The sequence below is a fragment of the Chroicocephalus ridibundus genome, chromosome 1, assembly GCF_963924245.1.
Source record: "Chroicocephalus ridibundus chromosome 1, bChrRid1.1, whole genome shotgun sequence".
NCBI classification, from domain to species: domain Eukaryota; kingdom Metazoa; phylum Chordata; class Aves; order Charadriiformes; family Laridae; genus Chroicocephalus; species Chroicocephalus ridibundus.
In genome coordinates, this window is record NC_086284.1 from 132273455 (window position 1) to 132345543 (window position 72089).

Genomic DNA, 72089 nt, shown 5'->3' on the forward strand with positions numbered 1-72089 from the left:
GGAGCCTTTCTGAGCGGGGCGGGGGCTGTCTCTGCTCTGCCCTCCCCGCCGCGCCCGCGGCTGCCCCCTGGCGCCCGCCGCCCCGCACTGCGCTCCCCGCCCGCCGGCCGCGGTGGGGGCCCGCCCGCGTCGCAGTTCCCCCCGCAGAGGGGAAGCTCCTTCCCACCCACGGAAGCTGAGCGACGCTCACCACCGCTCCTGTGACGCTCTCCCCGTCAAACCTGTTTTCTCCATTGGCTGCTACTTTCGGGGAGAGGCATGCAACAACGGCAGGCATCCCACCCTAGAGACACCCACCAGCAAAGCAAAGGCCAAACGAGCAGAGAGACCAGCTCCTTCAAAAAAAATCAAAAAACCAAACAACCAAAAAAACCCAACCCACCAAACCCCAAACCGTTTACTATTCAGGAAATTTAGTAATTATTTTTTCCCTCCCTGTAGTGGCATCACCCTTCTTTTGATATTAGATCCTTGCCAGAGGCCCTCACTTTCAGGCTGCAGAGAGGAGGCAAAGATTAAGGAGCTGCAGTAGAGACCATAGTGTAAGTTTCTTTCGGGACATTTTCAGGCATTTTGCAGCAGAAAAAAAGTACCAGGTTAGGAAGCAATAGCCTACAGGCTTCCACGAAGCAGACAACTTTGATGCTTTCATTGGATCCGTTATTTATTACTCTGGATTGAACTGTCTGCCCTCCAGCACATTTCACTATGTTTATTCATGCCACAAGCACCGCTAATAGAGCATCTCAGGAAGAAATACTGTAACTCAGCACCAAGTGAGGGCATCTTCAACTGGAAGGCTCAAAATGCTTAGCAAATATTAGTTTAGCCTCCCAATAGCTGTGCAATGAAGTCTCCTATGCCTCATTTTATAAGAAAGGAAACTGAGACAATGTACAGTTAAGCAACTTGCTCAAGGGCATCAAATAAATAGAAGGTAAAACGTATTATTAGATTTTCTTTGCTTAACCCAAGAGCAAATCTCTTCCTGCAGAAATAATAGTATAATAATAAAAGGAGCAGAAAACTCCAAGGCAGACCACAAAGACCGAAATCAGATTAAAAACAACAAACCAAAACGGCCATGCTGATGCACATTTGTTTGTTTGCTATGAATCTGTAGAAAAACATTCTAAAAAATTGACAGTAAATCTCCATTTATTTTAATTCTTGTCTGCTGATCCTCAGCTGAAGATACATTACACTTTTTCTTTTAAAAAAAATAACCTAAAGAGAGCTAAACCCACCCCCCCCAGTCACCTTCCAGTGTCCATTAAATTTTCTCAGGCCACCTAGAGATCTTCCCTGACAACCCACTCATCATCTACTGAAACATCCTCATAAACCACAAAGACGACATTCACACTTCAGCTAATCCATCTCCTCAAAGGCAAGCAGAAAGTAGAGTGAAGCCCTTTGAGTCAGGACTTCACTGGACTACAGAAGGAAAAAAAGTGGAGTTCCTATTCCAAGACAGCCTGCCAGCATACGATGCTGCTCAGCAAAATGGATTAAAACCACAGTGATGCTCACCACAATTTTGCTGTTACTCTATTCAAGTATATTGTAACTCTGACATCTATTTTAAACAACACTGTTTCTCTGTTGGAATTAAGCACATTAGAAATATCACCCCCCAGCTGCAAAAGCACATTTCAACTTCAGTGGAGCTCCCACATAGAAATCAGCAACAAACCTGAATCCAAGATCTTCAGAATCCCAGCACATCTCCAAGCCATTTCTGCAATGGTTATTAGACACCAAAATGATACCTTCCCAACAGGTCATACCAACACTACACAACCTGCAACCTTCATGGAGCCCACACTGTAAATTCATCCACTTCACAGCTTCCTTTTAGGGGGTTCACATTGCTGAACATAAGCCAGGAGTGTCACAGGTTGGATCAGTTGTCTCAATGGCAGCAGTAATCGACTCTCAACCAATGCTTTCTCAGGGTCCATCAAGGCTCTTCTGCCTCGTGTGTCATTGTGCATGCACTAGCTCTGAGACAGAAATGGGTTTATTTGTTCACGTCCAGTACATTGAGCCTGTGACTAGACAGTAACTTCAGTGCTTCTTGAGGAGTGTTCCTGATGTGATGGGGAGGAGCTTTCTGTGCATCAAAACTATCTTTAAACTGTGGTCCTTTGAGATGCCTTGTCCACATGGATTCCACATATGCCCCAGGAATGTATGACCAGATTCTTTTAAGAGAGACACAGCTAGTGAAGCCCAGCATTCATGCTGCACACCTTGCTTCCTGTTGCAAGAAAAAAGTGTAACCTTTATTCAAGAACAAGAATCTCAGGAGCAACTTCCTGATCAGAACAGATGGAAGGCAGGACACAACAGAACACACAGATAACAAGTCTTAAAGAAACACAGCTACTGTAAGGAAAATATCCACCCTTTTCCCCCCATGAATATTCACACAATTTTGATTTTGGGAGTTTGCAAGCACTTATGTAACATAAAGTTGATAAGGGTTGCCTAAAAAGAATGGATGCCACACTGCCACTCACAGTTTACATTTAGCCTACAAGCCTCAACAAAAAATTGCTTTTTCTCTTCTTGCTGTAGGAACATCTGACAGACAGGCTGTGAAGGAATAAGTAGGGGCAGAACAAGCCCCAACCCACTCAGAAAGATCTTTCTTGGCCCAAGTACTCAAGAGGCACTTATTGAGATCTTTGTTATTCATTCAGCAAATGCCACGAAGAGAGTCTTTAAATACATTTGAACAACTGTTTCCAGTCACAATAAAAAGTCAGTCTCACAATATTCAATATACAAGATTTTACTTTACTCAGAGAGGGATGCGGTTTAGGGAAGGAAGCATGAAGGTAAACAGGGTGAATGAAGCCAGAGGCCACGTATACTAGAAACTCTGGGTAATGCCAGAGAGTAGGCTTGTTTTGATAAGTTTCATCTGTATTTAACTTAACAAGATGTTTCTATAAATCCTGGGGCATCAGGAAAGAAGTTTTCATCAAAAATAGCAGAGAACATACATTCAATGTTTCTAACAAGTTTCATTAATTTTATCAGCACGTGACCATCATTTCACATTGATGGATGACAATAAAGTCACTCCAACAATGAAGACACGCCTCAGAAATCAAACTGATTGGAGAGTTGTAAATACAATAGCACACAGGACAAGTGACACTGTCCATGCAGGATCTCGCCTGTGCTTTGTACGACATGAAGTCCGCATGTGAACTGTGAGCATCTTGTTTCTGGATGCTTTAGGACAGCAAGAGAGATCTGTTACCACCTTGCTCTGCCATAAGTTGTTGCTTCCCACCTGTAAGGGTTAATCCATTAACCCTTCAAATTAGACTCATTAATTACATTGATTGTATTGAGGAAGCAGATGGCTTACTTTACTCCACCATGACATACAGCCATGTGACTTTTCCTGTTAGCCACATGAATGAGGCTACAGCCATGCTCTGATACCCAGGCTTTTATAAGCATGCTGTTACTACCAAACATTTAATAACTTTTAAGAATTTCGGCACTGGAACTCTTGTCCTGACATTTCATCTTGCAGATACACCAAATACAGCACATCTGGAAGTGATCGAGCCTTCTGGTGTGGCACACATTTGCTCTTCCTGTCTCACAGCCATATTGGAGTGCTGAGAGCACGACAGCACAACAGAAGTTAAGCTCGGTGCTTAGTTTCACGTCCACAGGCAGCACGAGACCACTCATGTAGTGGATAATCTCATCTTCAGTCATGGTGTTCTGTGACAGCAATTTACCACAGTAGCAAAATATCTTCCCAGATGTTAAACTGTTTATTGTAACTGGGCACATGTGCTCATCCCTCAGTGCAGAAGGCTGGCATTTGGTTTTATATATAATGATTGTGAAACCAAAGCTGCTGGCTAAAAGCAAAATGATCAATGAATCTTCCATTTGGATAATAATGTGGGACTGTTGCAGGTCGAATAATTTTTCACTGGCAAAAATGAAATAAATATTTTTCTGTCAAACCTTGCACAATACGACTATTAGCACAACCAACAATAACAGCAGAAAAGACAGTGATAATCAGCAGAGAATCTCTTGTGACAATAAATAGAATTTTCCATTACTTCAGCTGTCATCTGGTCAGCAAAGGATTACGTGATAGAAATGGTTAGAAACTCAAAGTTTAACAAAAGTCTTCCCTCACAACCTCGTGAGTTAAAAAAACCAAACCAAAACAAAATACAAAAGCTTTAATTAGATCAATGAATGTCACGTAAGATCACAGTTTTGCCACAGCATTTTCCCTGAAACTGGCTCAGGCAACCAGTAAAGTTCCATGATGTAAGGGACTTCTGAAAGGAGTAGAGGACATACCTGGGTCCTTTCAAGACTTTTGACTACACAATGAAGTAACATTCTTCTTGCAGCTATTATTGCCAAATTTACCCAAAAAGAAGGAACAGATCAAATCATTTAAAGAAATTTAGATAGTCCAATATAGCAGAAAGAAAGTTTTTTTCCTGGCAAGAACATCTTTCCTGAACAGAAAACCTTTTCCACCAGACTCCCTATGCTAGCATGCTAGACTACTTCTCTCTGCAAACCAATCACTCATAAACAAACAGGTAGGCAGCATCCAGGAACTCAAATACAGAGATATCAGCACAGGTGAAAGATCCATCTGTTGTTTGGAACATAAATCTAACCAAGCTGGACCACTGAAAGAGCATGCTCACTAGATTCAAGAGTCAAACCCACCTGGATCTATATCGTTGCTATTACCAGAACTACACACAGACCCTCTCTGAGCTTTGTCATGCTCCTTGAGCCATGTGGATAAGCAGAATGTGCAGAACAGTAATGAAAAAATACAAATGAGTCATTCAGAATGGACCTCTGGCTCTTACTGATTCTACTGCAACTACTGAAATTGGTATTGTAGCTTATCAAAAAGAAGCTGTTTTGGGAAATACCCACTTTTGGAAAACATCCAAAGGCTTTGGATCTGAGGATTAGATTTGTCTTTGGCTAATTGTTTCCAAACAGATTTCTGCTGAAACAATCATCTAGCAAACTTTAGAGACCAGAAAAATTAAAGTTTCACATTGTAGTACAGTCCTCAAGAAATCAGATACAGAGTTCCTACATAAGCTGACATAAAGGCTTTCATGAGCAGTATTTACTGTGGTGCTGCTATCATGATCACGATGGCCCTAACCAAGGATCAGAAAACACTTGCTCTGATAACCTGCAGTCCCAAAACATTTAGATACAGGTCAGTACCAGAGGACCGGCTCACTCATACGAACTCCCTAACCTTGAATGGAAGCAACCATAATCCTCCTAAGGAGTTTTGCTTGAATTGTTTGTAGATCAACACATACTGAATCAGAACTATGCACAAGGCCTTCTGGAGAATCTATGAACCCAGTGTTTGAGAACTAAGTGCACTTCAACCACATCTTTAAGAGTTACAAGCAAATTCCAGTATAATGTACAATATACATACTGTCCAGTTATTTGAGGCACGGATGTATGCGAACGCTAGAGCAGTGCCAGAGTTAATTTATGAGGCCAACCATCATCTGGAGTCTAAGAAGAAGAAGAAGAAACTGAAGAAGAACACTACTGAAGAAAACAGTGTTCCTGAATCTAAAATTCCCAGTAAATTCTGTGCTCCAAATTGTGAGCACAGAACTGAGACTCACTATCAGCTTATCAGACTCACTATTATCACCAATAAGATGACTTCCTAGGAACCATTGGTCGCAAAGATAAATGTCTCAAGTGTATGAAGGTTTATAGGATATATATAGTATAAATGCATATAGATCTGAGTAATTCACTGTGGAGCTGATGTTCATCTCTAGAAGTAAGTGAATCTCTTCAGTTACCTGGATATGCTAGTTCTGATACTGCAGATCCCAACCACTACGTATGTACTTCTGATGCACTAAACATATAGGAATGGGAAAGGCGGAGATTTTGAGACCAAGACACAAATTACTGCACATATTCAAGGAAAAGGATCACTGAAGAAAAGGAAGCTGAAACAGAGAGCAAGACAGCAAGGGGTAAGGATACCTCTCTGCCTTTCAACTCTTCTTTCTGCAACTAGGAAAGATGTGATTGGATCTCTTTTCCACCCAGTCCTGGAAGAACACATTACAACAACTTCCACAGCACCACAAGGCATGCCTACACTAGCACCATGGTTGGGATCAGGAGCGCGCTTCTGCAGAAACTCCCCACCATCCCCACTAACTGCACTTCAGCAGGCATCGGAGAGAAGTCTCAGGGAATATGAACTGTATGAAACCAAACATGAAAATGTATTTCAGGAGCACACCTACTGCACTCCAGATGTAAACCAACAGTAAAGCCCCAGCACCCTGAGCCAGAGTTAGTGTGAAATAAATCCTTCTGAAATACATAGCATTGAGCCGTCTCCAACAACTGTTCTCTAAAAAGCTGCTCTAACTTATCTGTGCTACCTTGCTAAAGCAAACATTGTCACACAACACCATCTAGAATTGATGCTTACAAAAATGTTCTGAAGAGGAAACAGGGGGGTAGAACAAAGAGATCAGACCAGCTTGGTATTAAAAATAAATTTTACCGATAGTAGCAAGCATATGTTGCTTCAAGCCATCTTCTTCTTGACAACTCTTCCCAGATGCCATGTAAATGGGTCAAGGAATGCAAAGAAGCAGCCAGGCTAGGCCCAGCTGGACTCTTAACCTGAATGCCAAGATGGTTAACTTCCCAGAAAAGCCACGCTCTAACAAAACTGAAATAGGCAGCAGACACTGCAACCATCTACATTGCTATTGTCTCCTCTCAGGGGACTCTAATGACCATGGTAGTTAGTGGAATTGGGATTATTTCACTGGGCAGACGCAGCTTTTATTTTGACAATTCCTCCACAGAGGCTACTAAAATAAAAAAGTTAAAGTCAACAACCAGTAGGTGAACATACTAATTTTACACAAGTTTAATTTCCCTGAAGAAGAAGAGGAGAGAGGCATATTTCCTTACTTGAAGGAAATAGGTCAGGCAAGTAAGATTTGTTCTGACTGACAGGGGAAAGGGAAGGGGAAACCCCCAGTCTATTCTTGAATTAAAAAGAGAGAAAATAGTAAGTTTGATTGAAACACTGCTAACATTAAACACCTACCCCAAAGAAAGGGCTCCTTTGAAGCTTTTCTTCTTGTTCCACCTATGTGATTTTCTGAAAAGATCTAATAGTTTTGGAAAGACTGCTCAGAACAGCTTGGGTAATAAGCCAGGATTGCCTGATGATGTCATCCCCTCCCCTCCTCTTTTTTTATTAATAAATTGTGTTGAGGACATACGAATACTCCTATTTCCTTTTGACTGTAGGTCGTGTGTTGAATGCCAACCGTACATGTTAGGTGATTTAAGTATCGGAACTGTAAAGACACCTTGAAACTATGATTTGCCTTTTGAATACATGCTCCTATCTTTGTTAATAAAATAGAGGAACATGTAGAAACTAGATACACTAGTGTTGAAGATTTTCAGTATCTCCATGAGCACTGTGTTAGCTTCTCTAATGTAAAGTTCTAAGGAACCTATAGTGGGACCTTTGCAGAAATCAACCCATGTTAAAAAGTGTCACAGCAAACACCTTATGCCAAGTAAGTAAGCATCGGTAACAGGTGCCTTAATTTTTTGTCTTAGTTGCCATGCAGACTAATGCAGCTGTTAAACACCGACAAAAGTTTTGTATAACTACCTAAATATGCACAGTTATAACTGTGCCCTTTCCTAATCTGCTACAGCTACTCTGAAAATAGGGACTATTTTTGAATACACTTATTTGTTTGAAAGGACGTTACCTTGGACTTGTCTACACCGAATTTGGTTTCCCATCATTCTGTCTCCATTCACTCTGCTCCTCTAGTCTTGACTAACTTTAGAAACTCTGTCATCACCAATTCTTGCATGGCTGTTATCTTCTTCAGATCCCTAACAAATAAATACAGGTCTCAGTACAGATCTGCAGACACTCAGTCCATAACTTCTTGTTTTGCAAAATTAAATAATTCTTTCTGAATCACCTCACTATGATAATTAACTAAATAACTTATTTTTAAAAAAACAAATAAACAAAAAAACCTGCACTACATAGAAACCCTCCCAGTTTTACTAACTCAGTCATGTAAGACTGCAATCCTTCACGACAAACGCCATAGGTGTATAAGGGTTATGAGCTGCCAGAGTACAGGATGAACTCAATTTACACCACAGTGCAGCAATTTCAAACACACCACCATAAAGTGCAATGATACACTTAAACATGCTAGCACAGGACCAGTAGGGCTTTCATTACCTTTTAGCATGTACTACTTACTACCCTCTCTTTGGAAGAGCGTGTCTCCTTTTGGCAATTCCCCTCTGCCACACATTCCCCAACAAATGCCATGAGTCCCAGTCTGTGGGTCTTCGTAAGGCCTAGGATCAGCAGAGCTAACACCATTCTCTCATCACTGAGCTTTCTTGAGGCTCAATAGGGAGATTTCATGAAGACCTATATAATCTCAGTCTGGCTCTGACCTCAGCACAATTTTCTAAACAGTAATTCTGTAAATTTTACAGGAAGTTCTCAGATTTCTCAACCTAAAATGTTTTTTCACAGAAGATTACGTCTTTTCCCCTGCACCTTTGCTAAAGGAATCCTGTACTTGATGCTGAACTGAAAATCCTGGAGCTCTGTGCTAAACCAAACAGCAGGTGGAATAGGAGCAGCTGAAGCACATGTTGTTTCTCACTGAAGTACTTTAGACCTGACCAGCAGGATAATACAGGTGGCAGAAGTGAAATTCAAGTCCACTCTCAGGACTCTTTGGAGTGACTACCAAAGAGGCCATTTAGCGCAGCAGTCACAGTGAGTTTCAGAGCATGGATATCCATACCCATACGACACAGTGACTCACTTCACACAAACGAGGTGCAGATACAAAATTACACTGAGTTTGAGGACATGAAAGGGAGAGGCAGTAAGTTCTCTCTTCATCACCCTGAGCATTGTGATTTTTAAGTCTGCGCTTTTATTCTGGTTATCCAAGAACGCATTCAGTCACCATATCAAAGCTGAATAACCACCAATAGGATGCATTGTCCATCTGTAACGAGATCACATGCACATCTAAGATGTTCCTCAGAAGATTACAATTCTTTCTGCTAGATTCTGATCACCTTGCCTATACCTCAGGTTCTTGCAGTCGTCAACGGAAAAACCCAAACCCCCGTTTAGGCAATCTTATATTCTGCTTTGGCAAGCTTTCTTCATGAATTATGATTGCTTCTGTCCTCCCTCTTTGACTATCCAGACAAGCTCAATGCTGGTCCCACTGGAAATATCTGGCTTCATGCACATTTTTTAATGCAAACACCTGCAATGTTCTACTTGGATTTTCCAGGAAAAGAAGTTTTTGTTTCAAACCAAAATGATTAAAGATACAAGTAACAAAATGTCTGTCCCAGGAAACAAAAGTCCTCGCAACTACTCAGCATTTTCTACTGAAATCCCACCAGTCGTCTTATTTCTTGATAGATGGGGGCAGCCAGTTCTTTGGCTTTCTCTGCTCCATCCTCTAAAACCTTTATCAGATGGGATTTGTCTTCCTGGAGTTTCTTGATTTCATTCCTGATAGGTGCAAATTTTTGAATAACTGACTCCGCTACCACCATTTTGTACTGAGCTGTGTCGAGACCAGCAGATTGATGCACCACTTCTTTTATGCTAAGCCCTGTTACCGCAGCATGAATGGACACCAGATTCGAGACACCAGGGCGACCAGCTGGGTCATAGGTCACCTCAGAAGTAAAGTCAGTCACAGCTTTGCGGAATTTCAGCACTATTTCATCAGGGCTGTCCGCTATGTTAACAGTAGCTAACTTCTGTGGGTCTGACTTGGACATCTTCACTGTCGGATCTCTGAGGGATTTTATTTTCTTTGTTGTACCTTAAAAAAAAAAAAAAAGGAATAATTAAGAACACACAGAGACAATGGCTTCTTATGACAATTGCTAAGAACATTTTGTAGCAGTGTGATAAAGTTCTCTCTTTATCCTTGCTTAAAAATAAGTTGTGAGCACAATCGTGTAAGCTCCTATTTAGTACTTCTGTCCTTCTAAGTCACTTTTCTCCTCCCATAAACTAAATGAAAACCCGCTCCATTTCTCCCCTCCTCGCTGAGCAGAAACTTCTGCTGGGAAACTTCCTAACATTTTCTGTGGCTACATGCTGATTTTCCCCAAAAACTCTCCCCTCCCTTGTAATCCTGACACTGGGGACAAGTTACCCACACAGCATGAACTGCACGTTACTGAAAGATTCTGTAACAGTGGAGAAACAGGTTAAATCCAGCAGTCAAAAAAGAATCCCAGAACAGTTAATCTCCTTACTTTAGGAAAGTCTTCCACACAAAAACTCTAGGTAACTCTCCAAAATATCAATAAAGACAGTTACGAAGAGTTCACTAACTGAACACTAACCAGCTCTGATACAGGGAAAGCACTGTTCGGATAAGAGAGGTGTGGGTATTGTACAAACTACTGAGATATATGTGTGTACATGAAACAGAGTACTAGCACTACGGGAATATTGCAAAGTACTTTCTTTAACAGCATCAACCCAAACTGTTTCAGTCTTTCACCAAGAAACACCATACATTGAGTAGACAAAGTACCACTGATGTAGAAAGTACTTACATCAATTGTTTTTAGACACCTAATACAGCCAACTAAATTATGTACTCAGTGAAAGGATAAGTACTCTTCCAGGGTACAATACACACTGCCCCAGAAAGTGTTCTGTTCAGAATCACCATGTGGAAGAGTCTGTCTCTCTTCTGTAAATTTGAAGGAGTTCATGAACTCCTACAGGTAACTGCCTATAGTTAGTGAGTCCGAACAGGTTCTTAACTTCTCCATTCATCTAGGATATTTCATTGGTTTGTAATACTTGTGAACTTATGAAGGTATGCTTTCATGAGGTAAGTTTTTTGTTGTTGTTTGTTTTGGGTTGTGTTTGTTTTTTTTTTTCCAAATAGAGCTTTTTTGTTTCCCAGGAAATGTCTCACCTGCATCCTAGGCTCCACTCAGCTCCTCATTACAGCGCTTAGTATTTAATTGTTCATTAGAGACTACAGAGCTTGCAATACCTAGTAGTCTCTAAGCTCTGCGCTGGGTCTAACACCATTTTGTCACTGAGACTTGAAAATTGAGAAAGGTTTATTACTGCCTGTCTTCTCTAAGGTGAGAGCTCTTTGCCCTTTTGAGGGCGAAGGTCTCTGCTGTGCATTCCTCTACATTACTTAAAACAAAGATGCAATGCTTCTTCCTTGCCCAATTCTTCACGTTTCTTAACAAACATGCCATTTGCGCCATCTGACTCCTCCTCACCCCCCGGCCTATGACCTTATAGCTCAAAAATGACTGAGAAGATTTTCCTTATAAGTCTCTCTAAATCTAAGATCAAAACCGGAAAGTCTAAGTTCTATACGAGACCCTTACTGAAATATGCAAGTATATATTAAACGCACTTAAAAAGATTTTTAAGCATTATAGCAATAAATCTACAAGCTGTTTAGCATGCTTAATGTAAATATCTACCACTCACACACTGAAGAATTCTGCTTGCTAGAAGTCTCTTGTCTTGTTCCTTATGCGTCTCCTGAACTAGCAACGTGGATCAGAGACCCTACTCTTAAAAGGTCCAATACTTGAAGGGCAAGGCTGACCGGCAGCAGTGGAGTGCATCTGGCCCCCTGGACTAGAATACCAGACGTCGCATACATTCCTCTACTGGGGATTTGTAAAGCCTTATGTCTATCTTTGGAGCTCAGTTTCACAGCCTCTAGTCTCTTGTTGTCAGTTTTTAATTTTCCGCTCCCTTTTCTTGGTCCCTGAAACTATTTCCACAATATTTAAACCCATCTTCAACCTTGAAGTGCAGTTAAGGGGGAAGAAAAAAAAATAATAACCAAGACCAGCTCACTTAAAATGGCTTTGGGCACAGGAAAGAATTCTCCGTATTTCTTGTTGAAATGTTGTGCTATATCTTGGGCTAGTTCCAGGTGCAGGACTTGATCTTCTCCAACGGGAACACGTGTCGACCTTTTAATAAAACACAGATACAGGAAACTCAAAGCTCTCCGGTTCAGTTGAAATGTTACTCAAGACTGTCACAGCTTCTGCCATGAGCGAAGGCCAGACTGAGACAAACACTCAGTCCCAGCTAGATATAGGTGCTGTGGGAACAAGACCCCAGACTGACTGTATGCCAGGATGAGTCTGCTTTTTGTGCTGAACTGAAGCACATCTCCAAAGGCGAAAATAGCCCTTCACGAAAACATATATGGTAAAAGTACCAATAAGACCAAACCATTAAACTCAGCTCAAAGAAAGGTTTTTGTAGTATCTCCTGCTATCTCTTCAGAGATCAAAAAGCACGTGTTACAGTGTGCAAACAAAGTAAGAAAGATCTGCAAGGCATAAAGCGCAAGCACTTTGCCTTGTCAAGTCTCAGGAAAAGATAACTGTTACTGAGAAGTTAGTACTGTGGCTTTACCAAGGGAAGGAAAGTAGAGAGTGGCTCTTCCTCATAGGTCACCATTATATAAATATCATGTGGGACAGTGCCTCTACTGCCACAAGTGTTATCATTCATAGATTAGAACTATTAGGATCAAAGGATCATTTGATCTTCTGTATTGAACCCAATAGCTTGAATGCAGTTCTGGAGGAAAACACAGTCTGCATCAGAGGACACGAGGAGGTAAAGAATCCATTACTTCCCCTGGTGATTCTTTCCCACAGTTAATCATACTCTCTAAAAATGTATGATTCTTTTAGATGAGGCAGACTTGAAGTCTTGCCAGCTTTTGATTACTTTCCCCTCCCCCAGCAGATTTTTTTTTTTTTTTAAGGCTTGTGGGGTATTCATCTCTGAATCCTGGATATGTTCCAGTGTAAGGAAGTTCACTATGCATCTTTTAAGTTCCCAGAAAATTTCAGTTCAACACGGTACTCTTTCCTTCCGATTCTGAATTACTGGGCTGACATCCAGGAATCAATTTGTCCACCTTTATTCCCCACCAAATAATCAGCAATGCAACCTAAAAATAGTTACAGTAGCCAATAGGAAATCACAGTGGCCTACAACTAACAGAAAGAAAATCAGTTACCATAGTCAATATACTTTAAGCAGGTCAAAAGAAATGTTTCCATATGCCAAAATGGTTCCATATTCACAAAGTTCGCCACTAAACAGAAAACATATTGTCTTTATAAATGCCTCTGCATGATTCTTTGCCTTTTTCCTTGCTGTTTTTTTAAATATTTCTGTCCTGGTGCTATTTTTATTCTTTTCTGTCAAATATTTACCTTCTGTCCATTTTCCTGTCTCTTTGATCCTTGGTTCATCTGAATTAGTACTGGTTCTCCCCCTCCTCCAGCTCTTAGTTCTTCTTCATGACTGCCATTCCCTTCCTGTGTTTCCATTTCACCCTGATTCTTGTTCCCTATATTATGTTTTTACATTAAAACATTTCTTATTAAAGATACAATGTCAAATTTCTTCAAAGAGATATTGTTTCTCTTTCACTTCCTTGTTTTGTGCTCTATCTGGACAGCCTGCTGTTAATACACATGGTAGCAAACAAATCACAGGCTTCACTAAGGAATGATGAATCACACGACCATATTAGAGATGGAAGAGACATACATGGTTGAGCTCAATCAAAACAAGGTGATTTCTGATAAAGTTCTCTAAATTTCCCCCTTAATACTGCTTGACAATCAACTTTGACTCACTGCTTAGAAGGTTATTTTAATGTTCAAATTTATTCCAACTTTTGCTTGCTTCCCATTATTTTTAGTTAAAATTCAAGTGAATTCTAGATTTCATCTACTTGCCTTTTGGCATTACTGTTTTCCCCTACTAATGATCATTTAGTATTAAGTTTCTCTAGATACATTTGTCTGGGTTAACAACTGGCTAATCTTGGTTACTCTGTCCTCATAGCCCTGTATTACTTGCCTGCCCCAACAAATATTCACAACTTCACTTCAGAACAATTCCCCAAAGTAAATACGCTCATAATAAAAATAATTAATACATAGTGCAGCATCTCTAACATTTACTTATTGAGACGGTTTAAAGCATATTACGAAATACAACCAGTCATGACAATGCACTACAAACTCTACAAGCTAGTCTACAAACTTACCCATGCTGAGTCACCAGTGCCTCATTAGGGGGCATTTCCATTGCAGCACATAGTACACCACAGAGAAAACTGAACTAGCCCAGGCACCACAAGGTGCAATAAATTTCTCACTTCTTCATTAGTATCAACGGGCCTACACAGAATCCCACACTAATATGGGTATACTATATACAGCCAGCTTAAGTATCTCCACAGTACACTGCATAAAATGAAGCATAACTACTTCAAAAAATATACGTATATGTTTGTGAACGTGTAATATGTATAATTAAACATCAATGTGTTATAATTCCCTAAGAATTGTTCTGAAGTGACCAGTTTTTTCTCTTTACAGCCCTGTCAGTTGCTTTCCAACCAGGCTAGTTTTCAACCAGACACTCAAGAGGTAAAAAGCTGTCATCCATTTCCAATCTTCTGATCTAATCACACCCAGCTCCCCCACTTAATAAGTTAGCATGTTGACCTGACGAACATTCATTCTAATGCAGCCCAACAGTCATTGCCCATGGGCTCACATTCTGCCTCTTACTTGTACAGCAAAATATCTGCGGCTTGAAGCACTGGGTAAGTCAACAAACCAACAGTTCCTTCATTATTCTGGCTGGCACGCTTCATCTGTTTGTAAAAGAAAAACAGAGAGGAATCACACTTTTGGCTAATGATGTCAAAGTCTGTGATTTTAATTAATTAGAATTCTGACTAATTTGAGTAACCTGTTGCATTACTCTAGAGAAAAGCATGCCATGTAAAAGCCGCTCCTTGTGAATACACACATCCCACATTTTATGTCCTGCATTTATGAATTTCCCTACATTGTTCTGATATTGTAGTGAGGAGAAAACATAGGCTTGCATTTTCTTTCTGTTTGTAATTTTACTAACGAAACTGATTACAAATACAAAACAATCAGGCTGGATTATTATACTTATTATCGATAAACCCTACTTTTTAAATAGCATTTTCAGCAGTAAGTTTTTGAAATGCTTTACCATAGAGATATAAAGAGGCATTAATACCTGTGTTTGACAGAAAAGAGATCAAGACATCATGTCCAAACACAGTGGCCAGGAGAGTCAGTGACTGCTAGGAGGAGAACCCAGAACTACAGAGGCAGAGTCTCGTGTTCTCTCCATTAGTCCATGCTGCTCCCCACAATCCACCCACTGTACTGAAGTCTTTTACTGCTCTGGGATAAGGATCATTTAAATCAAGACAGGCTACAGATACTCACGCTGTTCTAGCAATGGCTTACCTAGTTTTTGCTTTTAACAATCTTTAAATACACTAAAACCCTTAAAATCTAAAATATTTCATTAAGACTATTCAAATATCTTTAGATTTTTCTCACCCTCTCATGCAGATCCTGTCCTCTGTTTACATCTCCAAGTGCTTAGGGTTCAGGGGACCTAATTTGCAAAGCCTAGCACCTGTAACACCTATCTGTAGATTTGGAAAGTCAATCCAGTCAAAGTTGGATTTAAGAGCTTAACTTTAGAACCTCAGGTTTGAAAAGGTTGGCTTTAATCTATGCCATGCATTAACGCTGGTTGCTGTATTTAAGTTTTACTGTTTTTATTTAATTAAGAAGAAAAACAGGAAAAAAGAAAACATCTGGAGGTATTTAAGACTGCTCTGAACTCTGCAAGCCAAACTACTCTTAAGATCCACCCCCCCCTTTTGATACTTCTGTCTCCTGCCTTTTGGGTTTTCTGCTTACTAAATAGAAGGAAATTAAATGCGAGAACTCAGTTGATGCAGTATCAAGATTAAGAAGATGAACATTTAAAACTTATAAAGGCAAACATTTAAGGTGCATTAACTTTATCACTCAGCACATTTTTAATATTTATAATTTCTATACTCCTCTTCCAACATCTGCTTCTTTTGCACCCTCTTCCATAAAATCTACAGAATAGCCATCCTTCACGGTGCAAAAAACCTGCTGTTTATGGAACTCCTTAATCAGAAAGGCTCAAGGTTTCCACTGCAGTATCTTCTAGTTGTTTTGCATTATTAAATAAGCACTGAAATAACTCCAAGCATTCTAGCGAAATCAGTCTAACAACACTAAACAACCCTCCTATTTAGTACAGTTTCTACAAGTCTGCCAAAATATTATCCTGTAGCTTCCAGCAGAAAAAAATACACTGATAGCAACAGACCTGGAAAGACACATTTTCTTCCTTCCACCATAGGACTAGAGAGTTACCTAAACCAAAAGCAAGGACAACCAAGATACAACTGGTACTTTACAGATAACAAGTATTTCAAGGATAGCACTTCTACCAAATTCCCATACACTTCCTTTCAATTTATGAAACCATCCATACCTTCCATTGGGGCAAACGCAGTAGACGTGGCACATTAGTTAAGCACCCAAGAATCCAGGCAAGTTCTGCATGCTCAGGAACCTAGAAGTACAAAGTCAGAATATATTTTAATCTTCTGCATTTATATACACACATTTTCTCAAAATCAATACAGATAAATAGCATCAGAGATCAGAAAACCATTTATTTTTGTCTATTATTTTTTCAGTAAGGTCAAGTTTTGGACACTGCGTAGATTGAATGCACTATTCTCAAGCAGCACAGCAAGGTTCTTGATCACATCCACTCACATTTTCCAAACAAGAAAGAAAACATTTTAGCAATAACAGAGTTGAACTCATGCGTAAACTAACCAACTGCTGGCCACTAATGCCACAGCTTCCCCACATCTTGAGATAATACATTAATAGTTACAAAACCCCTTTGCCTTCCTCAGTTCCAGTAGCAATAAGTTACCCAAGCTTCATTTCTTTTGCATCAGGGCCCCAAATGCACTGATTTCCCTTAAGCGTCCTGATCAGCCTCACCTGAGCCCTCCACCCATACCCTCTGCCCATGACCCCAGCAGCCCCATAAGGTCAGGTCAGGTCAGGCTCCCCCAGTCCTTGCCCAAGCTATGTTACACTGCAGCATGTCTGGCAGTATAACTGCGGGTCCCTCACAGAAGCCTGAGCTAATAGCCTAGGAACAAGAAGAGCTAGGCTGCTCCAGGAAGCTGTGGCTGCAGACAGCCACAAGCCAGACAGGAGCTGTTACCTCCCTGACCAGGACACTGTCCTGCTCTATTTAATCAGGGCAGGGGTGGTCATGGTGGCAGTCTGGTGATCATCAGATACAGAAAAGTAATTAGTCACACCTGAGGTCAACTCAGGAAGTCCGGTGAGGAAATCAGGGCAGCAGGGACAAGGTTGAGCATAAGAGGTGTATGGGTGGAGGGTCCAGGTGAGGCTTGTCAGGGCCTTGGGTGCACCAACAGGTCTTAATGACCCTGACCTGTCTGCAAAACAGGGATAACATCTAAGGTTGCATGTCAAACTTAACAGCACAGCCTGAATTGTGGATTAATTTGTCCCTCAGTTCTGCAATCCTATGAAAACTAATACTGATCTGCAAGTGAAGGAGAAGGATCAGGCCTCCGCTTACCCTTTGCTAAAAGGGTGGTTTGAAAAAATAAGAGAGCAAGAAGACTCCATTTAAGCTCATATCACAAACTCTTCATTTAACATTCTGGAGGGACTGGAGTTATAGTGGAATTTTAATAGTTTCAGAAAGACCTTAGACAGAGTGATTGTCCCCCTCCTGCTAAGTGGAAGACTTTCTACAGGCAGAGGCAAGAAGTGTGCTGTGCAACAACCTCTCTTGGATGAATCCACGTTTAGCTTCTTGACATATATCCTTCAGTTTTTGCATTTCCAATATTCATTTTAGGATTAGTAAAACAGGCAAGCACTGATGATGGATACACTGTTCTTTAACTTCTGTCCAGTCATTTTGGTCTGTTGCTAGTTAGCTATATATGAGATAACCACTAAAAGAACAAGGTGATCTCTGTTCTGCTCCTATGCTTACGTTTGATTCACTCTTCAAGATTGGCAGGTTTGGATGTTTAAGAGCATGCTAACTGTCTCAAAGATGTTCAAAGCTTCATGCTTGCAACATGACATAACAACCCAGATGGAAGGCAGTAAAAAGTGTTTGTTAACAAGTAAGAATTACTAGCATTGTTAATGGCAGTTCCTTTGTTGTCACATTTTAAATGTAGTCATTTCCTAGCTAACAGTCATTACACTATTTTGGTTGTCAATGTTGTATAGAGGTACCTGACCTCAAGACAACAGCTAAGCGATTAGAGATATGAAATATTCCATGTTGATTCTCTTTCCCTTCTTTCTACCTTTCCCACAGTTGTGGGTTTTTTCTCTTTTTTAATTTCCTCATGCTTATTTGACCTGCAGTCTTCTGTGCACAAGACAAAGTGTAGCAAGACACAACAAATGTACCTTCTGCAAGATACAAAGAGTAAACCGAGCTGTAGAGAAAATGCTAAGCTCAAGACCCCTATTTAATTTAGAAGGAATCACCATCTGGTTCAAAGTGGTTTCCAATTCCTTTTTTCTAGTCACGGATAGAGAGGAGATGGTGCTCTGTTGCACTTGTGTTGACAAGAACCCCCTTTAAAAGCTATGCAGTCATTGATCCAGCTCTGTCAGATGTTGCTTCCACAGCCAAGACTGCACGTGTGTTTCATTGCATCAGTGGCTTTGACATTACATCAGTTACCAAAACACCAAGTGATCTAAACAGCATTTGTTGAATTGAATCTGGAGTTCTGGGTCCTAGCAAGTTACACTCACTTCTAATCCTCAAACACACACAGTCCTTTCCTAAATAAGGCTAGAGTGCTGAATACTACGGAGAAAAAGCTTGATAAAAATGAGAGAGCAAATATAAAGGGTAGAGATTTCAGTTGGAAAAAATTTCAGTACTGGAGCCTAGTGAGTTAACATTCATCACCCAAATTGCAGTAACTGACTGTACGTTGGTCTGTGAATCAAGAGGTACTAGGCTTAAACCACAAATCATTTGTCAGACTAAATCATGGTTTAAGCTACTGTGTTTCACTTGGCAAGAGGGGGAGGTAATTGCTGCATTTGGTCGGTCACCGTGCATCAGCTCAAATGTGGTTACTCATTAAGCTACAGTACTCCATCACTTTGATTGGATAACTTTGGATACAAAGAAACTGGAGAGAAGTGAAGATGTATATGACACCAGTAAAATAAAGGCCCAGTCTACTCTTCCTTTTTAGTACTGAGCAATACCAGTGGATCACAATTAGAAGAAGCCATTCTCTCGGACAAACTCAGTCAAGCCTCCTGCCCTGAATCCATTTAAAATTCTGAGCAAATGTCTTCATTAAACTACCAAAACATAAGAATGTAAGAAATAATATCCTACTGGATCACAACAGAGGTAGCTGTAGCCTAGCACTCTTTTTCCAGGTGTAGCAACAAAAGATGGCATTTAGGGCAAGCATGTGAGCCTATCGTTTCCTGCAGTATCCTCCTCTCATACTTCTCCATTGTAATAATATCAGAAGATATTATTCCTGGCCCAGTCCTGTCCATGTTCCCCATGAATGTGTCTAATCCCTTTCTGAACCTGCTGATACTGCCCACTTCACAACCTCATGTGGCAACAAGCTCCAGAGGTTCAAACCTGATGCATAAAATACTTTCATTTCATGTTTCTTGTATTGCACAATTTGGTGAACAATTCCACATTCAGTTTATCCAGTGCTTTTCTGATTTTGTACACTTTGACTGCACCTACACCTCAGCTTTCTCCTTTCTGAATTGAAGCATCCCAGACTCTGAAGTTTTTCCTTTTAAGGCAGATACTCTATCCCCTTTGTATCATCCCTAATTCACTACTTCCTTCTTGAGATGCAGACGCTAAAGCTATACCCAATGTTCAAGATATGGGCACAATAAGGTTTTGTGTAGTGAAAAAACGTCACCTCTACCTAGTTCTCAATAGCTTTCCTGGAGATACGGTGATGATGACGTATTGTTGACTTTTTTGAAAATTACTTGTGCTGAGACAATGATTTCAGAGAACCATCAGTGATGACTCCAAGACTTTTTTCCTGTGTTGTGACTCAGCTCAACACTGTGTAAAGAAAGTTTAGATTACTTTTACCTAGATGCTTTACTTTGCACTTAAAGCTCTTCTACCACTGATTTGCCTACCCACTCTGTTTTACAAATCCTTTTGGAGTTCCTTTCCTTGACACAGCATTTGACTACCTAGAAGAACTTAGCACTGACCACAAATCCTGTTCACTGCCTTCTCCAGGTCATGAATGAAGATGTTGACGAGAATTGCTCCTAGCATGAGTCCATGAATGACATGACTACCGCTGTGTTATTCAAAAAAAAAGCGATCACTATACCCTATTTGGCTTTCAGCTGCAAGACTAGTAATGAACATTTCCTCCAATACATTTTTTTAAAATAAGAATTGACCTAGAACTTTGTCAAAGGCTTTTAAAAAAATTAAAATCCATCATGTTCCTGGGATGCCCTTTATCCACATGCTTACTGACACCCTCATAGAGTGCAGCAGTTTAGTGAAACAAGACTTCCCTTTAAAGAAACCATAGTGACTCTCCAAAGAGACTGTTTACTCATGCACTCGGCATCCTATTCTTTGTTGAAGACTCTACCATCCCTGGTAAGACAGAAGCCAAAATCATTGGTTTGTAACATTTTCCAGGCTCCCTTTAGAGCTCTGCTTGTGTACTGCCAATGTGACTTCAATCTACTATTTCTCTGTCAGAGTGACCATTAACGGTGGCAGACTGACCATTTATGGTGGCAGACTGCACACCTTGGCCACCGGTTCTGCCATATCACATCTGAGGTTTTTTTTCAGACTCCCAGCTGAATGCCATCTGGTGTCTAAACTGTCTACGTAATAGTTTCTGTAAATTTACAATAAACTGACTTAGCTCTTCTGATCTGCTGCTACAAAATCCATAAAGTGGCAAACTTCCCAAAACCTTCAGCAGCAAAGTCCAATACCAAGAACTGAGCCTCACTCTTAGGGCCTTATCAACGCTGAGTGTCTCCTATACTTTGCGCTCACCGATCCCCTAAATTACCTCTTGCTTTTGATACAAGACCACTTAGTTATCAGCTTAAGAATCCTCTGCAGGCTGCTCCTCAAATTAATTTTTACCCCCCTTGATTTTTTGTTTAAAAAAAAAGTGGACTTTCCAATTTTATATGCTTTCTTGTTTTTCTAATTTGGGCAAGTTTTCCCTCCTGAATATCTAATCTTTTCCTTTGATTGCATCCTAACTTATCGAACCACGGAAAGGGATTTGCTGGACCAATGTTTTCTTCATGAGTGGTGTTACATATTTAATTGTTTGTTTTGTTGGTTGCTTGTTTTGGGGGGTTTTTAATACTTTTTTTTTTTTTTAATTACCTCCAGGATAGCTGTAGCTTTCTTGGGTTTTGTTTATTTATTTCTGACAATTGGACTTCATTTTCCTCTACCTCCCTTTCTTGAAATAGAACATTCATGCACTTTATTTGGTCTGCTCTCTCCAGCCACGATGCTAAATACCACTATAATGAGAGCCACTACTGCTGAGAGCCCTCTGCTAAAACATCCTGAACTAGGTCCTCTGCACCACCCAAAAGCAAATGTAGAGTGGCATCATTTCTAACAGACTGTAAAACTAGGAAGAATAATTTATTGCATCCAGAAATTTTATCTGTATATCTCATCCTGATAACGGCTACATGTGGATAGTTGAAGTGTAATGTAATTGCTCCCTATACTAAATTTGCAATTTCTCTCATCTCACTTAACATCTGATCACTATTATCATCTTGATTGGTGGGGTCAGTAGTACAATCCCAGTAACACATTTTCTGGTAGATTCTGGCATCTTCACCCACAAGGATTTTTATTTCCCCATTGAATTATGGAGAGGGGTAATACCTCCAGTAGATTCAAACAATGAAATAAAGCAGAGAAAAGACATCTCATCTTTGCATCAATCTGTCAAATGATTTTCAGTTGCTTCCTATTGTGTTAGGTGGCATTTATCACGCCACCACAAGGAAGACATTTGTCAAAGAAGCATCACTTTTCACGCAATTTTCATTAAAAAGAGTAGGACTGACAGAGAGGTCTTTTGCTTTCTTTTGTTCTTTTTTTTTTAATGAATCTAAGAAATAAAAGTATGCTGAGTTCCAATAAATTAAGGTTATTCTGTCTATACTTGAACCAGTAATGTACTTAATTTGTTTGTATTTTAAAATCTGATAACAGAAGTACCCTCTGGAGCCATGGTGTACTTCAAGAATGTCCCACCTTCCCAAAAGAGAACAGATAATAGTAAGCTTAGCTCTTCCTCAATGAAGACACCAGTTTCTCAGCAGTGCCCTCTCCCCTAAATTCCCAAGTGTAAAAATAATACAAAATTTAGAAAAAGAGTCACATCTCCAATGAACAAAACTCACAACTAGTGACAGTTCCTGAACTGTATATCAAACCAAACTCCAAGAATGTCACAATCATTTGTAACTCTGAAAAACTGCTATCTAATCCATTAAATCCTTTATGTCAACTCCAGCTACTTTTGTGTCCTGAAAGAATATAATAGCCTTGTTTCAATATAAACGTTATTTTCTCAGGAAACATTTCTTACAGCTTGGCTCAAAAAATCTGGAGTACTAACGGTCTTGTAAGTCCTCTATTTATTGTTTCCCTTATAGCCAAGTATTTCCCATTTAGCCATTTCCACAAAAAAGCTTAACCAGATCCATACAGCGAACACCTCTTTCTAGACAGTCCGTATCATACCCTTTGCTTTCCTCAGTAAATACATCAAGTTTCTCTCTTTTTTCCTGCTCTGTGCTCTCACCCACGTTAACACAGTTTTCTTTGCTAATCTGTTACAAGTCTGTAAAAACCATCAACATTTCTCAAAGGGTCAAGCTGGTCATCTCTCTGCTATTACCAGCGACACATTTCCTCCTTCAATTTCCATTGCATTAAGCATCCCCCACAACCTGTCTTACTAATCACTAATCAAAGAGTTAGTTCCAGAACAAACTACTTACATTCCTTCCTTGTGGGCCTGACAAGCCTGAATCTGCATAGTCAGATTCCTTTATTTTTTTTTTAAAGCACATTTATTTAACAGAGGTGACCACTTCCAAATGATAATGGCAGTTATCTAGAAGGCACAAATATCTCTCTCTGTTCACCTGGCTCAGTGCCCTGCTCCTCCCTCTTTACAGCTTCTTAATTCTTCACTTGTGTGGCCATTTGGCGTTATTGAACTCTGATCACACTGCGCACTTGGATCATCTCTGGGGGGTTACATGCTGAAGTACAACCTCAGGGCTTCTCCCTGTAGATCTATTACTTTGTCCTTGGTCCTAGCTATTCCCTGTGAAGTTATTGCTGCTATTCCCTGCCACAGCTTATGATATATACATGGAAAACCAATAGCTACTTTTAGTCCAAGTAATTCTAGATGACTTTTCATGCTGAGACATACAGCCGAGGAGGACAGCAAGCAAGCAATGAGATTCAAGAACAACAACAGAGGGAAAGGCATGGATACTGTGAGCAGATCTGGAAGGAGGCAGCTCAGCAACACTGGAACTCAGCTTTCTGAGGCTTCTTATAAGAAGTTGTGTGTCTGCAGCTGAAGTGGCTTCCTGGAAAGAGAGATGCAGTGTTTCACTTTCAAGATGGATTTCCTCAAGTTGCAACCTATAGCCCTTCTCTGTAAGGGACTGCAAATTTGCTGCATGTCTGTTATGTGGAAACAGCTTCCCCTGGTCAGCGTAACCTCATTAAGGGCTACATTTTAAATGGGCAATAAATTTCAAAGATTTGATTTTGACAGTGTAGACGACAAACAGGTCTGGGGAGGTAATTTGGATAGCTGTGTACTAAAAGAAATCTGAACAGAGGAGTAAAGTGTCCTAAATTTCAAAAGAAATGAAACTTTTTTTAGTATTTTTGTCTTTCCTAGAAGTATCAGTTAATGCTTCAAAAAAATTCAAGAGGCCTTTTAGTATAAAGTGCTGCTCACATTCATTTTTTCTTGAATTTTATTAATGCCTAAGGTTGCAAGCAATATGTTCAAGATACTTGGTAATGCATATCTATATTACACAGCTAGAGAGCCACAAACAAGACAAAATAGACTGCTCTTGAATCAAATGCACACAGCAACTGAACACCCAGTGAGATACTTTTATGACAGAAAATTTGACATGGTATCCCAAATTCCTCTTCAAAGAAATAATTCAAGTGTGGATGGAATAAGTTCATGGTTACAAAGGCAACATCTGATTTAAAGAACATGTTAAGCTATGTATTGAATTAGGGGTGTGGTTATCTAGCTATCATTGGTAAATCTATCAGGATTTACAGCTTTCACTATTAACTTTGAACAATTTGATAATTTATCCTTATTTACATTTGTCTAAAACTTACAGAAATAAAATCTGTGTCTCCTTTCTGAAGAGCCTGACCAAGACCACCCTTACTGGAATCAGGTTACACTGGTTATAAACCCAGATAGAGCACAGCAATTTGGGCAAGGCACTCTTTTCCCTCCCTTTATTCATTATGAAACGAACTTAATTTCAGAAACATTCCCCTAGTCTAACCCACAATACTGTTTTAGTAATTAGTTTGGTGTGTCCAGAAGACTGGTGGAGAGAGGAACATGTAACAGCTACATGAGTATGAGATAAACCAGGTAAACTAACGAAGAAAGAAAGAAAAAAAAAAAAAAGAAATACTACTGAACCATGACTTTTCTTCCCACTGAGCTCTGGTTATGTCTAGCCCAGTCCTATGGGGGAGAAAACAGAGGGATGAGAGAAGCAGAATAATTTTCTAAATTAAATAGTCACATACTTCCTCTTATGACAGGAAGTTTTCAATGGACCATGCTAAATTAATGTATTTTAATGAATTTATAAGCTATGATGCAATGGAAGCTTTTAAACCCCTCTGAAAATTGGACAAGAAGTAGCGTGAATGCATTCAAACTCTGCCCACAAAACAAAGCAGCTGGATATTTCTGGAAAATAATAGCAGTGAAACAGTTAGTGCACACATTTAAATTGTCGTATTTTGGCTTTTGGAGTTAAGGCTAAGACAAATTGGCAAATTCCCACCTCCCAGAGTTACTGCTTCAATTTGCTCACACACTGCAAGAATACTGCAGCTGATTATACTCAGAAAATAAATCACCCCATCCAGAAGGCTGAAAACTGCAATTTTCCGCCCAGAAACTGAACATTACGTTGTCCAGAAACTCACAGGACTCCTCAGAGAAGTGTTAGTGCAGCATATCCACCACTGCCTGCTGAATCAACTCTGATGGAATTTTAGTCTCTCTTGGGACATTTAGTATGTGTCTACTATGATAGGTAGGTGGACAGGAAGAACAGCCTGAGACCACATAAAAGCAACAGCAGTTTCTAAAATTGTTTTGACTGTGAAACAGATGAGATACAAGATGGTTATGGGTAAGAACTGAAATGTGTATTGTACCCACCAGGAATCAGAGAAAATAGGTTATACCATATAAGCTTACCATGTGTGCAGATTGCTTACTGTCTTCCTTATGCCCACCCTGTAGTCTTTTGTTTTTAATAAAACATTCTAAGTTTTATGAAAGACGACTGTTACAGCTTTTACCAGTTATGGTACAATTTAAGGAATATATTTGCTCTTCTTCTAGTATTCTCAGGATATGTTGTATAAGTCATCATTCTGTTACTTCTCTTTTATGCCTGGTAGGCAAAGGCAGCCTCTTAAAGCGTATCTTGACATTATTTTCTCTGAGAGCAAAGAGGGCTTAATGTATCTTGGAGCTATGCTCCAAAAAAAATGCATAATTTTGAAACATGCATTTACTTTTATTCTTACAGAAGTTGTCACTCTTCTATGACTTGTATTCCTACTTAAGAAAATAAAATTAAACAAGCTGTAACGAAAGAGCTTCTCTCACTGGGATGCCATTCTAGTGTCCAACATACTCCACAATTGTGTTTTCCTAGATACTCCAATTAAATGTGCTCATTTATAACCCTTCACAAATAATGTGGCTCCAAACACTACCCTAAATATTAATCATCATCCTTCTTGCTTCTAAATATTTTCAAGTTATCATCACTTGTTCTTTGCATCCACTACTTCCCTAAGCTGGAGTTCAAGTTTGTATATGGTAATATAAGTGTGGGAGGTATTTGAACTGCTATGTATGGAGACCAAATACATAGCCAGCCATTAACTTTCTGTTTATATATGTTATAAAAACCTATAAATTAGAAATGGGAGATTCTGAAGCATACAAAACTAATTTTCACCAAACTTGCACTTTCCATTTATAGGTAACTTAGCTGTATACCTGATACATGAGAAGAGAGGCCATATATCCTCTAAGGAATACAATAAAACTCAGTCTACGCAAAATTCCTTTCACTTTTATTTCATTTTACTTGCAAGGCAAGGACATCACTGAAATAATTTCTGGGACTCCACAACAACAACTGTATCCTTATCATAGCAGCACCTTTTGGATCTGTTGTACGCTGAGAGTTATCTGTTCTCACCACACTTTTTCCCAGCAGTCAATCTGTGATTAACATTGTTCAGCCTTTTGCCTCTTGCTTGTATTGGAATGGATGATAAAATGTGGGAAAACTCTGGAGGCAGGTATTTCAGATAGCTCTGGATTAGAGATTTGATCTGCATAAACCCTGCTGTAAATAAAAGCCTACTGACAGTGAAACCCTTACCAAACGCATATGCCTTTCAAGAAAAAAGTAATCAATATTCTTTTCACATATGGCAAACATATTCCAGAGAAGCAACACAAGCAGCAACAGAAAGGGAGAACAGAAAGAATCGCAGAATTATAGAATTGTCTAGGTTGGAAGGGACGTTTCTGATCATCGAGTCCAACCATCAACCTAACTCTGACAAAAGCCACCAGTAAACCACATCCCTAAGCACCACGTCTACCCATCTTTTAAATACCTCCAGGGATGAAGATTCTGCCACTTCCCTGGGCAGCCTGTTCCAATGCTTCATAACCCTTTCAGTGTAAAAATTTTTCCCAATATCCAGTCTAAACCTCCCCGGGCACAACTTGAGGCCATCTCCTCTTGTCCTATCGTTTGTTACTTGGGAGAACAGACCGACCCCCGCCTCGCTACAACCTCCTTTCAGGTAGTTGTAGAGAGTGATAAGGTCTCCCCTCATCCTCCTTTTCTCCAGGCTGAACAATCCCAGCTCCGTCGGCTGCTCTGCCTAAGACTTGCTCTCCAGACCTTCACCAGCTTCGTTCCCCTTCTCTGGGCCCACGCCAGCACCTCAATGTCTTTCTTGTAGCGAAGGGCTCAAAACTGAACACAGTACTTGAGGTGAGGCCTCACCAGTGCTGAGTACAGGAGGACAATCACTTTCCCTAGTCCTACTCACCACACTGATCCTGATACAGGCCAGGATGCTATTGGACTTACTGGCCACCTGGGCACACTGCTGGCTCCTGTTCAGCCAGCTGTCGACCAACACCCCCAGGTCCATTTCTGCCAGGCAGCTCTCCAGCCACTCTTCCCCAAGCCTGTAGGGCTGCAAGGGGTTGTTGTGACCCAAGTGCAGGACCCAGGACTTGGCCTTTTTGAACTTCATACCATTGGCCTTGGCCCATCGATCCAGCTTGTCCAGATCCCTCTGCAAAGCCTTTCTACCCTCAAGCAGGTCGACGATCCCACCTAACTTGGTGTCATCTGCAAACTTACTGAGGGTGCACTCAATCCCCTTGTCAACATCATTGATAAAGATATGAAACAGAATTGGCCCCAATACTGAGCCCTGGGGAACACCACTCGTGACGAGCCTCCAACTGGATTTAACTTCATTCACTGCCACTCTCTAGGCCTGGCCCTCCAGCCAGGTTTTTACCTAGTGAGGAGTACTCCCATCCAAGCCACGGGCAGCCAGTTTCTCCAGAAGAATGCTGTGAGAAATGGCGTCAAAGGCTTTACTTTGTTCAGATAGACAAAATTCACAGCCTTTCACTCATCCACCAAGTGGGTCACCTCGTCACAGAAGGAGATCAGGTTTGTCAGGCAGGACCTGCCTTTCATGAACGCATGCTGACGGGGCCTGATCAGCAGGTTGTCCAGAGTAAGCCAAACTAAAAAACACCAAACCCTCTTCAGCAATTCTAGACCATTCTTGCCCAAGTTAACCCAGAGAAAGTAAGAGGACACAGAGGCATTTACAATAGTGACTACATGAGTGATTCCCTTAATGCAAGCTTACTAGCATACTTTTGCAGTGCAAGAATTTCATTCTGCTATATTCTGCTACAGAATCTGGGTGCTTCCGTTTATTAGTTGTAGCTGATTAAAATCAAAAGCTGTTCTTTCATAATAATTTAGTTGTGTGATATTTGTTTAAAAAAAGAAGTGTAGCACTTCTATGATCTATAGATTTGGTAATTTTCAACACAGAATTCTCATTTATCAGTTTGATCTGATATTGGAAAGAGAAAGCTGTTGCCCGTAATAAAATAACTAAACCAGTTCTCTATCTGCAGCTGGATTTTCACTGCTTTCCTGATGACCTCTGTGAATACAACCTATTTCAGTACACAATTGGTTTTGGTCACTTTACACCTCAGCCAAAAGTTTGTAAACAAAACTGTGTCGTTTTAGACCACCCTTGGAGACTGCTACAGTGGCTGAAAAGGAAAGGCCAGCTCCTTTTTTGAAAACTGAGCAATTACCAATCCAAAATCAAGTAATAAACTTTCTTGATTAGCAATAGCTGCAATCCGTCTCACACCTTTGTTTTTAGCAACAATCATCTTGACATTATGACATGCCATAACATACTATCTCATTATCATACTAAAACAATAATCACATTCGCAAGGTTCCTGTCTCCTTTCCTTGCCTCAAAAGCTACATCCAGATATTCCTTCTAATTGCTTCCAGAGAAACGTCTGGTCCTGCCAATGCAATTGTAACAGACCATTGTGCATCTCTGTGTATACCTGAACATGACGGACAGCTTGAATAGACTTGTTTTGGGGAAGTCAAACCACTTCAGCCTAAACCATTACAGAAACAGTCTGGATTCACAAACAACTGTAATTAGTCTTCCTTCTGCTTGCAGTGTGACAATGAGCTTACAAAAATCTGCTAGAATCAGCCACTTCTGAAATCTGTATTGATACAGCTGTATTGATATGTGGTAAGTATTATTAAGAATATGGTTCAAGACATCAGACACTGCCACCAGAATGCAAATATTTATTGTTTATATTGAATAAGAAGAACAACCATTAGATCTGGACAGATAAGGACACCCAGAAAAATGACAATAAAAGGTAGTCTATTTAACTGAGGCCATCCTAACGACCATAACATAAACCAGAACAATCTTTGATGGAAACTTTTGTGTGATAAAGCTGAACGTTTTTCAAGTCTAGCTATCTGAAGTTTTCATTACTTGTTGACTGTACAGGTTCTGTAGAAGCATCACTTACAGTCCTGTCCTCCTGTCATTTCCCGAGTCTGGTACTTTCTCTTTGGGAACTCAAAGACTCAATCTCTGCATTAGTATATTATGAAAGATACAACGTGCTTTCTGTGGCTGACTGCAATGCAAGATCCTCACTGATAATTTGCTGGCTTCAAGGGAAATCTGCATGTTGGGTTTAGCAAGAGATGAAACAGCAGTAGTTTAAGTTTTTGACTCATAAGAACATAAGAAAAGCAACACTGAAATGTATCAAACAACAGAAAAGAAAATAAGTACAGAAAAGCATAGATATTCTCCCAACTGTGGTTGCAGCACTTCCTGCAGAGGTGGAACCTCAGGTGTTTAACAGTCCCCAACAGATTTTCCAGACTAATTTGTCAAGTCCTTACCTGAATTCACACACATTTCAGCACGTGCTGTATTATGTGCCAAAGAGTTCTGTAGCCTAATTGTGGACTTCATGAAATGCAGCATTGTTTTGCTCATGCTGAATCTACCAGGTATTATTTTGATACCTATTAGTTTATGTTTTTCAGTAGATAAAACAGGTGTTTGCTATTTATTTTCTCCATTTCGCTTGCAGTTTTACAAACCTGTATTTTATTCCTCTCTAACCATAACCTGTAAATCATCTCTCTTGTAGGCTGAAGAGGCCCCTCTGTGTGTCTAGTCACTGATCCTGCATTGTAACTAACTGAATTGCTCAGTTGCTTGAAACAAGAAAAAACAGAACTCCAGACCATTTTTTACTGCATCACTGGCTTGTAACTCACCTTGAGATTATTCCAGTTAATGTCAGACTCGATGTGAATGAAGTTAAATCAGAGTAGAACCAAATTAAAACCCAAGCTGGTAATTTATTTAAAAGGATAAACAGATTTGAGCAATGGATAAATTAATTTAAATATATCTCCCACTACAATTCTGAGCCAATCTATTTAGATTTTTTTTTAATACAAAGGAAAAGTGAAGCAGGAAGTGCATCTGTCTTCATCATTTCAATATCCACAAGGGATATGGAGCTATGATTATCTTTTGCAGTTAGACAACCACAGGAAACTCTGCCTGTAAAGAGCCATGTTCGAAGGTGGAATGTAATACAACGATTTCATTTCACACTGATAAAATTCAGACTCTATGCATATCACCTTCACAGTTCTGCTGCAAGTCAGACATCCGTCTAAAGATGTCATATCTGCCCCTGTGGGAAATTACGGTAGTTTGCCAATTTAGAGTCAGTAACAGAAAGATAATCAGGCAACAAACTAAGCTGTGTGCCAAGAAAACGCAGCATGCAATAGGCTAGGCTGACATATGCTAAGTAGGAAGGTAAGGGCAGTACCCCTTGGGGTGGTCAAGAGAAGCAGCAAGTATTTCACATGCGAATTATCAGATCAGGTGGAAAAAGCTGCATATGAACAGGAGGTTACAGGGAAGAAGGAAAAAAAAAAATCCTAGAAAAGACCGAACTCCCTGGTGATTACAATGGAACTGACACAAAACTTACCATGCCAATCACCTGTTGGAGATACTAAACAGCTGGCAGATTAAGTGGTAAGTGCTGATACAAAACCAGATAAACATGTTTTACTTGCCTTTATACTTGCACAGACTATGTTTATGCATTTATGAGTTAACCTTTTGTGACTAAAGTGAGACTTACAGAGCTGAATTAATGCTTTTCTAACAGGTCTTCTCAGCATTTCACTCATAACCCACAAAAACTCCTAGCTCTGCTTGGGAAATTTAAAATGTACTTATCCCTAAACGGACTTCTCAACCATGGTTTCAGCCACTTCAAAACAGCAGCAAGGGCTAAGTTTGAAATCCACCATTGCTAACATCTGACACAAAGATGACAAAGTAGTTCAGTAATGTTACATTCATTCATTAACATGCCTGGAAAGCCACTTAATAAGAAACAAATCTAATGTAATGGAAGCACTAACCAGCGACTGTCGGAAGAGGAAACACTTCTTTGGGTCAATACCACAGGCAAGGATAGCAGCAGTGGTGTCCAGTATGTTCTGGCGCAGGACAGCTGGCTCCTTGGGCATGGTGAAAGAGTGCATGTCCATAATGCTGTAAAGCACTGAGCTGCATTCTTCCTGCAAATTCACCCAGTTCTGAATGGCTCCAAGGTAGTTACCCAGATGAGGTGTCCCAGTTGGCTGAATACCAGAGAAAATCCGATCCACGACCATATTCTGTTACAAAGCATTGGTAAAATTAACACATGCATTTTTTGACAGATTATTTTATATTTTAAAGTCATTGATAAAGCCTCACTTATGCCTGTCTCTTCTCGCATCCTGCCAGTGTATTAATGTATAAATTAACTCAGGATTGACTAAAAACAACCGCAGTTAAGTCAGCCAAAATTCTCTCACTGCAGAGAGACTGACAACTATGTAATTTTAAGTTTTAAGTAATTTTAAGTAAATAAAATGTAAGTAAAATTAAGTAATGTCAGACTGTCTGCATATGCAGACAAACATAGCTGTAAACAAGATTAGTGAAAACTAGATCTCAGAAACCAAGTGGTAGATTCTTTCATCCTTTTTTTGCGACGAACCTGTATGTTTCTCTGTAGTATATTACCCACTCTGATACAGAAACTTAGGATCACAGTGTAGAAAATTCAAACATTTTTGTTGTAAACATATGCAATATCCAAGTAGATGGCCATCTTAACTCCCATGAACACTGAAGTCTTATTTTTCTAGCAGCAAAGACATTTTGAGCAGTTCCTGAAAGAAACCTAGCCCTTGATTCAAAGGTCAAAGAATAATGAAAGAGATTATCAAAGTTCTGAAACTACCCATTTTGGCAGCAGTAGGGTTTCTAAAAGGGCTCAACAAAGAAATACTGCTATATCTCAAGATCACACCTGGAATACTGTGGATGCATCAATACCAGTAAAATGTCAACATCTGAAGAGAGTTCACAGAGAAGCAGCAAAAAATGATCAAGAAGCCGAGGTTGTGAGCAAAGATTAAAAAGCTTAAAACATGTATGGCTTGGCTAGGTGACAGTTATCATCTTGGAAAGTTTGTTTTCCTCCATCCCAGCCCTCCATCTGACCATTTTCTCACTGGCCCAAGCTGTCAGCATATGATCAATTACCTCCCTGACCTTTCCAAAGAATTCTACCATATTCAGAAACTAACTCAGCAATGTTTTATGTGAAAATGCTTGTTGTGAAAGTGCCAAGTTGTAAGAGTATGCAAGACTGCTCAACTTATAAATGAGGGTCCCACCAACCTCAGCAGGGAGTCCCAGTCACACAGCTGCACAATACAAACCCTCAGACTCTGTTGTGCGGCAGGAACATCAACTTCAGTATGTCTCTGGCTGTATGATTTTTTTCCTGCTAAATTTTATAAGCAACATCTATAACAAAGTAGAGAGAATTTATTTACTCATGTGGTCCATTTTCATTTCTGTGAATCTCTTACAAATGCATAGGGGAGAAAAAAAATAAAATCATACAACTATGAAACCACACAAAATGTCAGTAAAAGGCAAGGCCAAGTACCACTGGTTTTAACTATTAAAAAAAGGACTTAAAATTGTCTTAATTTTGCCTCAAGACTCAAGAAAAATTATTGAGAACGTGTTTCCAAGTGGAGTGGGACTTTTTTTTATTTTAATACGATCTATAGTTCAGAAAAGCCTAGCTCATTTCTTTCAAAATTTGCTGGAAAATTCTCATTGCTTTCAAAGTAAGCCTGTTTTTCCAGATCAAGACAATTTTCTTATCCAATGTTTATGTGTTTGCGCTGACAGTTAAGAGCAGGCTTGGGCTTGCAGCTTGCTAAATTCTCCTGCTCACATAAATGCCTACACACTTAAGTCCAGATGGTAACCCCATCCCAAATATCTGCTTAACTTCCAGGTATATTCTTGAGTCAGTTTCTAAGTGTTCTTGGAGAACCTCCAGCACAGGAGCTGCAAGGTAGTCACTGCAATGAAAAGCACACCATTTCCTCTAACAGCAATTCTAACTTCCAGTTCTTGTGCTCCAGTCCATGACCACCCATCCCTCATTTCTCCATTACACAAAAATGGAATTATGCTACTCAATTCCTTGTTTGCCATTTGATCCCTTATTTTTCTAGGAACCTACATCAGAACATTCGTCACCACTCACAGAACCCCCTCACCTCCCACTAAGCTACTACCTGGCCCAAGGACTGCAGCCAGCTTTTTGTTAATGCTGAGAAGGCCCAGGTGCTCACCTAGAGAAGGAGGCATACAGAATCCCAACATACATAAATTACATGAAGTCTTGTAGAAACTTGGGATTCACTAAGCTTCAGAGCTGTGCTTCTGTTATTAAGGGTGTAGAGCAGTTGCTAGGCAATGCAACAGGTACTTCACAGGCATAACATTTGTCTTTTGCTTCCCACGTTCCTGCTCTTCACCAAGAGACTAAAAGCACAAGAAGAAAACAAGGCTATAGATAGATGATCACTAAGATGGTGTTCTGCCCCTACAGGGATCCCAGAACAGCTGGTTGTTTGTCAGAGCACATTTCCTCTTCTCATCTCCCTGTCTCCCCTCGCTCAGGTCAAATCCTGAAGCTCCTTCCCACAATTAATTTCTCCCCATAGTGCTTCCTGCTTTCCACTGCCCATTTATACGACTGTTTAACCACACTTTTCTACACAGGTTATAGCTTCTTACAGTCCTACTCTCCATTTTTTTACCAGATAGATTCATCCCTCCCATGTTCCTGTATTCTTCTCTTCCTCCACTTGTGCTTCCTTACCCCCTGCTTCACAGAAGAGCTCTTGCATGGTATATGAAGACAGTAAAGAGGCACAGAGTATGGAAGCTATTACTGCCTTGACTCCAGTGATTTTATATAAAATATGTTTACTACTTGCACTGCTAGAATAGCTAAGAAACTTTATTGTGTTCTAGACATCAACTATGGATATGCATCAAAAAAAGTACGTTAGGATGACCACGTTAAAGCATGGTGCAGAAACTTGCACATCTTTCAACTGCAGTCTAGATAAAGACAGCACCACCTGAAATGTCTCCTGATATTACTGCTTCTTTTCCCTGGCGCTCTGAAGCTAGTGCTACTTCAATGCAGAAACAGCTCTACTCCCTGGAGTAACTGTCTGCTGTACCAGAAAGCGGGAATCTTTGTGCAGTCAGCACAGATCAGCTTGTGTGTCAATACCTTGACCCAGAGCTGACACCTTGAGTCTGTGGAGAACAGTTCTGCCTAGAAACCTTGTCAGTCTCCATGTAACGCAGCCTCCATTCCCTTATAGCCACAGTCCCTACACTTCATATGCTTCCCATGACATTATTTGCCTTTTCCCCTTCCCAGATCACTGTAGATGAAGTCACTATGAACATATCTGATGTATTGGCAAAATTATGTCCGATAATTTGAGAATCACATACTCAAATAGACGGTACAAATGCAATAGACACATTTAAGTAGGTAGTTTGAGAACATTTTTCACCAAGAAAATACAGGATATCAGTGTTTCAACATACACTATACATTCAAATTCTGTACCAACTCCAAATATTTGAAAGATTATTCCAAATAATTAAAGATAGGTTTATTGTAACACTACATAAGTTAGCATCTAGTGACATACTACACTTTCTAAAGAAAACACTCAAGTACAAAGTAAAATGGAAACAGTTTCGTATAAAGAGATAACAAAGTTCTCTGTCTATCCAATAAAGAGTATACCTGTAAAAGCAAGCATGGCATCTTTAACGGTGCTTTTACATTCAAATGGTAAACAACTACTTATAAAAGGCTTGTTCAGTATATGGGCAATAAATATCAAGTTAAACATGAGAAACAAACAGTAGCAGTATTATACTGAGTCTAAGCTCAGCAATTACTTAACCTAAGTATGGAATTTGCAGAAACAAGTAAATCCGATAATGAAAACTGAGCCAGGCTGGACCTGGGTAAAGCACTAGCAAATACATTACAAAGAACAAACCTACGCAGGCTCCCAGCTGACTAGGAGTCTTTCATCTTTAACTCCTTTGATTCCATTTAACAACATAAAGCAAGAGATGTTACAGCAAATAGGGTGGTATGAAATATTCCATTGTGTTAGCAGAAGTCTATATTAAAAAAAGCCCACACAAAACACCCTTAAATGAATCTTGAACTTCTTGCACTAAAAATATACAGAGAACATTGCTCCTTTGGAGAGAGTTTATGTTCCCTGTTTGTTCACTCCGTGAGAAGCAGCGGGCAGCATAGCAGCGTGGCAGGGGAGTTCTGCCTGGTACCATGAAATCATGGGGCTGGAATGCACTTCAATGGAGCTGTTAGGTCAGGGGATGGGAGCTGTGTGCTCGAAAGTACTGCAGTTGGAAAAGGATAAAAACAAAAGGAGTGAAGACTTCCCAATGGAGCAGAGTGAAAGCCACAAGACATGCAGCTCCAGCCCACAGGCACTCACTCATTCAGACATCTGTAGTAAGCACAGTGTGAGCCTGCTGTTCGTATGTTTAACTCTGTGTGGTGTGTGCACCTACACCAGTAGTGCTGCATGTTAATCTTCACTCCTGTAAAAAGCGTGGAATCTGACAGATGTTTTAACATCTATTATTTGTTTTCTCTCAATAAGACTTCTACATGGCAATTCTAAACACCACAGTGCATTTCTCATCCACATTTCTAAATGAAGCTTGGCCCCAAATCCATTAAGATTCATTCAGGTGTTCTCTTACCTAACCTCCCTTTTCACGATGAGATGAACAACTGCTGCTCCTTATACTGGAAAACTGTCAACATCCACATGCTCCTAAATAATCAGGAATAAGCACTACACTCTTGTCTCAGAACAGGATGGATAAAGTCTGGCCCCAACACCCTGCAGTATGGCCACATCCATTTTCAACGCAAAAGAGTATACTGGAAAAGATGATAGCTTCCAAAATCCAATACTGCTCTCTTGGACCCAAGCAGAGCTTTTCTCATATGTTACACCTGTAGTAAGGAGAGCTACAATTGCCAAGGCCTCAATTCAGTGCAGTCAAAACCACAGTCATGCCCTGCTCGTGAGACAAATGTCCTGGAACCGGAGAACGCACCAAAGTTGCTAGAGTTAAGGAAATCCTACCTGCTTGTCTCCTAAAGATCATCACAAACAGCTTTATTTTTAAAGGAATGAAGGTGTTAACAGCATGCTTGTCTAATTGAAATGATTTTATGAAAGAACGTTAGTAAAGTCAAATTGATGCTGTTCAGTTATATAGAGAAATATATGTTTAATACACAACTTTCTCATGTTATTAATGACAAGGGTAGACTGACTTGAAGACCACCGAATCTCACCTCTTTGAAGACCACCAAATCTTTAAAGGAAACATGAAAACTGCCTAAAATTTATACTCACAATGATCTACCACAGCAAAAATTCTTTGAAGAAGGGGGGACTCAAAAAATACAGCTACCTTAGACTGCGTTTCAGTTTGGTTTTTGCCCTTAGCGGGCCAAACTATTTTCCCATACTAAACATGGTCAGTCATTCTGTGTCAGAAAACACCACCTTTCACTGTTTATAGGAAACCTTGAGTAGAAGGACAATCAATTTTAGGGGTTAAAATGTTCACCTCAGAAAGCAGACACAGGACTCTCCTGCCTGTTAAAGAGCACACTGAGAAGCTTCCAAGCTCTTCTGCAGCCCAGCAGCACTAAACCCTAAAAGCGGCTATGCAGCTCTTTGGATGCTGGTAGCTGTACGTATTGCATTTCCAATTGTGTTTAAAAGCTTTTTTGCAACCTCCAGAGCAGGATGCCATATGCTCCTTAAACCATCTGCAGCTGTAGAAAAAGTTTAACAATAAAGTTTCTCTATTTCATTCCATGAATTTCAGCTGACTCAAATTTACATTGTTAATAACCTCTAATTTAGACATCAGTACAATCTGAGTACATATTACTCTGATATCTAAACAACACAACAGCGACAAGACAGCTTTAAAAAAAGGTAATGATCTACCCAGGCACAACTTTTACACGCTTAAGAACTGAAATTAGAATATTAATAGTTACTTTAGAAAAATCTGTGAAAACATGTCTTTCTTAAAAATTAAACATTTGAGAGTCTGGAAAGTAAGAGTTCAAGATTCCTTTTAAAACAAGCATGTAAGCGTATACCTAACCATAATCTAGAATTGGTTTTTCAAACTAAAAATCAAGTGGAAAGCAAAAGACAACTCCATTGCTGAAAGCACTTCATTGTATCTCTGACCATAAAGTTACAGGACTCCTTCCAAGAGCTGAACACCACATCTGCAACATTTAAAATGGTAAGTCTCCTTTTGTTTATCAGTATAAGGACCCACTTCTGCCTCCTTTAAAATTATAGGAAGTTACCCTTTTTCATTTTATTTTTAAAAGGTTTTTAAGACTTCCCCAGGAAGACTGTTTGTTGTTATTGTTTTTAAATTGAGCAGGATAAGCGCCAGGCAAACTCAGGCATGAAACTGTCTTCATACTGAAACACAAACCATGGATACAAAATACAGCTATTTGGAGAGGTAACTAGTGTTTTGTATGCCTCAAATTGCATTCATTCAAAAGAAGAAACCTATTCAGGTCTCTGAAAGTGCTGAGAATCCACACTGAAAAGATCCATGCAGATCAAAACATCCCATGTCACTAGCCAATTCTTGGTATCCTGACTATACCTTTCATGTTTAGCTTTATGAATTCTGTGACCACTGAATACAAGTATTTACCTGATTTGCCTGGCACGGTCAACAGAAAACTTTCTCAAATATGCAGTAAAATCAGTCATAATGCAGTTCCTCCACTTCAGAAGAGTTACATAAATAAAATCAAGCGAAAGCATTCACAGGACTTAAGTTTTCAAAGCCTCTCTTCTTTATAACTCCACATAAATATTGCCATCATACACGTCAAATGATGGCAGACAAGCTACAATTATAAGGAAACCTTACGCCTTATAAACACTTTCATCTCTTTGTGGGTTTTAAAAACAGAAAAAGCTAGCATCCAGTCAGGGAGACAGGAGAAAGCTGCCATTAGACAGACAGTTTTCAGGACTGCGTAGGAAAACATTTATACAATTATATAAAATTATACATAAAAGTTGGGCTGGTTAGAGTCTGTTTTAGACCTATTATTAAACACAACAGACCACAAGATGATGCCGTTAATCCCGCCCTAGAAGTACAGAGGCAGTGCATCTCAGCTTCTCAACCTCCCCAGTGGTGGGGGAGAGGAACACTTACGTTTTCAAGACCCCCATTAACCAGATATAGAGGTATAAAAATCAACTCCCAAAGAGTCTTTTTCTAATTGTATTCTTTTAATTTCTTTAGACTTTATTCATAAAGCCACCCAAGCAAGCTAACTGATGGGAGACAGGCTTATGCCTCTATCTATAATGTGTCTAACAAATATTTCCATCTTTACGTTAAATAAAGACTTGCTTACAAGCTCACGTTTGGGCTGAAACACAAGCAAGAGATTTCAGACCTAAAAAAAGCATCATTACAGAAAATTATGACAGTGTTACAATAGCAGGAGTACAATAGCAGCTGCAACAGAAATCACCCCACAACCCTCAGTGGTGGTTACTATTCACATGCTATAGCATTTAGCCGCTCTGCTTTATTTTAACAGCTATTTAGTCAGGGCAGAACAGGTGAAGAGCCGAGTGAGATCTGCAGCATCAGAGCTAATTCTAAACACAGGTGGTGGGCACAACAGAAAGAGCAGGAAGCCGACAGGAGAATCACTGCCACTGCTGACATCTACGACAGGAAAGATTGATGGCTTCCCTCTCTAGTTTTCCCCACTGTGTAGGCACGCAGGGGGTGGGGGAAAGGGACGGAGAAGCTGCTGTGCTGGCGACATAACACACCACACAGCCTCCACAGCACCAGTGCTGATTAATGAGACTGGAACGACTCAGGAAACAGCAAAGGATCATTCACAGACTTTGCTCTTCTTGTTATAATTTTATCCATGGTGATTCATTTAGCCCAAGCTGTCCCAAACTGAAGCAAGTTCAAATTTGGCAGAGGAAAATAAAATGTGAAAGTCAAAGGGAAGAACGAGCAGCATTAAGCAAACACAGACATGAGTAAAACACACAAATTGGAAAATTTGAAATTTCAAACATGAGGATCCTCCCAACATGGATAAAAATGGGAAGAAAAAAAACCCAAAAACTTGCCTTAACCTCCAAGACAAAAGAATTCTTTGGCTGACAAAAGTCCTCAACTACTGCATCTTTTGCATCTATGATTTTTTTATTTCCCTCATTAATACTTCATGACTTAAAAGCTCTCATTGATAAAATAATATGTTCATCTGTTAATCTTGCCTTAGCAAAACCTGTCTTCAGACAGCTATTAAGCAGCAAAATGAAGGGAAACCAGACGAGTCAGATTTTACTAGCTAAAGCATAAATTTTAAAGCCTAACTGGGACAATTTAAGTGTTAATGTTATTAGAGATGGAAAAAAAATTGAAGGAAAAGGGAAACTTAGAAGCAGTCTACGTACTACACGCTTTGCTTCATTTATTGCTTTTTAAGCAATAGTTCTCCACAAACTTGCTGTAGAAACTTTTAAAACGTGTATATCTTGATCTGGTAATTCAATACACCAAATTCATCTGCTAAAAATGCTATTTTATCATGCTTAACTCTTAAAATTAGGGATTAAAAAGCTAACATTAAATTAGAAAGAAACATAATTAGACCAGAGCAATTTTTCAGATAGATAGCTTCTGAGAAAGGATTCACTTGCTGCTCAGAAACTGATCTAAATTAAGATTTAAACAGCACTGCCTGATACCCCTTTCTTGAATGTCAAATGCATTTATATTTAAACTTAAGTAAGATTTTAATATTTATATTTAAAATGAGAAACACATTTAAAGGGAACATTTATAGCACATACTAACCCCACCCTATAAATTTAACTCTGCCCTCTAGGGCTAGCAAAAGTATACAGTATAACTGAGTTTGGGTTAGGCTGCCCTCTCATGCAGCCTTGTTAAAGATGACTAAGCAAACGGATCCTTTAATGTTGTACGCTGTGTCCCACAAATGTATTCTTTCATTTGCCTTTATGAGCTCCACGTGCCACTCAATGTGCTAGTGACAGCTGTACTGACAGATGCAAGGATTATCTACAGCAGGTTGCCGCAGTTCACACGGCCATGCAACAAAAGGTACCTCTGGATCCAAGGCAGCCACGGACCGTTCCCTCCCCACCCAGCGGAACAGATTATACAAACTCTGGCTAGGGGACTTTTAAGCAGCCATCAAGTCTGCAAAACAGAAGAGCTGGCAAGTATGCTGCAGAGGTCCTAGGACAAGAAGTGCTGATAACATTTGACAGAGCGGGATGGGTTTGTCCACAGTCGGTGAAGGAACCAAGCACTGCGTCTGCATGCAGCCAACAGCCGTCACCAATCTTATTCTAAACCATGATGTCTTCCTTAGCAAGGACACAGCCTGATAGCATTTTTTTTTGTGTGCTGCGCTCCCTGCAGTTTTCCACATCAACTGGAAGGACAGCATGCTATGGCATCTCTTCAAAGCTGAGACACACCCCAAAGAGATGCAGTTACAGAGCAAGCCCAACACATGCTGACACATGCACTACTTCTGCACATCCTAGTTTTCAAAGACATATGCGGAACTGCAGTTAATGGTTTCGAATGGTCGAAGAAACCATAGGCTGCTGATAGGCAGCAGCCTATCAGCTTTAACCCTGTAATGCACTATTTTCAAACCATTTACTTCCCTTTTTTTTAAGCTAAGGCATAAAGCTTCTTCAGTTGAACTACCTAACCACAGACATAAACTGCAGGCCTTATAAGTCCATTTCACCCAGACTCAGTGAAAGGGTAAAGGACTTAATAAAACTACATTGTTACAACTACCACACAAGTAAGGTGTTAAGAGATAAACCAAATTCGTGCCTCACTGACAGGAGGCTGCAGCAGGAGCTAAGCATGCTGAACCATCAGCAGGAACACTCTTCTCAGCTGGGCAAGGCACGAAGGTCGGGCCAGTTCAGTATGTGCTGTTTCCAAATCCATTAGATGATGCACACAATGCTCAAAGCTGAAAATTCGATAGTTACAGCATTTGATGGTTACATTGCTTGGAGAAGGTGACACAAGGGAAAAGGAGAGGGAGCAGAGACACAGACTTATTACACTGTAGAAAACACCCCTAAGACACAAATCCATAGAAAAACTAGTTTACTGTTCATTGAACAATGTGGCTGAACCAGTAGCAACCAAACAATTAAAATTTAAGGGCAGAGATGCCTTCTGGAAACAGTTCTTCAAAGCACCCACGAGGTCTGCCTTCCTCCTGATCCATTTGGCAAAGCACACTGGCACAGCAGCAGCGGGCCAGGGAGCAAACAGAGAACCTCATGCTCCACTCAAGGACCTCACCTACCTTCAGTCAGGTTAACTTCAGTTCTCGGAAAAACACAGGAACAAATAAAGAACTTTGAAGAAATTACAGCTATAAACAGCAGACAGCAGCATTTCTCAAGAACTAGTGATGTCAGATCACTCTGACACAAAAGATGCTAGAATGGAGATGTAGTACGAAAGGTTTTATCCTGATTTTCGTGAAGTTCTGATTTTATCTATTTCCCACAAGCTAGCGAAATAGCCTGTAGAACATATATATGCTGCAGGTGGAACCAGACAGAAAAGAACCCAAAATGGTACTTTTTGATGGCTTACAGTGGTTGTTGAAAGATACCAAATACATTTTCACGGGGTTTTGTCTTGGGTTCAGTACTATTTAATATTTTAATATCTTCATTAGTAATCTGGATGATGAAATAAAGAGTATTCATTAAATCTGCAGATGACACAAAGGTGGAAGGATGATAAAGGTTCAAAATTATATTGACAAAGTGAAGAAGCGATCTGAAAAAATAAGATACTATTTACCAGGCAAAGATGCATGGATCTGTATAGAAAGGACTACTCAACTGCACAAATACAGGAAGGAGAACAGCTGTCCAGGCAACAACTGCAGAACAGGATCCAGGATTTGTAGCATTTTAGAAGGTGATTATGAATCAATACTATGCTGCTGCAAAACCACTGCTTTTATAAAATAAAGCAAAAGTTGCACAGAAATATATGAATAGGATTAAAATCCATAAGACACAAAACAATATACTCATCCTACTCAGGATGAGGATGACCTCAAGCTGGAGCATGGGGACATGTTTTAGGTCCTGTGTTTCTAAACAGCAGTAGAAAGAGGTCATAGAAATACAATCAAGTCCAATGAGAGACCTCAGAAATAAGACCATGGAGGAAAGCCTGAAAGAACTGAGGTTTAGTCCAGTGGAAGGAAGACTGTGGAGGGACAAGGTCTTAAACATGCCTTAAATATATAGTCTTCTACATATGATTTTGGGACCATGGTTAATAGGATAGGAAACAATGAGCTTAAGTTGCATTAAGAAAGATTCAGATCAGATGTTAAAATTTTCAATAGTAAGAAAAAGAAAACATTTCAGGAGAGTGCTCAGAGAGGTTCTTTATTTAAAAAAAAATACATAAGATGTGTTGATAAAGATGTAAAGGCAGCTAATTTTTATTTTGGGCCAGGGGAATCACCAGATCACCTCTAGTTGGGTTTCTTCTGGTCCTCTGAGCCTATGATCTTACATAGGCATGATTAAGGTCAAAGAGCAATCACCAAATAGGATGGAAGAGAAATCAGAGTTCTATTTAGATAGGCTAGATCTCATGGCATTTCAAGATTCAACTCTTTCTACCTGTATTTAACAAAATTTAGGAATTGAGGCCTTTTCACTGGTAGCAGCTGAACACTGACATGCTTTGAAAAACCATTCCATGTTGAGAGACAGAAATACGGAGAGCGATTTGAAATACAGGTTAACATTGAATACTTGTAAACTGGTATAGACTTACATTCAGAAGTATACACTGCTTCAATAGAATAAAACTGATAGCAACAAGTGAAGAATTAGCACTCATTTTGCTACATGATACAGGTGTTACTGTCAAAATGGAAAGAAAAGTATATCATATTTCTAAATTATAAATACAAGTTATTTGATACATGAAATGATCTGCTTTTAAGTTAATATATGAAACAATTTTAACTATGAAAACACCACAATCTCAAAGCAAAACAAATCCAAAAGCTAAAGAATGCCCCCATAACTAAATACTTCCCTCCCAGAGAAATTAAAGAAGTTTCATGTTTTTGATCACAGTAGTATCCAAATCTCTTAAAAACATCTGATCACTCTTGCTCCTTCTCTGACCCCTAGCTGAAAGAGAGTTTATTATAGTTTTTATGTATTTTGTTCAAGTGAGGAACCTGCTTGCTACGAGTATTGCCCTATGGGATATAAACAAAGACTATCAACTTACATCTAGAGGGGTGTGTTTTGAAAAATATTTTTTGTTTGGAATTACTATGTTTCTTCAGAATATTGTCCAAGAAACTCAAAGAGTAGTTCATTTCCTCTCCATTATTTTATTTGGCAATTTCCTGTAGCAAGGAAAAGTTGGCTTTATTTCACATGGGGCCAAAATTAACACAGCTGTTCAAAAACTTTCACCTTGTGGTCACTGCCTGAAATTCATATCAGGTGAAAAGGAAAGTTTTAAAACCACCTGATGGCTGTTGAGAGGCCTTAGGATGCGGAAGTCTCAGTAAATTCCCCAATGGTGCACACATGCACAAAGAAAATAATACAGCTGGTCCTCCTTGTCTACGCTGAAGAGAATTCTATCAATTTAAATATTTTAGACATAATAATCATACTTGTATTGGGGACTTCTTCAGAATTTAAAAAGCTTTTTCTGAAGACAGACAATACTCACAGACTACATTTAAACTGTTTTTATCAGTGCAGGTTGGTCCTGAAATCACCAGACTCGTCTCGTCTGTTCCACAGAAAGGACAAACAATAGGCAAGGAAGAGATGACGGGGATGGAGAGGTTCATTTGTGCTCAGGTCTTGCCCTCCAAGAGGATGTAGCCAAGGCATGTTCCTGTGTCCAGAAGCACAGAAGCTCATCTGGATGCCCTAGTTTAGATACAGGCACTGACCCCAAAAAGTAAATGGTCAATAAAAGCTATATTATCTTCCTAAGGAATTTGATCTGAGGTTGAGTTGAAGATGAGTACAGTGTCTGTATTTCCACTGAACAAGCAGACTATGTTTACAACTGATGAAGTCTTTTGTATACAGAGCAAACTCTTTGCTTACGTGAGATGAAGTTCTTGTCAGACTTATATCTAATGTGCATCAGCACCTTCAGGCACTAGCACAACAAAATGCTGCTTAAAAAAGTCTGGCCCTTGGTCACTAACATCTAAGAAATGTAAAACCGAAAGCAATACAGGGAAGGATTCATAATAGTACAATTAAGGGTTATCAAGTTTGAGACCTAAAGCACGTAAAATTTTATAGAAAATACCTGCAAGACTGGAATGGCCACAGCACACGCAACCCACATCATAGCGAACTGTAGTCACAGTCCTGCTTATTACACACCTTGAGCACAGAAACATCAAATGAAAATTTCCCTAGTTTGTGTGTGACGCTCACTGCTTTGTTTTAAAGATGAGCTCTCTAACTAACTTCCTCCCTTACTGACTTATCTGTGTTATTCAAACTGACCCAAACTGACCCAAACACATGACTGCCAGGAAACCTGGCAAATTACCAACTCTCAATTTGGAGTGCATCACTGTAAAAGCAGCCGACTGTTTGTACTGCAGCTATCCCAGAGATGGGTAATACTCCATTTTTCTTTGAGGACTCCTACTAGAGACTTATAATCAATGTTGCTTGGCCAACTGTAAAAATGTCCCTCTGAAGGGAGTGATGGCACCTTTGGCTGTTCTGACCTGGCTTAATGCTTGATGAACGTGCAAAGTGCTGACATTGCTTTAACTCTGCAAAGATCTCAAATGTGGATATCTTCCAGAAAAAAAACCAACCCAAAACAGTAGAAGCATATGAAGAGCAGAATGTGTACTCATTCTTGGTGGCAGCAATTACATGAGCTAATTTGTTGCCAGCAGAGGTGCAAAATGAGATCCGGTCAGGAATTCAGAGGGCTGGACCCCTGATTCCCTTTACATAAGCAACAAAGAGGCTTTGAAATGTTTGAAACTGTTTTGTTCTTCCATGCAAACAGAAAGCACCCTATTGATGCCTATTAAGTAAAGTCTTTCCATATCTTGGCAAGTATGTGATTTCAAGAAAAATATTTGCAAATGGATAACCCAATTCAAGTAGAAGTCAAAGACCACCTTTGAAAGAAACTTTGATGTGGCTATAAAAAGATTATATTTAGGTAAGATAGCATAACGTGGTTCTGTCATCAAAAGTTTGCACCTCCCCATATTTCTTTGCTGTTGTTAATGTAAAAAGCAATACTGGTAAGGAGAAAAATGAATGCCCATGAGACCTAGGATTAAGGCAGAATCCCTGAAAAGAACCGTTCCTGCTGTTGGATAAGCGCAAAACAAGCCATTTAGCAATCTCGCTGCCAAAGGACAGGGATATTAGTGTATCTACAAGTGTGAAAGCAAGTGACAGCAATAGTTGCTACGTGAATCTTTGGTGAGATCATCATGAAGTGTGGAGTCTTTTATTAACATGGAAATGTTGCTATACCTTTTCCAAGGCACAGCTAACACGTCAGATTCCAACGTCAGAACTATGCACCTGGCAAAAGCAAATAAGATGATGGTGAGTCCAGGAAGTTGTGAAAATGCTAGCAATTTGATTTCTGTGAAAGCTGGCCAACAACCTTCCAAATGAGGTTAATAGTTCAGCATCCAGATTGTGAGGAGGACACTATGAAGACCAAGGTATACTATTTAATTGTCATTGAGTCTATGTGACTAGAAATGACAGGGAGAAGACTGGACTGATGGGATTCAAAACCACAAATACTCCATTTGTCAGAGTGGGAGTATGTATACAATTTAATCTCATTTTAGCTTCTGAATACTTCTGAGAATTAGAATAGTTATACAGGAGCTCTGAGCCTCAAAAATGGGAACTTACCACTACCCAACCCTGGGATCTTTCTGCACAGGAACTTAAATATTGAGACCCACTGAGGTGGGCTAATTAGATGGGCTTACACCACTTCGAAAGATCAATGAGAAGCATTTCACATTCTGATGTGTACTGCAAGACTCCAAAACTCTTATTTATTAACAAAGTAATCTAAATAAAAAAAAAGTTCCTACTCTGTACAGTTATGAAAATGCCATCTAAATACAAAGGAAGCATAGCAGTTTTATCTGCCTGGTTTTGTAGATAACATAGGCATTGTGGTAGTAGTTCATAACATAATTTATGTGCAACACCGTGAAAACTGAGGAAACCCCTATTAGTGCTCCCTACAAACAACACAAATTCCTCGTACAGATATCATGCAGACATCACTGAAACAATCGGGTAAACTTCACCTTTCCATTACTTCTGCAAGCTCCAAGAAGTAGAAGCAAGCCCTAGCATAATTCAAAGAACTCGTAGTTAAAAGTAAAAGCAGACATTTCATTTATGGTAGCAATCATCACATTTCAGCACAAAAATGAGGGAAATTAAAAAGTCAGTATACTGCATTGTATATTTGTGTATATGTATGTATATATACACATGAATATACATCTATTTCCTTTCACTCGCAGAGAGAACTTCAGCACACTCTCAAGGTGTACATCTCTGAGGGCAAAAATGTATTTAATACTGTCCAGGGAATACACAGATTTGCCTGATACAACAGAAAATTATAAAATTGCTACGTGATTTGTCTGAGTTAGTTAGGAACTCCAAGAATGGTATTGTTACAGTTACTAACAGTCAAGGGCTCAAATAACCAAAAGGAAAACAATTTAAATTTGCTACGTACGAACTTAGCAGAGCTCAGAAAATATATGATCTAAGGTGACTTAACTGACTTAATGTTTAGGGGTTTTCTTCACTTCAACTTCTGATCCTACTGTAATTTGAGTCAACTCCACAAAATGTTTGTTCATCTAACCCTAGAGTCCCAGCATAAACCACAACTTGTGTCATGGAAAAAGTAATTGTTGAATGTCTAGAAGAGCACTTGCTGTATTAGGAAATGGAAATTCTATCTGCCAATGAAACAGCATTAAAACAAGACCCCTAGTCTGCGGTCTAGAGACAGAGGTGATCCACTACAGATTGTACAATTCACAGTATGTTTGTTCAACATATGCACCAGAGAAATTTACACAAAGCTTCAACATCCAGAACTGCCAGAGTAGCATCTTTCATTAAACTCACTGTACAAAACAAGTTAATAAAAACAGAAGTCTCTCAAGAGAAAAAACAGGCTCAGCCAAGAGACTGAAAGCAAGGCCCAGAGGGGGAAAGAATGGTGGGACTCTACCCAAGCCCTGCCAAGATGCCAGAATAAAGGACTGTTTCCTGCTAAAACAATCTATGTTTGCCAGACTTTATTGTTAGAACTCCATTATGGAAATGAATAGGACCCGTTCACGCCTCAAAGATCCTTCATTTCTGTCTACAATGGGGGCTGTCTCCTGTGCAACTACAACAGCAGTCAAAATCCACTAGACACAAGGCATAAAACAAGGCAGATTAGGAGAAGTCTCTCTACAAATGGAAAGTCTAATAACTCTGTGTGGAAATCTGAATTCTCCCGAACCCAGTGAAGACCCAAGAAATGTATATTCTCACTGCGTACTAACTTCCCTTCAGCTCTGAAAATTATACATATGCTAATGGTTTCATTCTGGCTTAGAGAACACCTCCAACGCTTTATCTGACAGATAAGCCTGTTTCCCTAGATGATTAAACATAAGTTATTTAGTGATCAAAATAAAAATAAATGACTGATTAAGTAAGATTCCATTCCAACCTGGATAGGAGATACTAGAGATTTAATCCAAAGGCTGGAACATGTTGCTAAACCTAGATGATTTCAGGAGAAGATGGATAATTAAGTAACTTTTAGTACCTGTGCCCAACAACAAGAGTAAAAAAGTTAAAATTCAGGAAAATAAGAAAACAGGAAATTAAAAAAAAAAAGTTACCAATTTCTACACATGAATCCACACAGAGGCTACTCATATTTGGAAAGCATTTCTCAAGTCACTTAGATCTTTCCTAAAGGTCCTGTAGATTACAACACGTCAAACAACCCCATACTGGACATTAGGAAACAGCATGGGTCTTTGCTGTCAAACAGGTATTTGCATTTCCAGCTTTTTTCTCAGTCAAAAGCACTTTGCTACCTCCAACCTTCGTGCTCTCTAGAAGAAAGAGATGCAACACTGGGGACTGTCACAATCATAAATCCAAGGCAAGCACTTAAAAAACTGTTTGATCATCTATCAATCTCAGTACATGACTGCCTGGACAGCCATTCTGAAGCTGACCTGCTGCAGTAACCTTTGTATGTGTGCAGCTTGTTACATGCATCTGGGGACTCATTTCATTAATGGTTAACAAAGTGACCCCTATGTGACAGCAACAAATTCAAGACAGAAATATGGATGCTTTTAAATTGTTTGCATTTCATTCATAACACATCTGAATGATACTAAAAATTGAGCTCTCTCTCCCACTATAGTTTTAACTATAATCTTCAAAATCCTTAAGGATTAGAGCCTGGTAATTTCAGTTACTTCCTTTCTCCAGAATCCGTATGGTAACTATAGCTAAAAATTCTCAAGATTAAATTTGCAATCTGGGAAAAAGCAGTTTAGTGGTGTCCTCCAAAACAACCCTTCAATTTTTATCTAACTGCCTTTTTCACAGCCATCTTCATAAAAAAATATGAAACATGACCAGTCATTAACATGACTAGCACAGTAACAATGGAGTGATCAGGTGGCCTAAATACAGAAAGAATAACACTTCATCAAAAAATGAATCAAATTTCATCATAGCAAACCAGTCTGAAGATCTCTTCTTAAAGTACTGAGAACACTGGCCAGAATCACTGAGGTTCACAGAGGCCTAGCAAAGTATCAGAAGATGAAAAAAGGGCAAATGTTATTCCTGTCTCCAAAACCTACCTGTCTCCTACCTCCAGTCTGGGACATAGTCTGCTTAGCATCAATTCTCAGTAAACAAAAAACATCTTTTGCAATTCCCTAAAAGATAACTAGAGGAAAACAACCACAAACATGAGTTTAAGAGTAAAGCATGCCAAATTAGTCTAACTTTGACCCTGAGACCCATTAGGCTGCCACAGTAAAGGAAGATGCAGTAAAGGCGTCTTGATTTTAGCACCACCTTTGGTCATAAAGTGTAAAGCAAGCTAGAGAAACTACCTATAGGGATCTATCCTGTGCCATTTTTTTCAGATATTAACTCAGGCGAAGACATAGGAACATTCCTACATGAGCTGCTAAGGTTACCAACATGTTGTCCTTGGATTTGATGGTCTCATATTTGCAACAATGCTGACTAAACATTCACCAGAGGTGTTTTTGTGCAGCACTCACCAAGAGGCAGAAGAAGCATCCTTGGGGCTATGGGACTCAAACCAATCTTCTCTTTGTATGACCCAAACAATGCCTGCTAGAGTCACTGCCATGAGTCTTGTTACAGCAAACACAACTTTTGAGTGCCAGGAAAAAAAATGACAAAATTCTTTCACCAAAGAGGAAAGGAAAATATTTTGCATTAAAAAATACCAACCCTTGCAGCTGGAAGATGCAGTTCACAAAAAGCTAAAAAAGAATCCCTTTCCTGGTGCCTGAGAATCCTGTGGAAGTTGACAAGAGAGGAAGGTTGTAGGACATAAAAATGTATAGCTTAGCAAAAACAATATAGCCACTGTAATAAATCATGCGTGAAGGGCAGGGATGGCTCACTTATCAAAGAGGGAGGATTGAGGTTGGAGAAAAGGCAGCAAAATGAGAGGTTCATGTTTTCTTTAAAAGATGCTCTCAGGAAGAAAAGCAATATAGGTATTGCAGTATTCTTACTATATTGTAATAGCAATAACTACTTTGCTACTAGAAAAGAAAAACGGTGCCAAAGACTCCTGACTTCAGGAAGGCAAATAACATCTAAAAGTAGGCCTCCAGCTGGGAGCCTGGAAAGCCATCTAGTAATGCATGTGACTATAATCAAAACCAAGTCCTCATACTTCACTGGGGTAACAGTGAAGGTAGTAAACTACATTCTGGTATGTCTCAAACATACTATGTTTAGGAGATATGTAGATCAAAGAGTGTGAAGGGGGGTATGTGCAATGCTGAGTAGGTTTCTCTCTGAACAAATTACGTCCAAACAAAAAAAGTCCATTACGGGGAATAGAGGAGAAAAAGACATACCCTGTCCAAGAGCTTGAGTTCACATCAGTACAGAAATGCCCCACAGTTAGTCTCTGGCATTGGTAGTACTGCTGATAGGTAAGATTTACTTGCCTCATCACCTAAGCACAAACACTCCCTATCTTCACTTCATTCACTTAGATTTTTTTCATCATCAGTTGTTACAGTTAGGAATGAAGGTCTGAATTGAAGAAGAGAAAGTCTACACAGGCTGGGATTCGACCTCTGGCCGCTTCTGATCTTAAATGATTTGGCTTTGCAACAGTGAGACCACAGAGAGATTATGAGTTGAAGATACTGATGGAACAGCTAACCCACCAAATTCACTGACCGACACAGCGTTAGGCCTCATTTAGTAAGATTTAAGATAAAACTGAACACTTAATAGCAACAACTTTGAGAGCTTTGCTGACAGGACTAAGCCCGAGTCATTTTTGATCAGGTCATACACCAAGGGCTGACTGACTCACCTTAGATTAAATTTTCCTACAGACAGGTTATGCCATAGTTGGATTTCTCAGAATTTTATCAGTAATTCCCTGGAGTACCTGTTAGTTGCCGTTTTTAAGGCTGTCTTACCAAGGAAACAGACTTGATGAAATGGCTTTCCATAACCCTGGCTTAGAGACCACTGAAGAACAGTAAATCAAGGAGTTTGAAAATAAGCTCTTAAAAGTCAAGATACCCAGAATATAATTAATCTCTCCAGCAAAATGTTACTTTCTTCTTAACTGCATATGTTATGCCAACATATTCTAGTTGTGTACAAGAAATACGTGCAACAAGAAGTATAGAGGAACTTTTCCAGGGCATGATAAATCCAGCATAATGATGAACTGTGCACGCCAGTGAAACAAAGCTGAAACCACAGAAATTGCATCTTCTAATAACCATGGCTGCATTATCAAACACTTAAACGTGAAAACTGTAAGGGTGCCAGTAGATATATTATACTGCTCAAGCTTGAAGACAGACACATTTCCAGCTTGAACCGTGAATATTTCTCATGAGCACACATGTTCCAAGCTGTATGCCATAATAGCTGAATGACTCTGAAGTCCAGTTTGGTAACAGGAACAGCATAAATTAGGAAGCCAGATTTTCCTTCAATTCTTTTGAAGAAGCACTGAAGTACCACTTCTTCAATTCCAGTGCAATTCTTTTCAGTCAGACATAAGAGGACACTTAAAGTGAGAGAGGAAAGTGACAAAAGCCCACAACATATTGGACTTGCAAATTTAAAATCAGAGAAACAACATAAATTACTACTGTTATTTGGAGGTGGCTGGTATGAAGTTACCTAACAAACACCAACTTTGGGCTTCTTGTTTTTTAAATGAAAACATTTAAACATTCTCAGAGCTGTTACATCTAAAGGACATCAGGTGATAGTAACCAGGTGACAAAGCACCTGATGATTAATCTTGATCTGACGGGTGACTCAGAGGTGGAAAAGTTGTTCATGTCGGAGTGAATATCAAGATTTAATAAAGCCAAGTTTGGTCAGAGCAGATTTCTATATGACACAGGATAAACTAGAATCCTTTGCTAGAGGAATGAAGGCAGGGGACGGTACCTGCTAGGATACTGAACGAATCCGAGAGCCACCATATGTAGCTGGAACGATAAGCATATACAAACCCTTTCAATATTTTTCAAGGAACTTTGCCATTCTTGTTCTAAAAATACAGAGTGGTTTGAGGCATCTCTGCAAGATCTGCATGTAGTGTGCTCTGGCAAATGTATTACAGGGACAGTGTAACTGTTCAAATTCTAAGTGTTAAAAACCTAGGAAGATTTAGGTACACGCAAGTGAAATGAAATCAAAGCAGCTAAAGGAATGGATGCACCCAACAAGGTTATTGAGTATGCCATGTCGAGACTCTTTAGGTCTTCTGTATGGTTAAAATTCACAGTAGTCTCATACGCAAATGAATTCTGAAACAAAAACAAGCACAACAACCTTACCTCTGCCCCGTAGTAACACCTAGTAGAAAGCATACTAAGAATACTAAGTAAAATATTGATTATGAAAGTTTCATAAGGGATAACAGGTTTTCCCTCTTTCCCTCCAACACTACCTCCTCAATAGAAAGGGCAGAATCAAAGTCATTTGCATGCTATTAGCTTTCTTGATAAGTAACTGAAATATGCCTTAATTTCTTAAATTTAACCGTAGAAATCCTAGTTCTGAAATAACTCAAACATTCCTGCAATTTGTAGTTTACACAAACTCACTATTATATACACCAACTTTTTGTGTACTACTGTATGTTTTAGCTTGAAATTCTCAGAATAACAACTCCGTGGTAGAGGGCAACAGATAGTTTTCAGTTGTTGCAAGGTGACAGATAGCATGGATAACATCGAGAAGCTGAAAGTCATCTTTGATCTTCTACTTATCCTATTTCTCCTCACAAGCAACATGAGACACATCTATCCTGACACTTATCCTGGATAAAATGTTCCATTGTAGAAACATAGCATACCATTCAGGATTTGGATGATACATGAATGTGAGCATGGTTTTCATGAAAAAGCCAATTGTCCAGCTAAGGGAAACAAACATTCAGTAAAATGATGCAACATTAGTATTATTGTCATCAGACTGTTTTAATAAATAATTCTTCCACCCATTTTAAAAACAAGCTACATAAAAATTTAGATTGGTAACACAGAAAGCTTCATGAGGGAGGTTGCCTGCAAACACATGCTCGCTGAATATATTCCTACTTCACCCAGCTGACTGCTTAGGGTATCTTCCTAAATACAATCAATTGCTCCTTTATATCAATTTTGTCATAGAATTGGGAGGGCAGATGGGGGGGAGGGGAGAAGCAATCCCAAATGCATTAATTTAACAAGCCCACCGAAGCTGTGTAAGTACCAAGGCAGAGGGTTGACATACATCCTCTAACTAATGTTCAGACACCCACGTGGGTTTTATTTTCCCTGCTTGAGAAGACAGGAGTTTGTAGCCTGTAGGTACAGTTAAAATGGGCAGGTAACTCTCTAGGGAAAAAGAACAAGGCTGAATAACCTCCACGGACACCTCAGCACTTGAACGACCACCAGGACACCCACCGGCCGCGGCAGGAGCAGCCGCTGCGCCCCCACACCTCACTCCCTGCCTCAGGCCTCCCCCTCTCCCCTGCCCCTAAACCCCGGCTGAGGAGAAGCCCCTACGGCTGAGGAGAAGCCCCTACGGCTGAGGAGAAGCCCCTACGGCCGAGAGGCGCCAGAGACAACCATGTGGAAAGCGGAAGGGACAACGCCGAGAGAACGGCGGCTTGAGGGACGGCAGCAACTCAAGGCACCCGGTCCGGCCCGGCTCGGCCCGGCCCGGCCCCGCCGCCGCGCTCGACCCACCGCGCATGCGCGGAGCCCGTCCGCTGCGCGGGGCGGAGGGGAGGGCGGGTTGACGGTTGGGCCGGCCCAACCGGAGAGACCGTGAGGAGAACCCGCGTCCCCGCGGGACGGGGGCAGTGTCCTAGGCCGGTTACCTGGCCGAGGGTCCCGCGATGCAGGGCCCGGATCAGGCCACTCGGTGTCGCCATGGCAAAGGCAGGAAGGGGTGCGGGGCGGGATGGGGGGGAGGGAAACAGGGCAGCAGCCCGGCAGGGTCGGCGCATGCGCTGAGCAGGCGGGTGGTGGCTGTGGGGGGTGTGTGCCCGCCGTCCCCAATGCGCATGCGCGCGGCAGGAGGGGCCGCTGGAGGGCGCGGTCACGTGGGGGCTGAGCGGCGCAGGGGGCGGTTGGGGCGCGCGGGTGTGGCGCTGGGACGGCCGTTGGCGAAGCCGGGTGCCAACGGCAGCACGTCCCCTCTGTACTTTGCCTGGGTGCTGCCTCATGGGCAGGCTGCCCACGAAGGTCTGAATTGAAGAAGAGAAAGTCTACACAGGCTGGGATTCGACCTCTGGCCGCTTCTGATCTTAAATGATTTGGCTTTGCAACAGTGAGACCACAGAGAGATTATGAGTTGAAGATACTGATGGAACAGCTAACCCACCAAATTCACTGACCGACACAGCGTTAGGCCTCATTTAGTAAGATTTAAGATAAAACTGAACACTTAATAGCAACAACTTTGAGAGCTTTGCTGACAGGACTAAGCCCGAGTCATTTTTGATCAGGTCATACACCAAGGGCTGACTGACTCACCTTAGATTAAATTTTCCTACAGACAGGTTATGCCATAGTTGGATTTCTCAGAATTTTATCAGTAATTCCCTGGAGTACCTGTTAGTTGCCGTTTTTAAGGCTGTCTTACCAAGGAAACAGACTTGATGAAATGGCTTTCCATAACCCTGGCTTAGAGACCACTGAAGAACAGTAAATCAAGGAGTTTGAAAATAAGCTCTTAAAAGTCAAGATACCCAGAATATAATTAATCTCTCCAGCAAAATGTTACTTTCTTCTTAACTGCATATGTTATGCCAACATATTCTAGTTGCGTACAAGAAATACGTGCAACAAGAAGTATAGAGGAACTTTTCCAGGGCATGATAAATCCAGCATAATGATGAACTGTGCACGCCAGTGAAACAAAGCTGAAACCACAGAAATTGCATCTTCTAATAACCATGGCTGCATTATCAAACACTTAAACGTGAAAACTGTAAGGGTGCCAGTAGATATATTATACTGCTCAAGCTTGAAGACAGACACATTTCCAGCTTGAAACGTGAATATTTCTCATGAGCACACTGTAAATACACGATCTGTTCCAAGCTGCCTGCCCTAATAGTTGAACGACTCTGAAGTCTGGCAACAGGAGCAGCATAAATTAAGATCTCTTTCACAGAATCACAGAATCTTCATTGTTGGAAAGGACCCTTAAGATCATCGAGTCCAACCAAACAACCTACAATCTCTGTCACTAGAGCATGCCCTGAAGTGCCACATCTAGACGTTTCTTAAATACTTTTCATGGATCCTGCCTCATGGGCAGGTTGCCCTTGAAACTGGTCTTCTCAGCAGTGTGTCCGCCCTGCCCCTGTATAACCTCCTGTATAACCCTGCTCACCTCAGGCCACCTGACTTGTGCCCGCACCAGCTTTTTCGCTGGGAAGTCCACAGCCTGGGCCCCTGCTTGAAGATACCTGCCTCTGCCCACCTTCTCTTCACACATCAAAATAAAGTGAATCCCCATGGAAAACCCTGGAAAGTTCTCTCTGCTCTGCTTTGTCCTGAATGCCAAGGTGAAAGCAGCTCTCTGTCTTTCACCCCTGGCGTTGTGCATCCCCAAATCCGTTCTTCGTGCCCATGCTGCTTCTGGTTCCCTATATAACAGAGCCAAAAAAATAAGTAACACTGAATTTATAAATGAGGTTTAACATGCTCTTAAAGATGTTGCACCTCAACCCTTCTTGCTGGCTCTTTTGAGAAGGGTGCCAGGTTTCTACCCAGTTCAATTCCCAAGATGGGGAACCACAAAATGCTTGTCACCTTGATCAGGTGATGTTAGCCGTGTCTTCTCTGCAGAGCTGGAAACATCTGGGGCAGTGACTGTGGGAATCTGTTATGCACGATTTGGGGAAACAAACCAGCAATTGGGAAAGAAAGTGCAGTTGTAGGTGTGTTACCAGTGGCACTATGTAGTGTACGGATGATTATTTCCAGTGTCAACTCAGTACTCATCAAGGTTAGTCCAAACCCCATCACTGAGGATATTACCACAGAATGTTTCTAACTCTAAAATCCTGAAGTAATTTTCTTAGCTAAAACCACTGTAATTTTACGTAACTGTTTTCACTTTGATGCATTGGTTGATAACAATTTTTAAATTTTAAAACTGTGTATGTACAGTGCTTAATACATTGGAGCCTAATCTTCATTTAGTTCCCCAGACTCTACTATAAGACAAATTGTAAAAGATCTACTTTGCACTCTTAGTAGGAACTTTAGCTTGAACCCAGAAATTGTGCATATAATTTTTTCATCTCTTGCATCATCACTATAGATATTGTTTATAATTTGAACTGAAAACTTCTGTGTGCAATGTTCATCTTTGTCTGACATTTTTATTCAGCATTATGTTTCAGCAAAAATGTGTCGTCCATTTTTGAGAACATAAGTAGGCAAAAATCACATGAAGCTTCTTGAATTGTAGGAGACATCAGGGAAGAAGCTGGAAAAAAGCCAGGTGATATTTTTTGAGATTTTCCAGTCCTGAGGAAAAGGAGCCTGCGGCTGCTCCATTAATGTGGGACTGAAGACGTGCTTTGAGTGGAGCGTCAGGTGACAACCCTGGTGGTGGGAGGGATGCACAGACGGCTTCGCCTCTGTCTGACTAACTAGAACTGTTCTCCGCTGGAGACTGATTGGAGCAGGCAGAGTTGTCTTTAACTAACGTGGTGAAGAGGGGGATGCTGAAGAGGCAAATGGAATATAAACTTACCTTCAAATAGTTGTAAAGAAAATTGAGATAGTGTGATAAGGAAATGTTAAGACAATTTTTCAGTTGTAAATAATTTTAAACCAAGCTCTTTTCCAGCATGTAATTACCAAGGAGAAAGCTTTCAGCATCTACTAAATATAAATATTATAATGTTATTATAAATCAGTAAGTCAGACATTGGTTTGAGGCAAAATGATGAAGAAAAAAAAGCTATGTGGGATTCAGTGATAAAAGACTAAAGAATGGAGGTATGGTTAATACTACTTAAAAAGTACTAGGGTTAATTTTCAAGGTTATTAGAATTTGAGTTAATAAATGGAACTGTGAAAGGTGATAACTTTTTAGATTTTTGTAATACCTTTGACTTAGTACCACAGAGCATTTTAGTTAAACATACCGGAGAAGCACACATTAAATGACTATGGGCTGATTAGCTGACAGCTCTCCAAAAGTACTTGTTAGATTTGAATTGGGAGACTTTTAGTAGAGCACGGGTGACCCGTGCTTTGCCCTACTCAGTACTGTTGCCTGTAATCTGGAAATAGGTACCGAATAATTGATGTTGAAATGTACCCTTGACACAAATATTGACAGACTTGTAAATAACACTAAAAACAAGGTTATCACTCAAACCATTCTGATAATAGGAGTCTATTAAAACAAAGCATGTTTTAAAATCAAATTGAAACTGAAGTAAGAACTTGAATTAAAATTGTTTGGTTTTTTTCTTTAATCAGAACTGAGCCTGAGTTATTACTTTGAAGTCTTTGTTGAACCCAAACTCAAGCTGAACAAAATGAAAAAATTAATACAATATTTACAATAGCTCTTTTAACACAAGAAGAGCCCACTAATATGACAAAAATTTAGCAAGGGCAGAAGAATAAGCATGGCATGCTATTGGTGCAGGCAGAGAAGGAGAGTGGTGTGAATGTGCAAGGCAGGTGAGAAGAAGCAGAGGTTGGTTTGAGAATCCCAGAGAAGATGAGACAGCTTGCATCCTGAGAGATGGCCAAGTTAGGGGAGGAGAAAGATTCACTGCTCATATTTATTGTGCTCTGAAATCTCCTGCTGCTGCCAAAACTCTTCTGACCTTTTTCATATATGACTCCTAGATACTTTTTCCCTACCTGTATTACCCCAATGCACATTGTGAATCCATTCAAGACTGTTTAGATGTGCAGAATTTGCTACTGAGCCCAAATTAGGAAAATACCAGTAACGGGTGAACGTCAACCAGAACTCAGTCAAAATATCACTAGTGTAATTCTCTGTTCTATTCTCTGTGCAATTCTAATGCCAAAGTGACTGTTGACTTAGAAACAAGAGTTCTAAAACGCATGTTTCTGCTGAGCGTCTGTATCCTGGGACACAGTGATTCCGCAAAACATCTAGAGTTTGTGTTGGACAAGCAGCTATCTTTGAAAGTGCAGTCCTGTTGCTGAAATGGTCAGTTAAGTGATTTTTTAGTACTGGGATACCAGCCAGTAAATACTAAGTCCACTTTGGGTTTCTGTGCTTAAAAAAAGATCGTGAAAAATCCAGGAAAAAACTACAGACAATAGCCGTAAAATGATTTAAGAGAAGACTTGGGCATATGCTCAAATTAGCGATTAGTGAAAATGCAGGATAATGCTAGGAGCAGAACAGAAAGTCTGTGATTCTTTTTTCCAGGTAGAAAGAGCTCTGTAGCTGGGCTACAGCCCACAAAACTTTTCTTTTCATGAAGCCTTGAAGAGGCAGGGCTTTACACAGGACTCAGCCTTGATTGGTCTACAGTGTGAATGTGGTCCTGGAAGTTAGCTAGGGATGCATAGAGAGTTTTTATGCACAGCCTCCTCATCTTATTTAACATAGAAATTAGAAGTTGTTTCCTTCTTGGCAGCAGATTGTAAAAAGGAAGAATCGTTAAAGAAGCTGAATAAATTTTGAAAACCTGGCTTTATTCCTTGCCACTGTCAAAAAATATTTTGTGTTCCTCATCTGAAAAATTAGCAGAAATTCTGTGCACTCCTGGCTAAAAGCTTATTTTTTGCTACTGTGCTTCTAATATACCATATGCTAAAAACATGAAACAAGCTAAAATATTGGAACCTATGTCTGTTAATTTAACATTTAAGTTTTATGTTTTATGCTTAATCTATTTGTGCTGTTTGAGTAAGAGTAACAGCTATTCAAGTCAGTGTTGTCAAAATAATGTCACTAATACTCTTGAATCATTCACATTTTCTGATAAAAGTAACAAAGAATAATGTAGAAGGAAATTAGTAATTTTCTACTCAGTTGAGGGATTATGACAGAAAATCCTATGGTAAGAAAAGTTTAGGACACCATTTTGAATAAAAAATATAAAAAAAATGAACAATAATCAATGATGCAAGACCCTTGCGTAAAAAAATTGTATGCTATCATATAGCTAGAGACAGTATCATAATATTTATACAGAAAAAGAGAGGGAAATGAATTAAAATCAAATCACAGTTGATGCTCTCATTTCTCAATTTTGGAGTGTTTGAAGTTTTTTAATGTAGCTTGGGGGAGGGGTAATTATAATTACAATTGTTTTTATTGTTTGCTACAGGATTGCTCAGGTACTGTCTAAAACAGGATCCCTTTGTGCCATGCATTGCTCAAGCACATACCAGGGGAACAGCCCCTGCTCCAGATAGCTCATAATCTACACAGACAAAGTGGACACAGATCAAAGAGTGTATGTATGACACACAGTGTGATAAATGAATTTGCATAAGTCGCCATGTAAATGTGGTGACTCATGTTATTTTTTAAGTGAAGGATGTCATTAGCAAGGAAGGAAAGGGGATTTAGGCAAAGCAGACAAGGCAGAGAAGGGAGACCAGGTATGGTGGGATCTGAACAGAGTACAAGGAGAAGTTGGAACAGGCAACCCAAAAGCACAGGAAAGAGTCCAGTCATACCCTTCCCATTGTCATACATAAAGAGCTTCACTTGAGACGTGAAGGTTGGCAAAGTTTAAAAGCACATCTTTGAAATTCTTAAGACCCTAGAGGTTAGCAGCAAGTCTGGCTGAAGAGGGTGAATCAATTACTCTTACCTGTTTCATTTTACATTTTACACATGCTATGGAAGAATCTTTGGCTATTTTTATACATCTGTCTGTTCAGTGAAGCTTTGGCAGGGTAGCCATTTGAAAGCGCTGAAGATCTGGCAGAGAGCATAAAGAAGCGTTGTATTATCTTTTGTATGCTGAAACTGTTGATAGTACCATAGCATTGCAGAGAGCTATGTGTCCTGTGATGTTCGTGGAAAAACGCTGTACTGGTAGCCACTGAGAAATAAAACCACCTAGAACCTTCTGAAATCTGTAAACCTTTTCTCCCTATAATATGTTGGGAAAAAGAATTCTTTCCTACATGTTCTTTTGTATTATCATCAGTTATGGTGACTGTGTTCTTTACATTCATTTTGAATCTGTGTTTCCTGTCATGAGCAGATTAAAAACAGAAGAGAGTGGAGTGAAAGTTTTCTATTGCAAACATCTGTGTCTGAAAAAGGATTGTATTTCCATGTCCTGGAACATCAAGGGGAAAAGCTTGCCCTCCCCAGACACACACCTTTGGTTTGCAGCAATAAGGAGTTTATAGGCAAGGTTGCTTTACTACAGTAAATAGAAAACCCAATTCTGCTATTATTTCCGGTGGTTAATCCAGCCTGGGTGTCTGAGGTGCCCTTCGATCATTGTTCCCAGCAGAGAACTATCTCATTCTATATCTCTAAAATGCTTAACATATTTTTAGGTGTAACATAAGCAATGCTTTTAACAATGCCTGTCTTTTGTATCTGAAATGCAGTTTTATATGCAAATATTGCTGCCCAGATAAGTGTTCTTAGGGACTGTCCGTGGAAATGGTGAATGGGCATACTTACCCCCTATAAGTTAAATGAAATCCACAGACAGGAAAAAATGGCTGTGTCAACGGACTTCACAAAGAAAAAAAAATTAGTGCCGACGTATCATCCATATCTGTCTGGTTTTAAAGAACACAAGACTGGAAAAAGAGAGAAAAGATGTAAGAAGCACTGGGGGCCAGATATGCAGTACTTTCGCATACTTTCTGGTATTCTTACAGGAATTTAGCCCTGGAAAGAAGGACATTTATTGGTTTAGATGCTGCCCTCAGACCTTCCTATCTCCCGCATAAATACTCTCCTTTTAAAATTTCAATATGCTAATATGCATCAATGCAAATACCACCCAAAATATATTTCACTAGATTCGTGTACTCCCTCACGCCATTGTATCCAAAGATCTGTTAAGTTGTATGCAAAGCTGGGACAAATCTGGGAAACAGTCTGAGAAAATCATCGTCTTGACTGGTTCTTCAGTCATAATCATCTTGGGCACCAAGGAGTCTTTTGTTGGTATGCAGCAGCGATTCTTCCTTTCTGAAGTGGAAGCATGTCTTCAAGTAATAGTCCATGGACTAGAGTTTTACTTTGGGCAACATTATTACTGAGGATGGTCTTCTCTCTCCTAATCATTTTCCCCATCTGTCAAACCTCCTTCAGATGTACCCAGCTGATGGTGATATTTCCATACCTGTGAAGATATTAAGGACTCTTAAGACTGCAAATATTATTACTGGAATTTGTAGAAAAATGAAGAACTCAAAAGTTTTATACAAGCTTGGCAAATTTAAGAAATTGTCTGTTAGGAAAAATCTTGTAAGCAAACAGATTTGCGAAATTTAGGAATAGGTAGGAATTCACACATTTCGAACCTCTGCTTTGTAACTGTGATTGCTCAGTTTAGTAAGAGAACCTCACAGCTGCCTTTTTACAATGGCAATTAGCATGACATCTCTCTCACTTTCTCTAGAGGATATATTACAGTGTGAACATTTTCTTGTGACTTAATGTCTGTCCAGGGTTCTCAGAAGAGACTCTGCAAAGAATAATGAGGTGAATCCCTCAATCTGCTTCTTGAAATAAGGATCTTTAAGATGTGAGAGTAGGGTACAGAGAGATCTGCTTGCCTAATTCTCATTTAAATCAGGGGTCATTAGGCACCAGACACTTTTGAAAAGTCATTGATGTAAAACCTATGATTTATTTTTATAAATTGTTCCAGTTTCTAAAAGATATGCCCTATTTCCAATCTAAATTAGTTTAATTTCACTTTCCAATTTTAGATTAACATCATCGCCTTTTAAGCTAAAACACGTTTTATTTTCAGAAATCTTCTCCCTTTATAATCAAAGAATTTTTTTTCTTAAAGAAATGGCATGGACTGATTTTTTTCAAAACTGTCATAAAATAGACTTTACACATTTTAAATTACAATTGTGTCTACTTAATCTTTTCAGTTTTTCAAGCTCTTCTGTTCAGGGTAAGCACCAAAATGTGCCACAATACTATTGCTATTCTCAATATAATTTGTCTGCTTCTACTCAACCATCTGCTAAAAAAGAAAAAAAAAAAGGAAGTGTTGCTAAGAAAGTTTGCAGATGATGCACAGATTGATAGAACAATGAATAGCATTTATATATTGGAGAATAGGGTTAGCTGCTGCACTGCACTGAGAGCTCACATTCTTTCTGTCTGATCTCTGTCTACCAATTTCAGTGTCAGTGGTTTCCACAGTCCCCCAACTGGTAAGAGTGACACAGGTTTTTGGTTCCCAGGTGTGTGACCTTCCCCCGTTATGTGTGTTCAGACACATTGTTTGAATGAGTTCCCCTTCCTACCAAACAACCCAGCTGTGTATAACTGGCTCTTTTTCAGTACTGTTTATCATTCCACCAAGCAGTGTGTCATCTGCAAACTTTACTAGCAGTGTTTTCGTATTTTCTTCTATGGGGTTAATAAAAATACTACTTGCTAAATTGAGATCAGGGGCTTAACACCTGTAACTGGAAGTGATTTAACATCCATTTTTTAACGTACAGTTCAATATACATTTTGCTGATTGTTTTATGTTAATTTAAAAAATAAGACTGTCACAAAGTACCAAAATAAACACCTAACAAGAACGTAGATATGGCACAGCCAAGTGTATTTCTAGATACCAGAAAGACTGAAGTAGATAAAATGCGGAGTTGTTACAATTACCTCTAAAAAAATCAGTCACATGTGTTAATGTAATATTAAATAACACTCCCAGAAAAAGATTTTCAATGTTAATTATTTTTTTTTAATTTTACCATTTATACACACATTCATGGCAATGCTCTGACTGTTATGTTCCCATCTGGGGAATGCAGAACACCTATGGTTTATGGATACTTTGGCTGGATTTGCAGCCATTTTGTTTCACCAGAGCAATGAAAAGTTGCTGAAGTAGTCTCTCGCACCCTTTGCTTTCTGCACTCCGAATTCCTGCTTATTTGTCGCCTCCCACCATTAATTATTCTTCATACGCAGCCCCCTTGTTTCCATTCCCTTAGCCTGGCTTTATCCTGTAGAAGTGTGAAATTCCCCAGGCTCACACAATCCTGCTCCCCTCATATGCCAACTGGAACTTAATTCAGGCAGAGTGGCCAGCTGCCGAGAGCATCAGGTTGGTTGGGGGTGGCATCAAAACCTCCCTGTCCTGCCACCTGCTTTTCTTATGCCACACGCTCAGAGAGCCAGGCTGACCGCCGCTGCTGAGGGAGCCAGGGGATTCCATGGGCACCAGCTCTGGCTGAGCAGGAGGGCAGCACCACCAAGCAGCATTGGTCCATGTCTCCAGCTCTTCTGGCCTCCTGGTGATGGTGGCAGCAACTGATCAGATCTTCACAGCTTTTCCCCGAGCCTCAGCTCCTCACCTTTCCTCCATCTCATGGCAGAAGTGACCCTGTCCCTTCTCCTTTGGGCAGCAAAATGTGATTTTGCCCCCATTGCCTACAAGCCTGGAGCCAGCCATCTACACATGTCCACTTTCCTCTCCATCACTCCTCCAGGGAGAGTGCTACTGGCTTCCCCTTCAGTGCAGAAAACAAGGATGCTGCCTCCAGCCTCCCTCTTAGCTTGTCTGTAAAGAGGATCTGACACAATAGGTGCTTTCCTCCCAGATGCTTCATATGAATGGCCATACTTGCTGTTATTTTTTCTGACTAAAAGTTGTTTTGTTGATGTTGTTGTTTTCCCCCCCATGCAGAATTGTTCCCTTTTGGACTGGCCACCATCATCCATTGTTCTCCATGAAACAGAAACTGCCGTTGCCCTCGGGGGAGATGGTTGCTGCCTATACTGTGAGGCATCATAAAACACAGACCCCGTTGGGAACAATGGGGAAAAGCCTTCTCAACGTGGCCACCAGCTGAGGCCTGCCGCTGCTCTCGGCCCATCCAGAGCACTGGGGAGCGGCAGCCATGTTGAGGAGATGCGGTGGTCCACTGAGCAGCCTCTGGGCCTGGCCTGGGGGGAAAACAAGATTACATGCAACAGGAAAAATAGGAAAACAAAACCAGCTCAGTTATAAGAAGCAAGTGAAAAAAAGCCTTCGTGGAAGGTTACAATGAGTTCCACTTATGTGGGAGCTAGCAGAGCTTTTAGCCAGTTTTGTAGGGGAGGTTGAAGTCCTTTTTGCTGCTCTCTCCTATTGATGCCTAGACTCCTCCTTAAATACTAAGAAAACAAAAATCTTATTTGACAGTTTTAATAGGAAGCAATTTTTTTCACAGAATAATTAGCGTTTCATCTATGAAGATGTGATATTTTTCCATCCTCCCTTTTCACTGGGCAGCCTCCTTGGGTCACTGGAGTCTCTATTCTTTTACCAAGATAGGAGACAAAGAGCGGTCTAATACTGGGGGGTCCGTTTTTTAAAAGGCCTGATTTTTAATCTCTAAGAAAATTAATATATTAATATACATCTTGGAAATTAACAGAAAATTTGTTTTGTAGTCAAACCATACATATTGTATTGTTAAGAAGAGTACACTGTGTTTTTCATAGAGTGTAAAGAATAATCAAAAATCAATAAAGCATGCCTGAGTGTGAAAAATCTGCCCTGACTCTAGAGTCTTTAATTGCCTCTAAAACATGGATTCAGCAGTAGAAAGTATTTTAAAAGATGATGAAATCTGAGGGCATACCTCATCAATAATTCTGCACAAGCCATACTGTAGGAATATTGTGATTATTTTTGAAAACAAGCATTGTGATTAAAGGAAATAAATGGGCAAGATCTTACTTAATATGAATTCAAGCCATTCAGGTAATTAAAATCACAATTAGCATACTCACCCAATTCAAATTGTAATCTATTAAGATCCCCAGAAAGTCTCCAGATCTCCATACTTTTACATTTACAATTCTATAGGATGAGCAGTCATTCGCTGCCATTGTTCTTCATGCAGAAAGTTTCCTCTTGAGTGGAAGTCTTATCCCTGCCACAGAGTGACACTAAAACCCCTTATAATTATGCCTACAGCCATTTCAGTGGCTTTGTACTTAAATTGATAAAGTTGATCTTTAAAGATTCAGTATATGCTCTCTCCTCTTCAGAGCAGGGACTGTAATTGCTTTGGAAATAGCGATTCATGTAGAATGATGAAGCTGCATTTTCAATTGAGTCACTGAGTTACTGGTAATATGCACCTAGTAATGTGAGTTTGGGAGCTGAGAGGCAGCTTTTTGGTTTTGAATCATCCATGAGTCCCACTCAGGGTGCTAGGTGTGCTTGCTGCCTTCCACACAGGCAAAAAGAGGGAACAACAGCCTGTGTTTAGTAATAACTTAAACAATGGAGGCTACTGCCCAAAGTAAACATTGAATGCAGAGTCAGAGGATCGATTAGAGTGAATGAAACAGTGGAAAGCGGGAGGAAACAGGCAGGGAGCAAACCCAAAAATCATGGTACAAGAAATGAAGTGAATACACAATGGCCTGGAAAGCAAGCCAAGGGAAGGAGCTTTTTGAGCAGAGCCCTGACTGCAAGCAGATCTGGGATCATGAGCAAAGGAACAGATTCTTGTTCAATCTCACTGTATTTCAAGAAGCGGGACTTTGTTTGTAGTAAAACAGGATTACTTCAAAGAAATACCTGGCTCTTGTAATCAATTTCTCATTCTAATGGAAACAGCCTGCGATGTCGTGCATGCGGGCTAAGTGCTCAGGCCATGGTGGAGTTATACAATGCAACCAGAGAGAGCAAAAAATGAGGTAAAACAGGGAAGGAGAACAGAGGGAGATTTTAGAAAAAGACACGGCAAAATGGAAGAAAAAAGAAAACTTGTGGGAAATTAATCTAAGGCACAAAGAGATAAAAGAATGTAGTCAGGACATACTCTTCAGTGTGATAGTCAGCTGGGAGATGCTAGTGGCTCTGGAGAAGAATAATCCCTAAATGTTGGAATTTCTGATAAAAAAGAAGACTCTGTCCCTCCCGTCCCATTGCCATTTCAGAAAAGCAGCCCTCTCAGACAGGCAACCAGGCACCACGATGGAGGGTTAAAACACACGAAGCTGCTGCCCATTTGGAACGCACTCCGTCTCCTTTCACATCTGCAGAGCATTTAGCTGCTTGCATCTGGTTGTGTTTGCGCAAATATAATTCCATATTCACTAATAATTCCCGAGGCTAAAGGCCCCTCTCCTGTAACCTTGTTAATATTCTCACAAGGCCTGGTGTGAACGCCTCACAGCATTTGGATTAGAATTCAGTCTGGTGGGTTCCCCCCCCCTGCCCTGTCTCTTACTCTTTCTCTCTCTCGTACTTTTCTGGCCTCCAGTTTCCTGGCCACCCACATGACGAGACACTCTCCCTCCCGCTCTCTCCCCATTCTCAGTTTCAAGGAATTTCCTTTTGTCAAAGGCAAAGTGTGATTGACATATTTTCCCCCTCTTAAGTGCAGTCTTCTTAATACTTGATTTAACTATGTCCTTATGGGGCTCGTATAATCATTACCTAGGTGAGAAAGAGACCCCCTGCTCCCTCTCTACCATCCGACCCTGGGCTTCATGCGCCAGACTGCTGGCTACTTAGTGCTTTTAACATGTTTTTATTCACTTTTTTAAGACGTTTTTATTAATTTGGTGGTGATGAGGGATTCCAGATTGACAACATTGGAAACTGAAGTCATTTGTTTGTCCACAAAACAGGTACAACCAAAGCAGCAGAACTGCCGGCTCCCTTATCAACATGCCTTGGGATCCCCTTTCAAAGCACCTCACCCAGGCCAGAAAAATCAACTTCTCCTCCAGCCTTTCTGGGAATTCAATTTTCTAATCAGTCCTCAATCGTGATTCTAAGACTGATAAAAAACTGAGCCGGAACTCACCCTGACTGTAGTGTCACAGGAGTCAGGGACCTAAGCATTTTGCTCATTCAAGGAGGTCACTCCTTTCTTTAGCATGAGAAATGATGGTTTCCTGTTGTTCTCCAGCCTGTTTTCCACATGACCTGCATAGCGTGGGCCCTGGCCAGCTGTCCACCCCAGGTGGTGCCATGGTGGTGGGGGCAAGGGGTTGAAGGAGAGCAGCCATTGGGCTTGGGAGGATGGATGGACTGCTGGCAGGAGAAGGAGAGGAAGGTGAGTCCCCAAGCTGATAGCTTGGAGTCTTTAATGATCCCCTGGTTAATTTGTATTGGGCACCCTGCTGTCAGTGCTCTGGTTTTATCCATGTCATGTATATTGGGACAGGAAGGTAAAACTGTGGGAATTCAGTTGAAGAGGTTACTCAGACTGAGGCAAACATTTTCAATACAGCATAGGAAGGATTATTAACAAGTTTTTGACTAAATATTTGCAAGATCTTAGCACACCTTTTAATCAATATGAGAGCAAAACAGAGTTTTGTTTTCCATTTAACAGAAATAGGCCGGGAAACTGATTGTTATAGCCAACATATAAGGAGATGTTTATGATTAAGTATGTTTGTGATTAATGCCACATATTATAATGCCTTGTTTTCAGTTGTGTATGAACTTTGCAACATTTGAAATAGCTAGGGTGAAATTTCCCGTGTCAGGGGTTAATCTCTGTACCTTGCATGCTTTTTTTCCCCTTTCTTTGAAAAAGGGAGGAAAAATAATTCAGTTTTCAGAAAAAAAATTAGGGAGACTTTATTCTCATGTCTATGCATTAAAAAAAAAGCCTGAAAGGGATACCACTAAGAATTAACAATCACTACCTAATTTGGATGAAAGACTTGTCTTTTGATCAGCAGTTGGGGCGGAGGATCCCTCTGATGTCAGGAATGTATATTTGCCTATTTCCGTGAAAATTTTCCCACATTTACTCAAGTTATGAGCCTCAGAAAGTCCTGCTTTGCACAAAGACATTAGAAATGCATGTTCTCTGAAGGATTTCTGCCTGTCCTCAAACCCAGGGGTGGACGGCAACCTTCTCTCCCACCAGAGCAGTGGGGTGTATGGTGTGGCCGTGCTGTCTTGGGGCACAGGAGATGAACAGTGTTGCTGCCTCTGCTGTGCTTTCAGTGTTTGTCTGACAGACCGTGGGAGAGGAGAAGGAACCTTTCTGACAAGGCTGCAGAAGGTAGGGAGCTATGACGTGGGAATGAAGACGTTGGGACAAAGAGCTTCTGGGCTCAATATCCTGATGTTCTGAGAAGGGGTGGGAGGCTTACAGGTAGGACTGGAAACATGACAGGAGAGAGGCATGGACCTCAGATGCTTGTCTCCAGAAATAGAACAGGAATTCCCATACATTGGAAATTCAAAAATTAAATATAACAGAAAAAAAAACCAATCTGGAAAATTAATGATTCAGGCTTTACAGCAGAGTTTGGATGATATGCAATAAATAAGACATGAACCACAAGTATAAAAGACCTCAAATATACAGGATCTTCATAGATCCAGTGGAAAATCGTTATGTGGTTATGTAATTGAAGACGGCAAGGTAGCTCATGGATTGGGCTGAAATAAGGTCAGGCTTATTGCTCATGATCCTTAACATCTGAATCTTTGACTTCACAACACCAATAGTTTCTTACCATAGTATCATTTATACAGTACATAGATCTGGTATAGCATATAGGCCAGGACCTACACCGCTGTAAAGTGAGTTAGATTCTGTATCTCATTAATGGCTTAAATTAAATTAATTAACAACTATTTACCTTAGCTCTGGCTCCAAGCCACAAGGATTCAAAAGAACGCATCCTTTGTAAAGCCAGCTTCTGTGTATTCTGTAATGAGATGGGACCAAACGGTAACGATATAAAAAAAAATCCTTTCATTCTTGTCTTCCTTTCTTCACACAAACATGTGCAGCTGTGGCCCATATCTGCTGAAAATAGTCATCGCCACAATATGGCAATGAATATTTTCAACCATTCTTTTAAGAAAGCTTTTATCTTTTCTTGGCCTCGCAGTGTCTCCAGGCAATCTATCTCTATTGTCAGGGCATTGTTTAGTGAAGTATTGTTTCAAGAAGCATAGTCCAGGACTTGTTTTCTGGTGTGTGCCTGGGAAGGAGTTAACTTGTAGATGGCTTCAGCAGTTTATCAGACCACAGTCCTCGGCCTCACTGCTGCCATGTGCCAGGACTGCCTCCCTTGCCATGAAGAGCCAGTTCCCTGGCTTTGTGTGGATTTGACTTGCAGGCTGGCCAGAAACTGATGTCGGGTACCTGACTACAGATACTGGTAAAATACTGTATTTACACATTATGGGAAAATGCAGAATTCCATTGCTGCAGAATAAATGAGTTAATGAGGCTGTGACTGAAATGCTTCGAGAAGGTGATGTGAGAACTGTTGTTTCCAGCTCCAAGGCTGCTCTACATTGCTTGGTTTACCCATGATTCAGGTTCTCAGAGTTATTTCCATAACCGCAATTGTTAGAAGCTTTTTTAAAATATAAGCTACAATTTCTAGAGCATGATTTACTGTGAGTGAGTTCTGTGTGGGCTGCAGGGCTGTGGGAAGCAGGGGCTTTGGCCACGCAGCAGAGCAGACTGTGCCCCCTGGACCAGCTCATGCCACTCGTGATTTGCTGTTCTGCCCTTTCCTCTGAGAAGTTTCTGTTGAACGCCTTATGCCACACGCTCTTGTGCAGGTCACCTGTGAGATCAGTTCTCCACCCTTGTGTCCTGTTGGGCCACTCTTTTGTCCGATGTTTGCTGAAGCATGTCTCGCCTTCGTCCTAAGCTCAGCCTCAGGACTGTGGTGTGATGTTCGTATGGTTTCTCAGGCTTGAGGGGCTGCCTTGTGAACAACAGTGCTCTAGGTGAAAACACAGAAAGCAAATTCTGCAAATTGCAAAGTAGCCTTGGCTTTCAGAATGACCCCAAATAGCTCAGGAGACAAGTGATCTGAAACTTGATAGAGTATTTGTATACTCTGTTTTTTTCTGAAGAAAACCCCTCTGTTCTCAAACATTGGCAAAAAAAAAATCCTTTTTTTTTTAAATTCAAAACAGCAAACATCCTGCACCTTTCCTGCCAGACTGAAATATCTTTAAATCGTTTTCTCTTTTAACTGAGTGTTTGGATGGGTTGGGGGGAAAAAGGGAGAAGAAGCGGCTTGAGTAAGTTGCCGATGGAACATCTCAGTGTATCAGGTGTTTTCCAGGCATTGTGTAAAACAGCCCCTGCCTTACTGTGCTTCCAGTCTCAAAAAACAGGGTACAGAATATCTGGAACTGGAAACTGGTAATGGGATGAGGCTAGTACCAAGCAGCATCATGGTCGTGGAGAACAGAGCTGGAGGGATCTACCACTACCAGGGTCCAATTTGGAAAAAGTGTAACACAATCCAGAAAGCATTTGAATCACTCCATTGTCATCAAGTACCTGTGCAGCCCAGGGACAAAGTATACCTCACCCCCTTTAATGGCCAGACCAAGTAGGAGATGGCATTCTGCTACTGCTGCTAGCAAATTGAGAAACAAAGACATTTCTGTCCCTTCATTCCCACCCCAAGCAAATAGCAAGCATGAGGGATGCTGGGCCTTTTGTTATTAAATCAGTAGTTTGACAACTATACTGTGAATGTTGACTGATAGCAAGGACAAGTGGCTCTATTAAGATGTGTTAGAAGATAGCGAGAGAATCCCAAACCAATATGCTTTCCCCTAGGAAAAGGGAAAACTGGGATATGGCAACTGGTTTTTCTGTTCAGACACAAGTGATCAGGAGCTCCCTTCCACATCCAATTTTGAGCTGCCTGCAGATGTGAAAGGTGCTGCTGCAGGCTGAGGTGTGAGACAGAGAGCCTCCTTTAGGCTTTCCAGAGGCAGTTCTGTTCCCGTGGATGCTGGATACTTTGGACAGTGAATGGCATTGTGCTGGGGGCTGCAGTTTGCACTGAGAGGATTTATACACAATGTCAAATCCCTCCTGTCCTGACCCCTCCTGACTCCTGGACATCTGTGAGGGAACACCCCTGAGAGGGTATCTGTAAAGCACCGTTTATTTTGCAGTGAAGGGGTAATCTCATAATAACCAGGGAGTTCCTCCAAGTTCCTGGGAGTACCGAGTGAACATTGCCCAGTGTTGCTGGCTGAAACGCCGCAAACACAAATACAATGGAGGCTCTGAAGAAGGCAGAGCAGCTCAGCACCCACAGCCCATGTTTATTTTCTCCAGAGATGAAGAGGGGACTGCAGGTCAGCAGGAATTGTGCATTTTGACTGGTATTTATTGACTCAGAAGTCCTTGCTGACAGACAGAGAGACAGAC

General features: G+C 40.3%; 1 protein-coding gene across 6 annotated transcripts; it reads right to left on the reverse strand.

The window, feature by feature from the left end:
• Window positions 1-1280: 1280 nt before the first annotated feature.
• WARS2 (tryptophanyl tRNA synthetase 2, mitochondrial) lies at window positions 1281-54706 on the reverse strand. 6 transcript variants are annotated; one of them, XR_010073372.1, is made up of 7 exons: window positions 54578-54706; window positions 31642-31899; window positions 16577-16657; window positions 14776-14861; window positions 12014-12132; window positions 8672-9977; window positions 1281-7977 (listed from the first exon to the last, which is right to left on the reverse strand). XR_010073372.1 is itself a non-coding variant. In XM_063352839.1 (7 exons), the coding sequence occupies exons 3-7, from the start codon at window positions 31894-31896 to the stop codon at window positions 9529-9531; spliced, it is 990 nt and encodes a 329-aa protein (XP_063208909.1). In that variant the 5' UTR covers window positions 31897-31899; window positions 46396-46446; window positions 54578-54657; the 3' UTR covers window positions 1281-9528. The 6 variants fall into 6 exon arrangements, 3 of the variants coding, with proteins under 3 accessions (XP_063208909.1, XP_063208888.1, XP_063208919.1); XR_010073369.1 differs by having other exon boundaries at window positions 8342-9977; XR_010073371.1 differs by having other exon boundaries at window positions 1281-2263; window positions 7848-9977.
• Between the last annotated feature and the right edge of the window lie 17383 nt (window positions 54707-72089).

Coding starts and splice junctions, on each gene's coding strand:
- WARS2 (XM_063352818.1), bottom strand. CDS start 54,706: ATGCGCCGACCCTGCCGGGCTGCTGCCCTGTTTCCCTCCCCCCCATCC. Junction 31,900..54,577: donor ATCGCGGGACCCTCGGCCAG/GTAACCGGCCTA, acceptor GCTTTGTAACAG/AATATGGTCGTGGATCGGAT. Junction 16,658..31,641: donor TCCTCTTCCGACAGTCGCTG/GTTAGTGCTTCC, acceptor TTGTACTTCTAG/GTTCCTGAGCATGCAGAACT.